At 35.2% G+C, this 72,089-nt stretch overlaps 3 protein-coding genes across 6 annotated transcripts; 1 reads left to right on the forward strand and 2 right to left on the reverse strand.

The window, feature by feature from the left end:
- Positions 1-6,625: 6,625 nt before the first annotated feature.
- Positions 6,626-22,105, reverse strand: LOC147569064 (uncharacterized). 2 transcript variants are annotated; one of them, XM_086655521.1, is made up of 6 exons: positions 20,387-22,105; positions 20,053-20,265; positions 11,243-11,338; positions 11,010-11,155; positions 7,713-7,944; positions 6,626-7,033 (listed from the first exon to the last, which is right to left on the reverse strand). In XM_086655521.1, the coding sequence occupies exons 1-6, from the start codon at positions 20,516-20,518 to the stop codon at positions 6,719-6,721; spliced, it is 1,134 nt and encodes a 377-aa protein (XP_086511647.1). In that variant the 5' UTR covers positions 20,519-22,105; the 3' UTR covers positions 6,626-6,718. The 2 variants fall into 2 exon arrangements, with proteins under 2 accessions (XP_086511647.1, XP_086511648.1); XM_086655522.1 differs by having other exon boundaries at positions 20,053-20,270; positions 20,387-20,787.
- A 9,506-nt stretch (positions 22,106-31,611) lies between these two features.
- On the reverse strand, positions 31,612-35,728 carry LOC147569065 (Galactosyltransferase family protein). Of its 2 annotated transcripts, none has more exons than XM_086655523.1 (8): positions 35,534-35,728; positions 34,050-34,926; positions 33,457-33,677; positions 33,035-33,310; positions 32,579-32,707; positions 32,187-32,366; positions 31,988-32,095; positions 31,612-31,901 (listed from the first exon to the last, which is right to left on the reverse strand). In XM_086655523.1, exons 2-8 carry the CDS (start codon positions 34,819-34,821, stop codon positions 31,695-31,697), a joined length of 1,893 nt encoding a protein of 630 aa, XP_086511649.1. In that variant the 5' UTR covers positions 34,822-34,926; positions 35,534-35,728; the 3' UTR covers positions 31,612-31,694. The 2 variants fall into 2 exon arrangements, with proteins under 2 accessions (XP_086511649.1, XP_086511650.1); XM_086655524.1 differs by having other exon boundaries at positions 34,050-34,929; positions 35,534-35,717.
- A 19,073-nt stretch (positions 35,729-54,801) lies between these two features.
- LOC147569066 (glycogen synthase kinase-3 homolog MsK-3-like) lies at positions 54,802-59,368 on the forward strand. 2 transcript variants are annotated; one of them, XM_086655526.1, is made up of 14 exons: positions 54,802-54,940; positions 55,245-55,289; positions 55,977-56,182; positions 56,265-56,357; positions 56,687-56,746; positions 57,102-57,374; positions 57,498-57,572; positions 57,688-57,744; positions 57,844-57,984; positions 58,082-58,132; positions 58,218-58,313; positions 58,394-58,477; positions 58,830-58,932; positions 59,019-59,368. In XM_086655526.1, the coding sequence occupies exons 3-14, from the start codon at positions 56,069-56,071 to the stop codon at positions 59,087-59,089; spliced, it is 1,218 nt and encodes a 405-aa protein (XP_086511652.1). In that variant the 5' UTR covers positions 54,802-54,940; positions 55,245-55,289; positions 55,977-56,068; the 3' UTR covers positions 59,090-59,368. The 2 variants fall into 2 exon arrangements, with proteins under 2 accessions (XP_086511652.1, XP_086511651.1); XM_086655525.1 differs by lacking the exon at positions 54,802-54,940 and having other exon boundaries at positions 54,975-55,289.
- Positions 59,369-72,089: the final 12,721 nt, after the last annotated feature.

The raw sequence follows: 72,089 nt of genomic DNA on the forward strand, positions 1-72,089 counted from the left end.
AAATAAGAAACCCCAAGTAAACCATCATCTTTAAAACTTCAAATCACTCACAATAAACCAACACAACCAGAAAAATCACTCCCTATTTCAACTAGATCTGACCTCACAAAACCACCATAGCAACCACTACACATTTTGAAGTTTCTATTACCACTTTAATCAACCAAATATTATACCAGTTAGATCCAGGGTTTTACCGATTCTTAGAGTCTCTTCAAAAGGATTGGGGATCCACTCAGTGATAATCTCTCCTTCTGCCTAAGTTGAGTCGTTTCCATTTGCAGTAATCGGAAGTTAACAATTAGGATTGAGGTGAAATAGACAGCAACAACCATGTTCTTCCAGGGAAAGAGGAGTAAATCTAACCCAACATAGTCTTCCTTCAACCTCTTCAGGGCAGTACAAATCTTAATCTCTATTTTAATTATGTCTTAATTCATGTTAATTTAGTGTAGTTTCATTAGATAGTATTGTCTCTCAGTCGTTTTAAGCTGCTAATATTATCTCCTCTTCCTGATAGATAGGCTATACTAGTTGGTTTTGGTTCAATCAATATCATCTGTATGTTTAGTTTTCTTTTAGTTTGTTTTGTTCTTACTTTGTCTCTCTGTCCAGTTAGTGTTGGTGTGTTTGGGAGCTTTTGTTTGGTCCTTAGTTGGTATAAAAGCCAGAGGTTATCTCGATCTCTTCCGAGGTTTAGCTCGAGATTGTCTTTTGTCACCTCTGGCTCTTCTACCAACTGTTTGCTCCCCATTTTGTTCAGTGACTTCTTGTTATGCTAGTTCTTGGCTGGTTTATTTTATCTCTGTTAGTGTTTAGTTTTCGTTCAGTGACTTCTTGTTATTCTAGTACTTGTATGGTTTATATTTAATCTCTGTTAGTGTTTAGTCTTTCGTTTTGAATCTCTCTTTTGATCTTGCTTTGTATCTCTCCTTTGATCTTGCTTTGTGTTGCTGCTGTCGGTTTTCTTGTAGTCTTGGGAGCGGGTGCCTTAGTGAGGTTTTGGTTCTTCGGTTGTGGGTTGGTTCCACTGGTGAGACCTGTGGGCACCTCGGTTCTCTAGTCAGTCTCTGACTTTCCTGATTGGTGCCCCTTGGGGTGCATTGTGAGCTTGTTGGGCTGTCGTTTCTCTGTAGGCACCGATAGTGGATAGTTGGTAGTTAGGGGTGCCTTTAGTGCTGTGAGTTTGGGTCTGGTTTGGCGTTGGGGGTTTTAGTCTGATGGGTGAACCGTGTCCTAATGTCTCGGTTTTGGCTTGGAACATTAGAGGCTGTGGTCGTGTCCTTAATTGTAAGCACCTTTACCGTCTCTTTAGGCAGAATAGACCCGACTTTCTTTTTCTCTCTGAGACCAAGAGATCCAAGGACCAGCTTTCCAAGTTACTTCCTTTTCTTAGGGACTATAATAGATTCGTGGTTGACCCAAATAATACAGCCGGAGGGCTGGCGATGTTCTGGACAGCGGACTTCCAAGTGGAAGTCATCCATGCTGACGGTAACATTATACATACCAAGAGTCAGCACCTCAATATTGGCCTCCCGTTCATGTTAACCGGCTTTTATGGTAGCCCGTACAGTACTACCCGGATGATCCCTTGGGCTACGATGAATAACCTTCAGGATAATCACATCCCGGATATACCCTGGTTGCTTCTGGGTGACCTTAATACCATCTTCCACCCCTCTGAGAAGGAGGGAGGAAACCTTAATTTGCCTATGTATGCTCATAAAATCAATAATGTGATCAATGGGTGGGGTCTTAGAGATTTGGGCTTTAGGGGTCCCCAGCACACATGGTCGAATAAACACTTTAAGGGCACGCTGATTAAGGAAAGATTGGACAGGGCGCTTGCTAATTATAGTTGGTTGACTGCTTTCCCGGCCTCCCTTCTTACCCATCTAGAGGGTGTGGGATCGGATCACCTTCCCATTTTACTCACCACCCTTCAATCGGAGGAGCTAGGTCGGAAACCGTTCAAATTTATCAGAACCTGGATGTCGCATCCGGAGTGCGGCGAGTTCATCAAAAACCACTGGCCTCCTACTCCTTATCTTATTCAACCCAAGCTCAATCAACTGGCTCTTCATCTTTCTAGGTGGAATAAGTATGTCTTCGGGAACTTGGAGACCAAAATTTCGAAGATCACTCGGGCAATCCAAGAGGTAGAGAATCAGGAGCAGTGCAATTCGTTACAACAGGAGCTCGAAAACACGTATCTTCAACTCGAAAGTATCTGGAAGGAGAAATCCAGAAATGACAATATTCAGTTGGGTGATCGAAACACTAAATTCTTCCATGCAAAGGCCATTAATCGGAGCAGAAAGAACCAGATTTCGGCTATAAAGCGTAACGATGGATCTTGGACTTACGAGGTTGCTGAAATTGCTAATATCTTCTCTCAAAATCTTAAAACGATTTCTACTTCGACGGAGTCTTCCATCGATCCGGTGCTTCTTAACCTATTTCATACTCAGATTTCCGAGGCCCAGAATAGCGGACTCATTAGAATGCCTACGGAGTCGGATATATTCCTCGCGGTTTCATCGCTCAAAACAGATTCCGCTCCAGGCCCGGATGGTTACCCTCCTCTTTTCTATAAAGCCAACTGGGAGACAGTCAAAAGTGATATCATCAAGTTGGTGGTGGACTTCTTCCACCATGGCTTCCTTCCCCATCAGGTTAATCATACCCATATTTGCCTCATCCCTAAAACTAAAGCTCCGCAATCCACTGCTGACTATAGACCTATCAGCCTCATGAATACCACGTACAAAGTCATCACTAAACTGTTGGCTAATCGTCTTAAAGTGCTTTTGCCGGATATCATTTCCCCGTTCCAAGCGGCTTATGTCCCGGGTCGCCAAATCACTGATAATGTCATCATTAGTCAGGAGCTTACGCATTCCTTCAAGGTCACCAAAGGCGCTAAAAGCTATTTCGCTCTCAAGTTGGACATGTCAAAAGCTTTTGATCGGATTGAATGGAAATTTCTAGAAGCAGTGATGAGTAAAATGGGTTTCTCCGACCATTGGCTCAAGATGATTCATGTATGCATTTCGACTTCTACTATGGCAGTTCTGATCAATGGGAGGCCTGGCCCTACCTTCAACGTCTCTAGAGGTATTCGTCAGGGGGACCCTCTCTCCCCGTTCCTTTTCACCATTGTCATGGAAGGCCTCAGTAGGCTTCTAGATAGCGGGGAAGGGGAAGGGAGGTTTCGGGGTTTCCAGTTGTCTCGTTCGAGTATTCAGATAAATCATCTGCTTTTTGCTGATGATTGCATCATCTTTGGGCAAAACTCTCTGGCAAATCTTTCGGTTCTCCAAAATATCCTCGATATTTTTTGTAATGCGTCGGGCCAATTAATCAATTTTGAGAAATCTTCAGTCTTCTTCTCGAAAAATACTCATCCCAAATTCAAGAGACTGATTATTAGAAATCTCAAAGTCCATCAAGCCTCTGCCCTTGACAAGTATCTTGGTACCCATTTATTCATCGGAGCAAATAAGGTCAAGATCTTTTCAGCCATCACTAACCAAATTCAACTCAAGCTGTCCAAATGGAAAGCCTCCCTCCTCTCTCAAGCGGGCCGCTCTATTGTGATTTCCACGATAGCAGCGGCTGTTCCCCGATACCAAATGCAATGCTTCGCTATCCCGAAAGGGATTAGCAGGCGCATTGAAGCCTTGCAAAGGGCTTTCTGGTGGGGAAAACCCAAATCTATTCACACCATTCACTGGGGGGCTATCTGTCGCCCCAAGAAGTTGGGAGGTCTGGGATTCAGGCGCCCTGATCTTGATAACAAAGCGTTCCTTAGCAAAATTGTGTGGCGCATTCTTAAATATCCTGACTCTCCGTGGGCTAAAATTCTGAAGGCTAAATACTACAAGAAAGAGGAGCGTCCAATTGAAGCTAAGCAGCATCATTCCTGGCTCTGGAAGTCTATCTCCAAACATCTCAGTCTGGTGGCTAACCTGGTGTTCTGGGACGTCAATCAAGGTACACATATTGATATTTGGAATGATTTCTGGATACCAAACCATCCCCCTCCTCTTGCTAATGACCAGAATTGTCCACTTACGAAGGTGGAGCAACTTATCACCAATAACCATTGGAATACGAATATTTTATCCCAATACTTTAATTCTAACATATGCAATGCTATTCTTAGTATTAATTTACAGGCAAATCAGGTGGATACTGCTAGATGGTCTTTAACTAAATCAGGTAACTTTTCGATCAAATCCATGTATCATTTCCTACGCGATGCGAGTAACCAAAATGAATCGAAAGAGATTGGAATTTTATATGGGATCTTCCAGTTATTCCTAGAATAAAACTATTTGTGTGGAAATGTTGTACCAAATGCCTACCAGTAAGGGACAAAATAGGTCAGTTCATTGGAGAAATCTTTAACTGCGGTTACTGTAATGAAAGAGAAACTATTAACCATGTGTTGCTACATTGTGAATTCGCCAAATTTGTTTGGTTTGGTTTTAATGTCTTTTCAGAAAACATTCATAGTTTGCAGGAGTGGATTACTTCATGGAGGGACATAGATGCAGATGCTCAGGTGCTATTCGCTACAGTGCTTTGGCATCTGTGGAAGGCTAGGTGTGAAAAATGCATAGCTCAAACTAATATGACCCCTGAGATGACGATCAACAGGATTAAAAGCACCCCCAGGTTTCTCAATGCCATTAGTGATCTAGATGTAGTGCGAGAGACGGAACAGCCGGTCCAAGTCTCAACCCCTAGTGTTGTGATACAAGTCGATGCTTCGTTTAAAGTAGTCACGGAAGTAGCAGGTGTTGGATGTCTGATGCTGGACGAGCATGAAGGTTTTAAGGCTGCGGCTGCTTACACGATCAAAGGGCAAAACGCGGAGGAATGTGAATGTTTGGCGATCATAAAGGCGCTGGAGTGGGCAAAACATAACTACATCCAAGATATCCGTATTGAGAGTGACAATCTCAACATAATAAGGCGTCTAAATAAACAACCATCAGCAGTAGCTTGGCAATCGGAGAAGCTCATATCTATCATTGATCAGCTAGCTCTGGAGATAGGGGACGTAGGTTTCACTTTCATCCCGAGAGAAAGGAACAAGAGGGCTGACCAGTTAGCAAAATGGGGCAGAATGCATGAAGGAAATTGGATGTGGGTGACAGATCAGGCCTTCAGGGAGGCGTTCTCGGAGCGTTAGGTTGTTTTTCTTTTGGTTTTCTCTTTCTCAACAAAAAAAAAAACTAAAAATTTAAAATTATTTGATATTTTAGTTATTTTGATTTACATAAATATTTCTCAACACTTCTGAGGTATTTGTTAGGAATACTTGTCAAATTACTCGTGCACCAGAGATTGGTAATTGCATTTCTGATTTACATAGAAACCAAATCAAAGGATGGGCCGATCTCTTATATAAAGAGAGGCACCAACCGAACTCATAAGGCTTTGCTTTCGTTCTATATATATCCATTTTGAATACTCGCCTAATAGCTAGAACAGCAACGTTAAACGGTCCCAAAAAATGGGCCGAACACATGCCGAGCAAGACGTGGCCTTCTCCCAATATTAGACGGGACATTTCTCTCTCACTAGGGCTCGTCTAATAGGAGCTAATCATGTCAACGTTTAGCCTGTGGTCTGACCAGTTTTTCGGACCATCTAACATTATCTAAGCTAGAATAAGTATCCAAAAAAGTTCCAATGGGAATAGAATGAGAAATTAAAAAATAAAAGTGTTTAAATTTGGCGGAATATAGGCAAAAATTATACAAAAGTCACAATAAATGTCAAAACTAAGTTAATTCAACCTATTTATTTATCTTTCTGATCAGTAATTTATTAGAAGGAATTCTTTTTTCAATTAAGAGTGATCTAGATTAAAAGGATGAATGTTAAATAGGAGACTATGAAATTTCAACAAAAAAAAAAAAATAGGAGACTATGAGAATCCCACGAGCTTCATGCTCGAAACTTCCCCCACGTGAAGCTTTCCATTTCCTAAGAAGTTTGACATTCATTTATGAATTTAATGCCAATTGCCCCAAAATATAAGCTAATTTTTCTAGGTGGGAATACCATTATTATCTAAAAAAGATTTATTTCATTATTTTAGTTTGAAAAAATAATATTATAAGGAGATGAATTCTCTGCAATGATAGCAAGATCGGAACGACAGATAGAACATGTATTAGACTAAGAAGTCGTACTGTACATAACCCCGTTCAAGAAATAAAATTTTTTTTGGTTGTCTCTTAGATCGTTGACAAAAAACAACTTTTCTTCTTCAAGAATTCAAAGATCTCTTAATTCTTTTTTGATATTTTATTTATCCACGTAAAACAATATGTCATGTCAAGAACAACAAACTATAGACGATTCAATTCATGTTAATTAATACTCAAATTATATATTAAAATTTTGAAAACAATGAATTAAATTTGGGCACTTTAATCCAGTCTCAAAACTAAGACAAGAATTTTCCTTCGTCTGTGGACGGACATAGATGAGCTGAAAGGGTCAACCTGAGCCAGACATGGTAGGCTATGATGAACCCGGTTGGCGGATGGGAGGGTCTGTTTGGATCGGTCTGGGCTGATTTATAATTAATTAATCAAGATTTCTGTAAGAGTTAATATTTTATACACACTATTAGAATTCCTTATTAACTATTGTTCATATTCAAAATATCACATGCAATACCCATAATGAATCAAAAACACAATTTCTTCATCCAATCCCAACCTTTTAGTTGTTTCTTTCTTTGTTTTTCTTGTTTCTCTTCCTTTTCATGAAGATAAAAAGTATAATTATCAAATTTCAGAGGGGGTGGTTTAGGGAGATAATTTTCACCTAATTGATTAATTACAGCTTTTGCTCCGTCTATGTATCTCTTAATCACTTCACCAGCCGGAATTATATCGTTCACCAGTCCTACTCCTTGTCCTGCTAACATCACCATGTTCTGTAGCTGACCCTGAGTTGTCGGATTAGCAACTTGCCCCGCGAAGCGCCTTAGAATTATTTTCTGTTGAATAATTAATCATGAATTATGATTTAGTTAAACTAAGCCAAAATTAAAAACAATAATTATATCGTTTATTTAGCGGTCAATTAGTGTAACAATGGTGCTACATGGCCCGAAATTGTTGCCCCAGCGTGGCATGACTGATGATGTGGTATGCTCATTTTCCACTCCCACGCAGCAACTTTATCATATAAGCTATGTTTAGGCTAGATATTTGGGCCATTTAGACTTTTCATTAATAAATTAATGGGCCACTTTATATAGCTTATACTCATGGTATTTCGGTCCTCTTCTATATGGGCCATTTAGGATTGATAAGTTACCTAACAATGCTTCACCTGTACAACTAAGGCCCATTATGTAAATGGGCCATCATAGATCATAATATATGTTTAATGGGCCAAGCGTTTGAACTTTAGATGTGTTAATTAAGCTTCTTCCTTGCATGGCCCATGACTATATGATCATTAGAGGAAAATTCCAAATGCACTCACCCTTTTTGTTATATCTACTCACATCTCCTCTGTCTTGAAAGAAAAAATGTCTGTGATGTGAGTGAATATAACAAAAATGGCGAGTGCATTAAAATTTTGCCAATTTTCTTTTACCAGTGCGAACTTGTACGTCTAACGCATGCATAAAAGTATGTATTGTATATAGTGAAAGGTGGAAGGCTTACTTCATTGTATATGATTGAGTACCCGATGATAGGTTGATTATCATCATTTTCTATACTATCGCTATCAGGTGCATTCCGCCATTGCTGATGGAATGGGGTGTTAAGACATCGGACATACGCTCTCCATGTAAATCGCCCATATAGATCCGTACGGTCTGTTTGATCTTCCGTATAGTGAAGGAGTTGTTGTTTGTAGTATTCGTTTGCATATGCTTCTTTTGTAGCTATAAACCTACACATGTGACAGCAAAAATGTTGTCACATCATGAATATATTGACTTCATCATATACTAACAAAAATAAGAAGAAAAAAGCTTTGAGTAGCATTATTGCGCGAACAACGATGTTAGCTTTATGCCTGACCTCTTAGTAAAGCCCGTGTTTAGAGAAAGTTGGCAGAGCTAACTGAGAAATTCTATTCATCCCTCCATTTAATCCCTCACCCAACCCTCCGCCTGATGTGGCGCCGTATCATTTGAACGTGGAGAGAGAATATGTTCACGTGAGACGTCGCCACATGAAGGGATGAATAGAATTTTTGGAGCTAAAATAGCTTGTAGTCAGCGGAGTTTAAAAGCTTCACGTTTTTATCACAGTTTTGAGTTAATGAGCCCTCAGAAGAAGAAGTTAGATGTGGTTGCCAGTATTCCGTTTTGTTAAAGTGGTGGAGCATATAAGAAAGAGAAGAGTTATAGGCCAGACGACCACCACTTGTATCTATTGGATGTTATATGGGCACCTCGGGTTAACAAAGCCCACAACCGCGCCTGATGGCGAACCACCCAAATTCCAACTTTTGCAACTCCGCCGGGCTAGCCTCTTATCCCCATCAAAGAAAAAGAGAGGAAGAAGGTGAACAGCCGACGACAACTTCCCCTCTGCCACTGGATTAAGAGAGAGGGAGAGATCGAGCTAGATCCAGATTGAAAGAGAGAGAAAGAAAATAAATGATAAAGAATGCCAATCTATCTATCAACTTATCTCTCCCTCTCGTGGCATAGTAACATGGTGCTGCCTATAAGTTCTCATACACAATATCTAACTCTCATAGTCAATTGAAAGTTCTAAAGCACCCTCATTTTTGCTACTACTGCCTCTTTTCTGTAAGCACCCCAAAATGGCAACAATTGCTTAAAAGGGGTCCATTTCGTCAACACTTAGTAGCCCAAGTGGTTAATAGTATTCACATAAACTCCAAAACTGTGATGTCCCAGATTCGATTCGCAGAGGAGGAAGATTCCATTTGGCTTTGTTTTCCCTACTTTACTTTTCATTCCACCCCAATGCTGAAGATGATGATTATGATAAGAAGAAAATGATGAACAAGAAGAAGAATCAAAGGAAAAAAGAAACGAAACATAGGAAAAACGATGAAGAAAGGCTAGATCGATCTCAGTTTTCCATTTTCTCTGTGTTTCTCTTCTTCTTCTTCTTCTTCTTCTCCTAAAGGGGTGTTTCTAACCTTTTGTAGTCAACTATGTTAATGTATTGATGTATATTTGTATTTTATTCTTTTCACAAGGATAGCTTTGTAATTTACATTTTGAGTTTCCCTTTATAAATACAAACATACCCTATTTCCTAGGGTATCTTAAGCTCAACTCCACATGGTATGAAGAGCCTCCTACCTTTTTCTTGGCTTTCTGTGTCATCTCGTTTTCTAATGGCTTCTTTCACTGCCGCCAACATTTCTCCTCCTCCTTCTTCTTCTTCTCATTCTTCTTCCTCCATGCCCTTCCCTGCTCTTTCAAACATAGCTAATCTGGTTTCCATTCGATTAGACAATACCAATTACCTCCTATGGAAAAGCCAACTATTACCTATTCTTCATTCTCAAGATCTCTTCAAGTATGTTAATGGCTCTCACCCTCCTCCTCCTGGGTTTCTTACCTCCCCAAATGAATCTTCATCTACCCCACTCATTAATCCTGACTATTTGTATTGGTATCGCATTGACCAAATGCTACTCTCATGGATTAATGCAACTCTTACTGAACCTGTCTTAACTCAAGTTCTTGGCTTAACATCATCTCGATCAGTCTGGGAATCTCTTGAACGTAACTTCTCTTCCCTCAACTCTGCTCGCCTAATGAATCTAAAACTTCAACTTCAGACCATTAAGAAAGGCTCTTCCTCAATTTCTGATTACCTTCTTCGTATAAAACAAATTTCTGATTCTCTTGCAGCCATTGGGCACTCTGTTCCTGATAATGAACTTGTTCTTATAGTATTATCTGGTCTATCCTCTGATTATGAAAACTTTGTTACTTCGATTACTACTCGCCTGGTTCCCCCCACTTATAGTGAGCTTCACTCCCTTCTTCTTACTCAGGAATTTCGTATTGATCTCCTTAAACAACAACAACTTCAACCCACTGCTCTGTTTTCTCCTTCTCCAAATCCTTCTTCTATACGCCCTTCCTCTTCCCCTGTTTTTCGAGGAAACAGAGGACGTTATAACAGAGGAAGAGGAAACAGATCTTTCAATGGAAACAGAGGCCACTCTCAGGGATTCTATAATACTAATCGAAATGCTTCTTATTCTGTTCTTGGTCCTCCTCCAACTAATACTCATCAACTAATTTGTCAATATTGTGGGAAACCTGGCCACACAACTCGAAATTGTTATAGTCTTCCACAACAAAATGACTTAGCTCGTGCTTGGTATCTTGACTCAGGAGCCACTATGCACATTTCGTCTGATGTCGCATCAACTTCAGCTCGTTCTGATCTTACCACTCCTGATCATGTCATGATGGGTACTGGTCAGCTAACCCCTGTTTCGGATGTTGGTAATGTTTTCTTCCCTTCTCATAAATGTCATCTTAATAATGTTCTTATTGTTCCTAAGTTTAAAAAGAACCTCATCTCTGTCTCTAATCTTCTAAAAGACTTTAACTGTTTTGTCCTCTTTCATCGTAATGGTTTCCTTGTTCAGGAAATTCCAACCGGGAGGACACTCCTCGTCGGAACGATCAATGAAGGCCTCTTTCGTCTATCGAACTCTGATAAAGCTTCTCCATCAATCTCTCTTTTTGATTCGTCCTTATCCTCTGCTTCTCCAGTATCATCAGAGGTCTGGCATCGACGTCTAGCTCATCCCCACCAAAAAGTTTTAATTCTGTTATTCAAAACAATGCTTTAAAGTATCTTGAGCTCAACTCCACAAACTAAAGTATTTGATTAGGGTCAAGGCTGTCTGGAGGCGCTTTTAGTAGAAATGGAAGGGGTGTTTCTAGACTTCCAAATATTAACACATTGATATGGTGGAACATGCGATGAGAAAAAGGAGGGTACCTAGTGCCGACACAGATGCCCTTGGCACCTAATGCAAGGGCGGCAGCATAGCCTCGGCCGTCACTTATGGAGCCTGCCCCTACCACTGGTATTCCGCGGTCACCCACAACATCCACAACCCTAGGTAGCAATGCTGTCAATCCAATCTGAACAACCATCCCATTCCCATGGAAAACTTATTAGAATAAACTCTGTAAGTCCTTTCGAAATCACAATAAGAAAAAAAAAATTACCATTCCAGCAATATGACCTCCCGCCTCGACACCTTGAGCTATAATACAGTCGACCCCTGCAGCTATTGCTCTTTCTGCTGCCTTTACCGATCCAACCTTCAACATACATAAACCATGATTTATGAAATGGTATTCAGACTTAGTCGTCCTAATTTGACAATTTAAGAGAATTATTTAAGGATCTTCGCTTCAAAACTGTGTTGGTTATCAATGTTCATTAGTAAGGTAATAGTTATACATTTTCACAAGATGTAGCTTAAGGTTGGATTTTCCATTGTAGTTCGTGACAACCTACAATAGATTAGCTAATGCTTGGATTCCAATGTTTGAAGATCACCAAATCAGGACTCATCTGCAACACAACTTGCTAAGGTTGGTTCCTATTGACTTGTTAGCTCCACAAATGTGAGTTTGAGGTTAGCCGTCTCACTCATATATCAGCCAACTAGAACTACTATTCGTCGTCAAATTTAGGGAGTGTTCTTGGAATAAGGTCCACATGCACAAACAATTAAGAGCTACTAGACTCTTTCTCTGCGATTTCTTAATTGGGAAATTTGTTTACAACTCTATATAAATTTTTTGTTTTTGTGAAAAATAGATAGCTCAACTTTTTCTAGTCTTTAACTCCCAAGATACTGTCGTGATTTGCAACTAATTGCAAGAGGTTTTCTACTATTTGCAAAAGAATTGCAACTGCTTGCAAAAGTTTGCAAAAATTGTAAAGAGATTGCAAAAAATATTGGAGTTTTTAACCAAACAAAATACAAATATTTAGGTTTTTAACCAAACAAAAAATAACTTGTCTGTTTAACTTAAAGAACTTAAAATCAGATCTTCGGCCCAATTTTCAGTTCCCAATTAGAATCCAATATACTCAATATCTATAAGTGCCAAGTCACATATTATTAGTCCAACGACTACATTTCACTTAGCTGGTAGATGAAGTGGAGGGTTGGACCCTTACTATTGCCCAAATATCATTGTTCAAATCTATGTTGATATTTGTCAACCAACTATGATTGTATGTCCGACCATTATCCTGGCCTACGGCCGCGAATAATCTCATTTTTCTATTGTCAATAATTTTCTGCTGGAGCAAGCGGCTACCAAATTGTTTTCTCCCTCTAGGTCTCAGTGGCTACATAGATTACCATTCAAACGAAAAAAATTGTATTGATATTTGTCACCAAGACTGGGCAGTTAAATAGCAGCTGCATAGTATGAAAGATGTTTAGTGAAAGGTATACAATTTTACAAAGTTGTAAAGGCACATCCCGATAGAGATATTGATGCACCCCATTTTCTTTACTTTGATAAATCTAATGTTACTGCATTTGGTTAGAGTCCACCCAAATCAGTGTCTTGGGCCGAATTTTATTACCGAATCCGGCTCAAAAGTCACCAAATTCAACTTCAATTTCAATTTTTGGAGAGAGAGAAGGGGATAGGCAAAAACAAAATCAATTTTTGGACTAAAAATGAATGTGCCTCTTAAGTCAAATCTAATTGATCAAAGTCTTTATACTTCGAACACTTTTCAAAATGCTGCGGCCATTTTAAATCACTTACAAACAGATCCATCAATATCATATTTGTTAGATCCCATTTGGTTTCCAAGTTTTAAGGGTTTTTTAGATTGCTCATTGTAAGAATTTCTCTAAACCCTAATTTTATTTCAATCAAATGATTAGAACTATTACAACTAGTATTTATACTAATATAAGAAGATGAAGTTGTTATTATAACAGATTCTGTTATAATAACAAACTTAGTTATTTAACAAACTTAACTAACAATAATCTTCTTGTTTTATTTCAGATATCCTTGTGAGTGCCTTCAGACAAGGGTGCCTTCAGAAGAGCTGACTTGATGACTTCCTGTTGGGCTTTGACTCTCGGATTGACTAACAGGCAGACCATAGCTTGACTTGACTAGTCAACTATATATATACTTCTAATTTCAGAGAAACCCTAAACTCTTTCACTTCTTCAAACCCTAGCTTCTTCTTCACTCGACTGCTTGTGTTAACATCCCCCCTCAAACCGATGGAGGCGACGAAGTATGATCCATCAGTTTGTCACGAAGATGAGAGAAAACCTCGAGAGATAACCCTTGGTAAAGATGTCTGCTAATTGATCCTTGGTAGAGATGTGTTGGATCTGTATTGAGCCATCAGTAACGAGATCTCGAACATAATGAAAATCTACTTCGATGTGTTTCGTGCGCGCATGGAAGATTGGATTCGAAGCAAGATATTTGGCGCTGATGTTATCACAAAACAGAATATAGGGTTTGATTAATGGACACTTAGGGGGGGGTAGTGGATCAAGACATCGGGGGACATTAGGGGACAATTAGAGACAAAATGTTCCGTGGACATTTCAAGACATTTCGAGACATTTGCCTGTAGACAAAATGTCTTTATGGACATTTAAAGACATTTGATTCGTAGACAAAATGTCTTTATGGACATTTCAAGACATTTGATTCATAGACAAAATGTCTTGGAGACATTTCAAGAATTTGGTTCACGGACAAATTGTTCCGGGGACATTTCAACATACTGAATCCATGGACAAAATGTGTAGTGGACATTATTATTATTATTATTATTATTATTATTATTATTATTATTATTATTGTTATTACTATTATTATTATTATTATTATTATTATTATTATTATTATTATTATTATTATATTATTATTATTATTATTATTGTTATTATTATTATTATTATTATTATTGTTATCTCATCAGATATTTATTATTTTAATATTGTCTAACCATATGAAATATATGATAATATATTTGTACTCATATTTCAAAAATATATTTTTCGATATTTGTGGACATCTGTGGATATCCGAGGACATTGAAGGACAATTGGTAGACATTTATTATTTTAATATTGTCATATGAAATAATATATTTGTACTCATATTTCAAAAATATATTTTTAGACTTTTGTAGACATCCGTGGACATCTGAGGACATTGATGGACAATTGGTGGACATTTATTATTTTAATATTATCATTATTGTATAATCATATGAAATAATATATTTGTACCACTAATCTGAAATATATTTTTTGACTTTCGTAGACATCCGTAGATATCTATGGACATTGATAGACATCCGTAGATATCTGTGGACATTAATACAATAATTATATAATAAAATAACATAATATAATAATAATATAATAATATAATAATAATATAATAATAATATAATAATAATATAATATATTACAATAATAATACAACGATATAGTAATATAATAATAAGATAATATTATAATAATATAATAATAGCACAATATAGTAATGATAATAATATCATTTTTACTATAATAGAATAATAATATTATAACATAATATAATATAATATAATAATATAGTAATATAATAAGTGAATATAATAATAATATAATATAGTAATATAATAATAAGATAATATTATAATAATATAATAATAGTATAATTCAGTAATATGATAATATTTTATATGTTATTTATTATTTTTAATCTAATTTGATAATAATAATTATTTTTATTATCTTCCTTACTGAAATGTCCCCAAGTTTTCTCAATGTCTTCCATATTTTGAGAGACATTTTCTCTCCAAAAGCTCTCCAAATTTACACTAAAATGTCTCCAAATGTCCCCAAAACTAATTTGTCTTGAAATGTCCCCAAATTCGTGTCCCAAACGAATAACACGGACATTTCGGGACATTTAAAATGTCCCCAACCAATAACACGGACATTTGGAGACATTTCGAGACATTTGAAATGTCCCCAACCAATAACACGAACATTTGGAGACATTTCGGGACATTTAAAATGTCCCCAACCAATAACACGGACATTTGGGGACATTTCAAATGTCTCCAACGAATAACACGGACATTGGGGGACATGAAAATGTCCCCCAATGTCTTGATCCACTACCCCCCCCCTTAAGCTCGTCCATCAGGTATGAAATCCAAACCATTTCAGTAGATGTAGTTGAAAGAGATTTATATTCTGCCTCTGTTGAGGACTTAGCAACAGTCGCCTGCTTCTTTGAGCTCCAAGAGATTAAACTCGAGCCAAGGAAAATACAGAAACCCCCTGTAGACTTTCTGGAGTCTGGACATCCAGCCCAGTCTGAGTCTGAGTAAGCAGTAAGCTTAGTTATATCACCAGATGATAAACGAATTCCAGAACCCACAGACCCTTTCAAATACCTAAGAATCTTCTTCACCAAGACCAAATGAGAAGTAGTAGGTTTATGCATAAATTGGGCTGTGTAGTTAACAGCATATGAGATGTCTGGCCTTGTACATTTCAATGGAACCATCACTTTTCTGTTTGAGCTTGTAAACCCATTTACAGCCTAATACATTCATAGAATTTTGATATGGAACAAGAGACCATGTCTTATTTTGCTGTAAAGCCATATATTCTTCATTCATTGCTTGACACCACTCTTTGTGTTTAGATGTCTCTTTATAAGTAGTGGGTTCAGCAGGTAATTGTAGAATGGATAGGTAGGCTACATTGAATATGTGAGGTGATGAGTAGTGAGCCACAAAGTCTGATGGTAAATGTTTAGGTTTGATAATGCCATTCCTTCCTCTGGTTATTATCTGCTCAGTTTGTGGTTGAACTTGTGGGGTAGCTGGTGTACTAGCAGACAAGTTAGGTGTCCGTATCTCAGGAGAAGACAACTCCCTTGGTTCTGAGTTAGCTGGTGAGCTAGAAACACATCTAGATGTACCTAACTCTAGAGGCAAGGACTGAGTGGATATAGGAGAGGGCAGAGGCAATGAAATAAAAGGCTCTGAACTCTGATCACAACCTGACTTGTTCTTATGGATGTGGACATATGGAAAGTTGTCCTCATCAAAAGTAACATGTCTGGATATATATAATCTTTTGGTGACAGGATCATAGCACCTATACCCCTTGTGCTCATGACTGTATCCCAAAAATACACATTGAACACTCTTAGGACTGAGTTTATCCTTCCTAAGATCACCTAAGTGAGGATAACAAGCACAACCAAAGATCTTAAGGTTGGAGTAATCAGGAACAGTATGAAAAAGATTTTCAAAAGGAGATAATCCTTGAAGTGTGGGTGTTGGTAGCCTATTTATGATATAGACAGCAGTATGAAAGGCATCAAACCATAATAATTTTGGTAAAGAACAATGAAATGACAGAGTGTTACCTAGCTCAGTGATATGCCTATGTTTTCTCTCTGCCTTCCCATTTTGTTGGGGAGTATAAGGGCATGAACTCCTGAATATAATGCCATTTGTATCCAAAAAGGCCCTGAAATCCCCTTTTTGTAGCTCAGGAGCACCATCAGATTGGAAATACACAATCTTTACTTTGAGAAGATTTTCATTTGTGTTTTTGAAATGAGTAAAACATTTGACACTGTCTGATCTCAATTTCATTGCATAAATCCAACTATATTTGCTGAAATCATCAAGGAATAGAATATAGTATCTAGCCCCATTTGGAGTTGCAACAGGGGCTGGTCCCCAAATGTCACAATGAACTAGATGTAGAGGAGTATTGGTAGTGGAACTTGATGAAACAAAGGAAAGACACTTGCTCTTACCCAACTCACATGAGTTACAAAAAAATGTATCACTAGGGTTAGACAAGTGTATTTTATCTTCTTTATGTAACTGTTTGACAACCCTCTGATTTGTATGACCTAGTCGAGCATGCCAGACATGAACAGTAGTGGCTGTTTGAGCCATATGAGCAACAACAGACTTGTTTTGTGTGATATTTTGTTGAACCTCTATGGGATAAAGATTGTTCTTAACTGGTCTCTCAACTAGAATTCTTTTGGACCAGATGTCTTTTATAGTATATCCCCAAGGTAGGAATTCTACAGACACTGAATTATCCTTTGTGAACTTTGAGATTGAAAGTAGGTTCCTTTTAAGATTTGGTACACACAATACTTTATGTAGATAAAAAACACAAGTAGAAGTAGATAATTTAGAAGTACCTGTACTTTCTATTGGTAAGAATTTGCCACTACCAACCATTACTGCCTCAGTTCCTTTGTAAATTTGAGGAGAAATGATATTCTCAACTGTATGGGTCATATGGCTGCTTGCTCTAGTATCAGCTAACCATGCCTTTTCTTTTATATTAGACATATCTGAACTTTTACTAGTAGTATAGCAACTTTCAGATGATATTATCATACTGTCATCATATGTTTCACAATCATGAAAGAAATCATCATTTTCATCACATAAAATTGCAGTATGACATTCATGAAAAACCTCATCTTCATCACTTTGATCATAAGGATAGATAATAGCATTATTACACTCAAGTAATGATTCTTCTGTGTAAGGATAAGATTTTGAATCAGGTGAAACAATTTCATCATCAGAGGTTATTTGTTGTTTATTTTCTTCTGTGTGATAACCAGACTGAGGTTTGTTCTGCATATATCTGAAATAGCAGACCCCAGCTGAATGACCCCACCTTTTTCATATTCCACATGGAACAGAAGAAAAATCAAAATCTTCTGCCTTATGATTCTTAGACTGTGAATTATCTGAATATGAACTATCTTTATTTGTGATAGCCTGGTTTCTGTAAAAGGTAGGAGAAGGTTTGATTTTCTGTCCATTTTTATAATGTGATCTGTTTACATAATATACTTCATGACCTGAATCTTTAGTAGCTAGCCACTGTTCATGTTGATTTAGTCTAGACTTAAGTTGTGCTAGAGATAATACTTCATTATTTGCTCTTAAAGCAATAACAAATTGATCATAATCTGATGATAATCCATGAATAGCAATTCTAACCAGTTCAGATTCACTTACCTTATCATGAACAGAGAGCAATGAATCAGAAATAACCTTGATTTCCCTTAGGTATTCTGCAATAGAAGCATCTCCTTTCTTTATTGTTTGAAGTTTTCTTCTAAGTTGATCTTTCTTTGCTTCTAGACCTTCATTGTTGGTTAGGTCAAGATAATTCCATATTTCTCTTGCTGATTGAAGGCCATATACATCAAAGTAAATTGATTTTGATAAAGTACTCTTGATATATGATTTGACAAAACTTTCCTTACTCCTCCATTGCTGAAATTGTGGGTTGATTTGCTCAAACCCATTGATAAATGTCAACTGAGGTGGTTCTTCAATTGAACCATTAACAAAACCTATGAGTTCATAGGTATTTAGCATTGTTTCAACCTGGTCTCTCCACATAAGATAGTTGGAATCATCCAACTTTTCAGTAATGAAACTGGTGATTGCTGAAATTGGAGGGAGATTACTTTGATTTGCGGAAGCCATGAAAGTGCTTGATGAGTAGTACGAAAAAACAGTGAGTTTTCTATCTAATCACTGTTGAATTTGATGATTTTAGTGCTTGAAGTAGCTGATTTTAATCTTCTTCTATTTTGAATGTTTGATTTTTGCGAGATGATGTTAAATTTTGATGATTGTTCTTGAGTTTTGAGAGAAAAACTTGATGGAGACCTAGCCTGAACCTGATACCATGTAAGAATTTCTCTAAACCTTAATTTTATTTCAATCAAATGATTAGAACTATTACAACTAGTATTTATACTAATATAAGAAGATGAAGTTGTTATTATAACAGATTCTGTTATAATAACAAACTTAGTTATTTAACAAACTTAACTAACACTAATCTTCTTGTTTTATTTCAGATATCCTTGTGAGTGCCTTCAGACAAGGGTGCCTTCAGAAGAGCTGACTTGATGACTTCCTGTTGGGCTTTGACTCTCGGATTGACTAACAGGCAGACCATAGCTTGACTTGACTAGTCAACTATATATATACTTCTAATTTCAGAGAAACCCTAAACTCTTTCACTTCTTCAAACCCTAGCTTCTTCTTCACTCGACTGCTTGTGTTAACACTCATATATCACATGCTGGGTATGAATAGTTTCAAAGGAGTGCTCTCACTTTAAATTTTCTAGTGGTAAATGAAATGGATATTGTGTGTTGTTCTTATTAAAGGTGGTGTCAAATGTCGATGAAGTCCTCAACATATTGGGGATTGAGTCATTGAGCTTTGAAAGACACAATCCCTTGGCCCATGGCATAGTGTGGCTTAACTTTTTAGAAAAGAGTTTATGATTTATTATTTAGTTGGCAACCGAGTTTTTTTCAAATATCTTAATTTTATAGGAATTTCTTAGATATTATGAGCATTCCTCCAGTTGTATATCACACGAAAAACTGTGATTATTAACCCTATCTCGAAACATCACAGTTTGACCTCAAACATAGTACCACATCCTTTTTCTTTGCAAGACATGATAATAAATGCATAGCTTTGTAAAATTGTTAACTTCGAACAATGTTGTACATTAGTAGAACTATAATAATTAATTAAAATACGATGTTGTCAGTTGGTGTAGCCTTAAACTATACTTTTTTGAAGTCTGTCTCTCTACTTGTTGAGTTAGTAGGTGCAAAAAAAAGTTTGTTTCACCAAAAAAAAAAAAAGTTTTTTATCGATCAAAAAGAAAATGTTAAAAGACGATACTACCCTTCATCCATTCAAGGCGGTAAGGAAGGTGATAGCCGAGGTGTACTCTTATCGGAGTCGTTACTTGGTGTAGCAATCCATGATGACTTGTATCACCAAAATCGAAAGCAAATGGACTTTCATACAATAGGCCCCTAAAGTTCCTTATATTATTTTCTTAGGTATAGTGGAGGTAATATTAAAATAAAAAAGTGATGTTATCAAAAAGACAAAAGTTCAGTAGGTAGGAGTGATGTACCTGGTGTATGATCTTGACACCATGTTTATGAGCTTCATCAACCATTTCTTTAGGGAAATCTCCCCAATAAACTTCCATGCAAGCCAACTTCTCATCATATATTGCTTTGATTGTTTGAACTTCATTGAATTTCAATAAAACTCCTGCTCCAAATGGTTTATTTGTTAATTTCCTTGTGTCCTTTATTGCTTTCACCATCATCTCATATCCATTCTGCACTATTTACACACTTTTATTACATATCCAACACTAAATATATAGCAAACTAGAGACAATATTAATAGAGGCCTTGGCTGAAAATTGTATGGACTTAAGAGAAGAGAGAGTTTCGTACAACTGGGCTGGCTATAAGACCGATACCACCGGCGTTGGCGACAGCCGCTACGAGCTCCGGTCCAGATACATCAGCTCCCATGGGTGCTAGTATGATTCCATTATCAAACCCAAGTATCCCTCCAAATTTCATCTTCAATTCCTTTTCCTTTTCTCTAGCAAGATCAAGACCCCTTTCTCTATTTTATCTCTCTAGCAAGATCAAGACCCTCTCTCTCTCTCTCTCTCTCTTTGATATTAGCACTTTCCTATTCAAAATAGGATGGCAGAAGGAGCAGGTGGTGTTTGAATAAGATATTTCTAGTTAGCACTCACTTTCCTTCTCCCGCTTTCTCTCTTCTTCTTTTTTTTGTTGAAACTTTCTCTCTTCTCTCTCTCTCTATATATATCAAGTTTTGAAATGAGCGGTTGTTTATAGTTTCACGTCAGTCTTCATAGGAGAATTTAGGATTAGTGAAATAGTGGGCCCATCTATCCCTAGATCTTTTTGGTCTATTTGACTATTTTATCCCTAGAAACAGTTAGAAATTCTGCACGTGGGTCAGCTAGCCCTCAACCACGTGACCTTTCAGACTGCTGGATAGAGATCGCGTGGGAGAGGGTATTTAGGTAAATTACAATTTATTTAATATTTATTCATTAGTGGACAAGTCATTCATCTTTCCAAATAGTAGATAGATTCCATCTTGTTTTGCACCTATTCACTTTATTTAATATATACATATATATTTACTTCTTCTTTTTTTCGTTTATTTAATCATTTTCTCATTTCATGTTTTAATTGTCTTTAGGTTAACTAGGTAATAACCCGTGCCCCTCGTACGGATACTTTAATTGAACACTCCACCTAAATAAGCACACTATCACAGTGATAAAATAAAAGAAAAAAAATCAAAGAAGAGGCGTTTAAATCTGTCACACTATATTTTTCGAAACAAATATTTTAATCTCTTTAAAGTTTATTAGATTGAAAAGATACCTTTTTATTTAGGTCTGAATACATCATTTTAACAAAACAATAGGATTCATTTGCACTCTAATTGCTTAGTCAGATTTGTTGGACTGTCTTTCACCTTCTCATAGAGTTAAATGGTGAAATTAAGAAGCTAAATTTGACATGATACATAACCCATATTTTGTTTTTGTTTAAGTACTCTTCTTAAAAATCTTACACAAGTCTATAAATTCATGTGAATGAGATTCAAATGAATTTCTTTACCATTCATGAAACGTCCATTTTCAGTTTTTGTTGAACTTATGTTTACAATCCATGAATCAACAAAATAATAACAATTAAACAAAAAATTATCAAATAAGAAGAAAAAATGTTCAGATAATTTGAAAATAATGAATCAAAAGGAAGATAAATTGAGTAAATTAAACTTACTCATTCACCAGGGGTTCAAACCATAAACGAATGAGGTCATAACCTTACAGGTAACAAAGAATCCAAAAAGCTACCTTCGTGGGCTTTTAAACCCAAGAAGTATAAGAATGGTACATGTTCATACTTAAAACTCGCAGCTGCCCTGAAGCAACAATTGCTATACCAATATCTCCAGGATAAATTGATGACCGTGAAATAAATTGGAATAATCCAAAACTTCTCAAAACTCTTTTGCATAAATTAGTAAAGAGTATGAAAAAAATCATGAGAATGAAGAAAGATAAAAAGGTCTTACTTTTGCAGAAGCATCAAGAAGAACAACTAATTTGGGATGTTGCAATGAATATAACCTTTTAACCTTTTGGAGTTTCAATCTTTTGAGTTTCCGTTAGAGAGGCTTACCTTTTGGAGTTTCAATCTTTTGAGTTTCTAGAGAGAATGAAGAGCGTTGGAAGTGAGAAAGGATGACCGTTTTCTTATTTAGCCACGTGAATTACATTCTTCATTAGCATTAAATTTACATTCATTCAGGTCTACCCGGAATTAAGTGAAACGTAGAAAGATCTTAAGGATAAAATTAGACTTGCTTAGAATAGATAGCCAAGATTTATAGTATATACTTAAATAGGACGAAATTAATGATTTTTTAACGTCAATCGTAATTGAAACAATTTAAAGGTTGATATGTTTGTCCCAGAGTTTGTCTTTAAGCTGTCCCGGTCCATACGCACCATTATATTTTATATACTAGCATTAATTTCATTCATTCACGTCTATCCAGATTAAATGAAACGTAGAAAGATCTTACGACTAAAATTAGAGTTGCTTATAATAGATGGTCAAGATTTATATATACTTAAATAGAAACAAATTAATGATTTTTTAACGTTAATAGTAATTGAAACGATCTAAAGGTTGATATTAGTGCTGACATTGAACGAACAACTGGATTTATCTCTATGTTTGTCCCAGAGTTTGTTTTTGAGTTGTCCCAATCAGCACGCACCATTCTATTTTATATAATAGATGTTATGAATGAGCTACAAATAATGTCCATCATGGGTTATGATCCCAACTTTATTATTAATTACTCATTTGTTTTCGTGTATAGGATGAATGAAGAGTTTGTATAATTGATTTGTAGCAGAGGCGACTCAGGCGGCTGTCTAGGGCTTTCAAATTTAGGGGTCCTGAAAATGTAACATTTATATATAGATACTGTTATTAAATGTAATTTTTTTGCAAACATATATCAGGTCAATTTGGACTGTAGAATTGGTAAAGTAGTTGGTTGGAGAACCTAAAGTCAAAGGTTTGGTTCTTGTGACATTCGTTAACTTCTAAGTACCTTTTTTCTTTCAAAAGTGACATCTAAATGAACAAATGTTTTAAACCGTACTGACATGTAGTTTAGTGAAACCAATTAAAGTTAAAACGATAAACACATCCTAATTAGTAAGAAGTTTAAAAGGCAACGATAAAATCATGACAAAAACAAAGACTACAATGTGGTGCGGGAGGCCCCATCGATACATTGCCTAGGACCCCCCTCCCCCCCCCCCCCCCCCCCCCCCCCCCCCCGCATAAGTCAGGGTCGTACTGATTTGTAGGCAGGGACGACACGGGCCCAAAGCAGCTGCTTTGGGACCCCAACCTACGGAAGGACCTCTATTTGGGTATTTAATGGGATGTGTCGTTGTTTATACATATAACTACGACTAATTATTTTTGAAAATCTAAGCAATAGCTTAGCGGTTCAGAACAAGACTTGCATGATGAAGGTCATGGGTTCAAACTCACCCTCAAGCAGCAAGCAGTATTGGATGTGGGCTCCTATTTTCAATTTAGCTTTGGGCCTCAAAATTGATTGGGCCGGCCCTTGTAGGCTAGGAGAATTCAGAACTACTGGGATGAGAGGGAGGAAGAACGGTACTGAAAAAGAAGTTGAAAATAGTTACTTTAAAACAGAGAGCATTCTTGCAATTCGGAATTTATATTATGGTTGCTAATTTACCTAAAATGGTAGCAAAATTAGATTACAAGCTGATTGACATAATGGTTGCACGTGTTCTAATAAAAAGAAATGTGTCTCAAATTTAACAATTTATAAATACTATGTTGTAAAATAATTGCAACAGTAACTGCAAAATATATGCTCTCGACAAAAAAAAATGCAAAATATATGATTAATATATTACGTGATGTTAAGCACGTTAAGTACCTGTGGTGTGGAGTACGATACCCATTTGGTATCTTTTAAGATTTATATCTAATATTTTTGAAGACTTCACTCCTAAAAAGAAGGTCTAATTACTTAAAGGGATGGGATGTACTCATGTACCCATTTAGTAGCTAACAAGAGATGGGATGTACCATCTATCTCAAAAAAAAAAAAAAAAAAAGAGATGGGATGTACTCGTGTACATCTACCCATGGCTGCCTGCCCTTAGTGCCCTAATTTAACGGTTACAGGCAAATCCTAAACTCTAGACAGTAAATATGAAACTATCCGTCAAAAAAAAAAAAAAAAAAAAAAAAAAAAGTAAATATGAAACTAGCTCAATCAACGGGCAACGGCAATAAAATTTTCACATGTATGTAGTTGTATTCCATAGCTGTACTTTACTCTTGAGAGTGGAGTGCCACCTCAACCACAATATTATATAAATACAAACAAGTAACTCACATAGTAAACATACACACAAAGTCACAAACACAAAATGATGAAAACAGATGAAGACATGGAGGTATCAATTAAGTAGTCAAAAAGAGAGTTGCCTAGCAGGCTAGCACTATTATGTCCGACCACTACTCAGATTTATCACCACATTTTTATATATGGATTCTAAGAATTATTATATTCAATACGGTAACGATAAATCATTATTTGAATAAGTCCGATAACTACTATTATTAAATAAATCTTACGTACTAAAGACTGTACAGAGATCCTTAAAGCCATTCTATAATCATGAAAGCATATATTTAACTTTTATTTATATTTTTAATACAAATCAATAAATAAATAACGAATTTCACTTCTACTATGAATCGCACTACTGACCTTCACATTTTACAATCAAGTATAATAATCGATATAAACCTAGCTACTCCATCTGAGTCCGACCATACGTAACTTACTTATGGTGTGTTTTATAGCATTGATTTAAGTATGGGATTGGTCAACTTAATCTTTACAAATAGGGAAATGATAAAGTTACAAAAGATTTTGACAAAAAAAGGTTCCCAGCTGATGTGGCGGGTGTGGTTTCAAACTTTGACCAAATCTAGGCCGTTGAGAGATGAAAATCACAACCGCCACATCAGCTGGGAACTTTTTTTTGTCAAAATCTTTTGTGATTCTAGCATCTCTCTTACAAATAGGGAAATGATAAAGTTACAAAAGATTTTGACAAAAAAAGGTTCCCAGCTGATGTGGCGGGTGTGGTTTCAAACTTTGACCAAATCTAGGCCGTTGAGAGATGAAAATCACAACCGCTACATCAGCTGGGAACTTTTTTTTGTCAAAATCTTTTGTGATTCTAGCATCTCTCTTACAAATATCATCTCATTGTGAAAGAAAGAGGTTTTAGACTAATTAATGATTTTTCAAACAAAGAAAAAGAATAGGCAAAACAATTTTATATAAACACTCATGGCAAGAATGATATTAACTTCTTCCTTATATTGCGTGACAGAGTTTTTGTCAAAATTATACCGAGTTTCTTTGCGTAATGTTTTAAAAAGCTTTTTCAATATCCACTCTCTTTCATGTTGTTGACGGATACTTCTTGATTATGTGAATATTTAAAGTTGTATATAATAGTCAGTTGTAAACCAATATTAATGATGTATTTTTTTTTTTTTTGTTGAAAAACCAATATTAATGATGTAGCTAGGGTAAACAAATTTTTTTTCTTTTACACGTTTGTTTGTTCACGGATAGTAAACGTTATACTATATCTTGCTTTCGTTTCCAAGATTTTGTGAGCACTGACACGATGTTCTAATATAGTCGGTTTTTCTGTCCATTACGTTTTGGTGTAGTGGTCGGACATCTACTCCACCATTTGGATGTCCTAAGTTCGATTTTATAGAAGTGCAAATCCAAAATTATTGAGTTTGGATATAAATAAAGATAGTTTAGATGGACATCAAATCTGCTAGTTAAGAAGTTTAAAATCAGGCAGTAATAGAGCATATTCATGATGTATGACTCTTGTAGTCCAGAAAAAAATAGTCGGTTTCCCAAGGGGCTCATTTTAAAGTATTAGGGGTTGCAATCAAGTTTAGGAGCTCACATTTTATTTGGTTTGTTATTCATAAATAACTTGTAAATTAACTAGTTAGAATTATGATGTGGACGTTTATTAAGTTCAGGAATAGAGTGTTTCCATCTAGGAAAGTTGTAGTTCGACCGACCCTTGTATAAGGGCGTTTTCCCTTCTTGTTTTAAGCATCTTTGATTATCAGCAAAAATTCATGATGTATCAATGTCTTGTAACAACTCTTGTAGTCCAGAAAAAAGAATAGTCGGTTTCCCAAGGGGCTTATTTTAAAGTATTAGGGGTTGCAATCAAGTTTAGGAGTTCACATTTTATTTGGTTTGTTATTCATAAATAACTTGTAAATTAACTAGTTAGAATTATGATGCGGATGTTTATTAGGTTTAGGAATAGAGTGTTTCCAACTAGAAAAGTTGTACCTGATGATGCATAAATTGTTCAGACGTTGACTAACGTCAAAGAGTCAAGAACATACCTGAAGTCAAACGGGTCAACCCGGCTTAAGGTAACAAAACAGCTAAATCCTTAACGCTCCACCACCTACGCCCCTAACTGGGAGGTCGGTTGGGACCAGCTAAGAGGTATCAACCCTGTTTCGCCCCAAACACGAACGCATCAGGTTTGGAATCTCTAAAAGAATGAGGGGGGTCCACGTAAGTTATGCCGATGTCTCACACCCTAAACTAGGGAGGCATAAACGTGCCCCACAGCTTGCCGACTCAATCCCGCAATCTCCCTAAAGGACCCCAGTCGGTTAAAGATCTTAAGTGTTTAAGCAAGCTTGGACTTCAAGAGTCTCAAAGGAGGAAACATCTCCTAGAAGATCTATTACCTCGGCAGGATATCTACGAATGATCCTTGAAGTTAGGAACTTCTACTTATCCTATACTAGGGAAACCCTAATCATGAGCAGTGGGAAACTTCCCTAAACGCTGGATCATAACCGCCTCATCTAGACCATCTAATCACAGTCGGTCTACCTCAGCCTATAAAAGCGCCCCCCCATCGTCTTCCACAGAGGACAGACTTTAACACGATCTCTCGATCAGAAAAATCACTCATCATACAGAGTTCCCATACTCGTCCCCAAAAAGGTTCAATTAATATTCAATCTTTTACTGCTAAGAGCAACTTGACTGTCTTGAGCGTCGAAGCGGTTTTCGAACCCTTTGAGGGTTTCCTCAGGAAATAGGAGCAAGAGCTAGGTGCAGGAGCGGGAGCAAGGAGTAGGAGTTGAAGCTAGGAGCAGGCGAAAGGAATTTCATTCAACTTAACAGAATATTCGATCATAACGGACGCTGTCATGCATCAAGTCCCGGTTTCATACTGATATAACGGAAGACAATTTTTTGACATCAGCAGTACCCGTCCACCACCCTTTGGTGTAGCGGTAGGACATACCTCCTAAGCCTATGAGGTCTTGGGATCAATTCTCGGTGGAAGCAGTTTATCCCCAAGCATTATCCCATGTAGCTTAGGCACTAAATAAATTAGTTGTTGTCGGGCTTTAGGCCTCTTTGTTGCCGGGTTTCAGGCCTCTTTAATCATTTGTGTAACTTAGGCGTTTATCATGCTTATCACATCTTGATGATGTATCAATGTCTTGTAACGACTAACGTAGATCGTAGTCGGTTTGTCAAAAAAAAATCAGGAAAGTTGTAGTTCGACCGACCCTTGTATAAGGGCGCTTTCCCTTCTTGTTTTAAGCATCTTTGATTATCAGCAAAAACCTAAGTTATAGGTCTCAATGCATTAATCGTTTTCTACTTAATCGTTTGGCGTTATCACTTTATTATTCTGTTGCGTATCCATTAAGCGGTATCTAGAGCCACAATATTCTTGGATTTTATTTATGAATTTTTTTGAGATAAACCAAAATTTCATTCATAGAAGGACTACTGATGCAGGCGCATACGGGACGACCCCGCAAACTCGCGCGCCCGCGGCCTAGTCGGCGGGTCTAGAGGTTTAGGAGAGTTCTAATTTAGAAGGATTTATAATGAATCTAGGTTTAGGAAGTTTTAGATATTTCTATTATTTTGGAAAGTCTAGTTTGTGTCTATCTAGGAAAGTTTAGTAGTCTATAAAAGGAGGTCCAGTCTTTGTTATGATTCATGTTGAAGAGAAAACCCCTTTGAAGTTTAATAAAGTTTTAGTATTTCGAGTTATTTCATCTTTATTTTATTGTTCTTTGTTTAGTTTTATCGTCTTCTTTAATTCCGCTCCGTTCTACATCATGTGGTATTCAAAGCCACCAAAATTTTGGGCTAATGATTCTGGAAATTTTTTTCTAGACCAGTTACATCCGTATCGATCGTATTCTATTCGTCAAGATGATTATACTCATCAAGGGATAACGAATCGATGCTTATGCGCATCATGTTTGTATGCGAATAAGGATTCGTACGATTATCATTGGAATCTGAGAGAAACCGTACGAGAAAACTCATTACAACCTCCATCCTCTTATTATCCGACCAAACCCGCACCACCACCATCACCACCACCTCCGTCCTCGTATACACCACCACCGCCACCACAAACGACTTCTATCAAGACGGTTCAATCGCTACTATCCGATTTAGCTAAGATTCAACATATGTGTGACGACCTCAGAACAATAATACGTCAACCATATTCCTCGTCGATTTTATCTTTCAATCAGGAAGAAGAAAAAGAAAAATATGGAAAAGTTGAAGAAGATGGTTACGAAGAGGTTGCAGTTGAAGACGAAAACGAAAGAGTACAATCAACTATTCTTCGAGATGTGGGTTATGTTAATATAGAACAAGAAGGAGACAACAGTGATATTGAAAAGGAAGAATTCTATGATATTGATAAATCAAGGATAAAAGTTGCAACTTGTGCAAAGCACTTTGTCGGAGATGGTGGAACAACCAAGGGAATCAATGAGAACAATACAGAGATTGACTTCTATGGATTACTAAGCATTCACATGCCTGCTTACTACGATTCGATCATCAAGGGTGTCTCAACTGTCATAGTCTCATATTCGAGTTGGAATGGCAAGAAGATGCATGCCACTCGTGATCTCGTACCAACTTCCTCAAGAACAAACTCAAGTTTCGGGGTTGATTTTGTAATTTCAGATTGGGAAGGCATAGACAGAATCGCCTTACCACCTCATTTTAATTATTCGTACTTAATCGGAGGTGGAGTTCTTGCTGGAATTAATATAATCATGGTTCCCTATAACCACAATGAGTTCATTGATGACCTAACTTACCAAGTTAAGAACAACATCATCCCTATGAGCAGAATTGATGATGCTGTCAAGAGGATTTTGAGGGTGAAATACACAATGGGTTTGTTTGAGAACCCAATGACTGATTACAGTCTAGTTGATCAACAAGGAAGCCAGGCACACAGAGACTTGGCTAGAGAAGCTGTGAGGAAATCACTTGTGCTATTGAAAAACGCTGAATCAGCTGACAAGCCGGTATTGCCACTTCCGTAGAAGGCGCCTAGGATCCTGGTCGCCGGAACTCATGCCAACAACTTGGGCTACCAATCTGGTGGTTGGACGATCGAATGGCAAGGACTCGGTGGAAATAACATCACTTCCGAAACCACAATTCTCAATGACGCCCCTCTCATGTTCGATAATAAGCTCCTTAGAAAGATCACGGTGTTCGGTATCGTTGTTAAATTCTCCCTTGCACTACATAAACCTGCGGCCGACAAAATTAATTTGTGTGATATGATGGTTCGGCAGGTAACTCTATTTCAGAGTTTTGATCGAGTTCGAGTCTATAAACTTCATGAAGCTGAATATGGGAAGGTAGATTTTGATTGTCATACCAAAACTACAAGTATCAACCTCGACACCATAATTGACGTTGCCCACGTTTATACTTTAGCTCTTAACAACGAATTTTGGGAAGATGGTGAGATGAATGTTCTTGATTCTCTACAGTTAGTCTTGCAAGAATCAGCAACATATGAGATTGGGAATGAAGTTTGCAATTTCTTACAAATTACTTTCCTTAACTACCAATGCAACCTTCGTTCGAAGTGGACCTTACGAATCGCCTTGTTGGTCTTCTTCTTATGCGGATACATCCAATTTTCCTTAGTCAATCGGTTCGGGACGAAGCTTCTGGGGAACGGGGAGCTGATGCAGGCGCATACGAGACAGGCCCGCAAACCCGCGCGCCCGCGATTTGGTCGGCTGGTCTAGAGGTTTAGGAGAGTTCTAATTTAGAAGGATTCATAATGAATCTAGGTTTAGGAAGGTTTATGTATTTCTATTATTTTGGAAAGTCCAGTTTGTGTCTATCTAGGAAAGTTTAGTAGTCTATAAAAGGAGGTCCAGTCTTTGTTTATGATTCATGTTGAAGAGAAAACCCCTTTGAAGTTTAATAAAGTTTTAGTATTTCGAGTTATTTCATCTTTATTTTATTGTTTTTTGTTTAGTTTTATCTTCTTCTTTAATTCCGCTGCGTTCTACATCAACCACATTCCAACAAATTACATGGTTTTGATGATTTTGACTCCTTTGAGTACAACATGGATTTACTCAAGTAAATAACAAAATGAAACTTACAAAAATAAAGACAACATGAAGGGAAAGGAAATACAAGATTGCAAAAATAAATTAAAAAGACCCTAAAGGTCACAAATAAAAGATCCTTAAGATCACGAAGGAGACCCTAAACGTCGTGAATTATAATATTTAATTATATGTTATCAGGATGGACCAAGTAGAGACGAATTACGATTTCATCAAGAGCACCACCAAGTTTTTCGAAGACGAATTATTATACTTGATTTCGAAGATGAAGGTTGAGTGATTTCTTAACTTTATCTTCTTATTGTTTATGTATAATCTTTCCTCCTCCATTAATATTTTCTTCTTATCATCAACATATGGAAACCCGGATCGATGAGGAAGAGAAGGAAATTTGGATATGGAAAATACCTTCTTTTCTGTTTTCTTGAAAATCTCTCAAATCTAGAACAGAAAATCGATCTATACTTCCAAAAAGATTACTATAAGATTAAAAGAAAAATATATACATAACAAGAGGAAATTCCGGAGAAGGAAACCCTCACCTTGGACATTTACTCTACCAATTACTTCACTGGCCACCACCATCACCACCAACCCGCTATTTTGTCATAGATAAAGACACTTCGAACAACAAAACAAATCTACCACGTCAAGATTCTTTGTGGAAATAGTACGACCCCAACTTTCTCTTATTGTAGAAAGACATATATATTACCACTTAATCTTCCCAGGAACCACATATTATTAATCCTTTCAATCCATGTTTGAATTTGATATTGAAAAGGGGGAGATACATTAGTATATTAATGTAGAATTGTACTTTTCTTTTTCCAATCTCCGAGAAGGACATTGAAATTTCTTTTGCCGCCAAGACCCCTATAGACGAGACAAGGGAGGAAGAGAATAAGAGATTAAAACATGATTTAGGTCACCAAAACTACAAATATCTACACTCTGGTAAATATCATTTCCATGTCAGCTAAATATCTACACTCTGGTACTTGTAGGCAAGTGAGGCATATGCGAAGAACGAATGACGATTCCAAGTCAAGTTGTTTGTAGTTCTTCTTACCCGGGCAAAATCAAGCAAAAGTGCGAAAAATCATTCGCAACAGATAGGCTCATTATGTTTCTGCAACTTGTCCCACAGACATAAGAGATTGCTCGGTCGTTGATAGTGAGCAAGAACATAGCCTTCTTCACAACCAGATATTTGAAATCGATCATCCGCTATATAATGAACTTCTTGACCGGTCTTCTTAAATTCTTCAATCCATATTCCCATGGCAACATCTTCAAGTTTAAATAACTAAACACAAGAAACTCAATATTAGTTAAGATAAGAAAGTGAGCTCGTCATAGAAGGATTTTTTAAGAGATAATATTATGTTTTACCTTGAGATATCTTTCTTGGTGTCCTTGAACAACGAATTTCGCGATATCACGTGACAAGATATATCCTGGCCCATGAGCCCATGGTGGGTATGAACCATGAGGCCATTCCTGCAGAAAAATAACGTCCATTTAAGTGTTCTAGTTCATGTAGCTTATGTTATATCACATAATTAAATAAAATGTTGCCAGAGATTAATACCTTGTCACTAATGTACCATTTACTGTGCTTATCTCTGTGGGGTTCGGAATCGAAGGAAATTAGACCATATAAGAGTCCATTAGGGATTTTCTTGAGTTCGAGACCAGCTAGGATTTCATCTACCCTTACAAAAGCATCGTCATCTGTTTTCATTATGTATTTAGCAGGTAGAATTTTAGTCTGCAGGAGTATGAAATAAGAGTAAATTATCGATCGAGGAACAAAAAATTGTTTTTTTCTACATGTAACGGGAAATCATCAATGTAGACCACAAGTTCTAGACTTATTCAAGTTCTCAAAAGTCTTTAGAAAAAATATCCAAATAATCAAACTAGTGAATCTATCAAGAAACTAGCAATGATTGCAATCAATAACAGAACTTTTGTGCATACCCCCATGATACAAATAGCAATTGTTTTCAGAGTGATCAGACTGTAATAGTCGACAAAAGGCATAAGCTGGATATCCCCATATCTCTGAGCTTCTCTCCACAACTCGATATTGACTTTACTGTTCTTGTGCTGCATATTAAAATGAAACTTGTAAATAAAGCACTCAATTTGATGTTTGAAACAAACAGACCTTGCCCCAATGCTAAAAGATTCTTATGGTTTTCTCTGGATCATCTCTTTGTAGGTGGAACAGGAGGAATTTAGTTCATGTTGATAACTCATGAGGCTAACATGTTGATAAGGCTAAGCGAGTACTGAGGATAACCTAGGGAATCTATTCAATAAAAGCATCAACTTGTCTATGACTAATGAAGAAACCCTTATAAATGAATAAAACATACACTCGAAGCTATTTCAAAAGAGATCAAGCTTTCTAGGCTGGAGGGTATAACTTACAAGACCAACGAAAAATCGAACAGCCACATTCCCGGAACGAATAGCATCATACTGCATCCAGGACCTTCTCAAAGCCATTCGACGTTCAAAATTGTTTCCAGTTGAGAAAACACCAATCAACAATGTCACCCTCTTCCTGGAAAGTACAGGAGCTTTAAGGCGCTTAATATCAGTTAAATCTAAATCTTCAGAGACGGGCAAACCGTTAGCTAGGGCAGATAAGAGAACCAAATCACCTCCAACTTTTACTTCACTGACCAACCACGGTTCAAGTTTCTGTAGTGGATGAAATGAAACAAAGGATGTCAATAACCTTTGAAGAAAAAATAATACTAAAACAAATCCTAATTACAGAAAATGATGTCTACAGTATCCATTGGTTTAAACTCTTAAACTTTGATCCAAATAAACTCATTTCCTACCTCCCTATATGCAAAAGATGTTTCATGTCTTCCATTAACAGTCATATGAAATCCCTCAAGACCAATCCACAAGGTGGCAGTAAATAGATTTCCTTCAGAAAATGGGAAGTTATAACTCATGTGGGCACTTCCTGTGGAACCATTGATGAATTTCTCACCACTAGGCTTACTTCCATTGAGGTTCGCAAAAACTCGGTCATTGCAACGAACTAGTCCATCAACTGTAATATTTTCCAATGATAAGGTTAGAATATTCTGTGCTAGGAGCTATGATAATCAAGACTAGTTGCTTGAAACTTAAAAAAACATATGGACATGCATAACATTTACGAAGACAAGGTTGAACCACCAGGAGACTACGGATTTAGAACGGAATAAATATGTTGAGATTCAGAGAGCAAGGCCCGTTAGCTTGGTGCATTTTAAAGCAAACTAATGCTAAACTGTTGTAAATTAGGTGTACTCAATATATAGCAACGGAGCTTTGCCGACCTTGACGATCGAGCACCTTTGTTTAGGAAGGATACAACATCTGCTAAGTGTAACATGGACATCAGAGACAGAAATTGTAAAGGAGTCGTTACAAGATATACCTTCAAATTTACTAATTGAACTATGAGAAGGGCACTTCTCGTCTATCCCCCACCCACTTTCCGAAGTCCATGAATTTTGGACTATCACTGGATCTTCCTTCAGTCCATCACCTGAAAGACTAACAGTATACTGCAGTACTACTGGAGCTCCAGCCTCACCTTTAAGTTTTGAACCTAAAAGTTCAAACTGAAAGCTCCCATTAGGTCCATCAGGAACACCAACCACTGTAATGGACGAATCCTCAACAAGCCCACATGGAAACTGAAGACTAGTTCCATTTCTCGATGCTGTATTATTCGACATACTTACCGAGAAAAAGCAATTCTTAACTTCTGTATCGTTCGCATGGCTGGTAGAAACATTAAAACTCGATGCTTTTTCTTCTTGGATGGTAGACAATAAATCTTTCCACGCAATTGAAGCTTCTTTGATGCCTTGGTCCGTTTCAGGCAAATAATCCGACCTCGATAATAAGGTGTGCATTTTAGTCCATACAACTAGCACTTCTGCGTCTTCTTTAGAAATATTTGTCGAGGCGAACAGAGCATTGAGTCCGTCAACACTAATAAGAGGGGCTCTCTTCTTAAGATTCAATACTAGTTGTTGTTTAACAAACTTGGAGTCCGATAAACTAGAAACATTGGGTGGATGGTTCCTAAAGAATTTATAGGCTGCTGAATTCTTCGGTGAATCTTTTTCCATTAGACTATACCGTATAACCAAAATCATAGCAAGTCCAGTAATTAAAGTGCCTCCAGTCCACTTCCTCATTCTCAAATAAATTCTATTCTCGCTTGAACGTGATATGCTTACCAAGTGTCATCCTCTACCGACTACCATCATCTTCTTCATATTCTTGTAACGAATCGCTGCATTCTGCTATGTATATTTCAGTTTCACAGAACAACAAGATAGGGCAATTGTTAAGTGAAAGTTGCTAAATGTAGTCAAATGCAAGTATTGAAACCATAAGTAACAAAATAAAAACTTAAATCTAGAGGTAGGTTTATAAGACAACTAAAGCATTTTGAACACTGGAAACTTCACTAACTTCACTTAGGGGAAGGTGTGGTGAATCCCTTGAATAAACAAATCTCTGCTGTGATTTTTGTTTATATCTATAAGCATTAATCAAATAGCTATAGATTTCTAAATCTAGCACTGAATTAAGAATTTCTTAATCAAATCTCTTATCTCTAACTATTTATGTTCATTTAGACATCTTTTAAGAATTTCCCCCTCTCTCTATCTCTCCCCATTTTGAAATATGAAGACTAAAAGTTACAGGATTCTGCAAAAATCAAACCCATTTCTTAAAAACCTAAATTTTATTTGGAGTACACCAATTTAAGCTGAAAAGGAGTGAAAAGTAACCAAATCTGAAGTTCCAGCAGGCGAAATGAAACAAATGAAGTAGCTACAAGAAGAGGGTATAAGATCTAACTGAACTGATAGAAATTTGTGATAGAAGAAGGAATCATACCGTTTTAAAGCTAGGAAATAATAAATCCTAGTTTGAAGTAGAGTTTCAGACTTTCAACTAGACAATAATAAATCTCAAAAAAAAAAAAAAAAAACTAGACAATAATAAATGAACTGATGAGTCCAACTTCAAAAGCAAACAACTGAGGAGTACTTTCTTTTTTCTTTCTTCTTTTTTTTTTTTTGGGTTATTTCCGTAATGGCCCCCAACTTTTTGACCAGCTTCCTGCCTGGCCCCCTACTTTACAAGAAATACCCATATGGCCCCCTTCCGTTATAACACCGTTACTCTCTCTCTTCTATTTCTTTTCTCTCTCCTCTAGCATGTTTTCTCTCTCTGCCACCTCGTTAAACCAGCCACACCATCGTCTTCACCGGCAGGGTCGCCGGCCGACCAAATTTCCGGTCGGCGACCTTCAAATTTTTTTTTTTCTCTTTCTCTTCTCTCTCTCTCTCTAAAAAAAATTTGAAAAAAAAATTCTCTCACCTCTCTCTCTCTAAACTCCGGCAAAGGGAAACCTTCGCCGGAGCTAGGTCTGTTCATCATGAACAGACCAGATCAGGGTCTGTTCGTGATGAACAGACCCAGATCTGGGTCTGTCCGTGATGACCAGACCAGATCTGGTCTGTTCGTGATGAACAGACCCAGATCTGGGTCTGTTCGTGATAAACAGACCCAGATCTGGGTCTGTACGTGATTCGTCACGAACAGACACTGATCTGGTCTGTTCGTGATGAACAGACCTAGCTCCGGCGAAGGTTTCCCTTCGCCGGAGTTTAGAGAGAGAGAGGTGAGAGAATTTTTTTTTAAAAAAATTTTATTTTTTTTTAGAGAGAGAGAGAGAGAAAAAAAAAAAGTTTGAAGGTCGCCGGCCGAAAATTTGGCCGGCCGGCGACCCTGTCGGTGAAGACGATGATGTGGCTGGTTTAACAAGGTGGCAGAGAGAGAAAACATGCTGGAGGAGAGAGAAAAGAAATGGAAGAGAGAGTAACAGTGTTATAACGGAAGGGGGCTATATAGGTATTTCTTGTAAAGTAGGGGGCCAAGCAGGAAGCTGGTCACAAAGTTGGGGGCCATTAGGGAAATAACCCTTTTTTTAGAATTTTTTTCTTTGTGGGAGCTATATTAAGACAACCCACCCAACTAATAAAGAAAGAATGAGTGAGAAACCCAAAAAAAACCCGCTAAAAAATAATAATGCTAAAAAACCCATTTTTTGAACATTTTTCAAAATGTTAACAACACATGTAATTATATTGTTAACAAGCCAACATATTTTTTTTATAATTCCATTTTTACCCTTATATGTTGACTCATTGTGTTGTTATAAAATGTTGACAATATCTATAATAATGTCCCGACTTATTATAAAATGTTGGCAACATATATAATTATGTTCTTAAAAACATATATAATGTATTAGTCAAAATATTATTTATTCGTTAACGAATTTGTTAAATACAAAGGATCATATGCATAACATTTTAATTTTTGTAAAGGACAAATAAAAAATGCTTTATTCTTAATATTTATGTCGAAAGCAAAACAAAAAATGCAGAAACCATTTATTTTTTCACAAGACAAATCGAAAAATGTTGCAGCCAAAATGTTTGTGTCAGTTTGTCTATGTGAAATGCAAAAGAAAAAAATGCGAAATATTTTGGCAAAACAATGTCTAAGCAGAAACGAATTTGTTCAGAAATTTACAAATTGTTGAGACAAACTAAGATTTGTTCATAAATTTACAAAATTGTTGAGAGCAAACCAAGAATTGTTCAGAAATGTTAAAAAAAAATTTTTTGACGTTGATTTGGGCGGAAATTTTCATTTTGGAGGGTAAATTTGTATTTTTACCTACTAGATTTTTTTTTCATTATTATTTAGTATTGGGCATGATTCTCTTTAACCTCCCCATTTTGGGCCTTATAATTACCGCCGATATCTCATAAAAAAAACTAGTAAAATGGAGTATAAGAGCAAGTCCAACCTCAGTCTGTCCCACACCCTAAAAAACACTTTTTCACCTCAATTTTACAGTTTCAGTTCAGTCCCTGAAATTCAGCTCCTGCCTCAGCCTCTCTTGAGACCCTAAAATTTGAATTTATCTCTTTTATACGCTTCCAACCACCATATTAAATTCTTTATCAACTTTTTCTATAAATACAACTCTCTTTCTCTACAAACTCAAATCAATTTCATCAATGTAATACGTTTTTAGTTATTTTTATTTTTTATCAATGGTTCTCTTTTTAAAAGTTATTTTATTTTAAAAAAAATGGAACTGTTGGATGTGATCCCAACATGACCGTTGGAGACCTCCCCAACGGTCATGTGGGGCGTTCAACCGTCCCTTAATTAAGGGTCCGTTGAGGTTGGACATGGGGAGGAGGGGCCCAAAATTCAAATTTAGGGCCTCTTCACCCCCAGGTTGGAGTTGCTCTAGCAATGATCGAAGGGTCTTAATTCTAGGCGGGAGGAATTTGAGAGAATCTGAAGTAGAAGGTTAGATTCTGCCTTAACAGTCAAGAGAGATACACATGGGGAGTTATCTGGTTGTCCGTTTCAAATTTCAACACAAATTATCTACAAGGAAGTCATTAATAAAATGAAGCACAACAATGATAGGAAAGTTGTAATTCTAGACAGGTTTCTGACCGAATCTCAAGTAGACCCTCTGATTTCGCCTAAATAATCAAGAGAGATATAGGCAGAGTTATCTGGCCATCGCCTCAAATTTCAACACAAGTTATCGAGAAGGAATTCATTAAAAGTTATTTCTTTTTTTGCCATCCTACTTTATGACCAACTTCCTTTTTGACCTCCTATTTTTCGTAAATTCAAATTTGACCCTCTTTTGTTAACACCGTCAGTTAACTTTAATGGTTTATCTTTTAGTTTTCAAAATTGTCACTTTTGTATAAAAGTGATATTTTACTTCAAAATTGACCCCCCTCCTTTTAATATGGATCAGTTCCCAGAAAATTCCAACTTTTTTAAAACTATGGGGCCAAAATGGAATTCACTTAAGAAAAAATTAAAAATGTTAGACACATCGTCTCTCCCTCTCTCTCTCTCTCTCTCTCCTCCATTTCATCACCTCTCTCTCGCCACCTCATTATCTTCTCCGGCGAAGGTCGCCAGCCAGTAAAAATTCTCTGGCGGCCTTCAAACTTTTTTTTTATTACTTCTTTGTCTTATTTCTCTCTCTTCTCTCTTCTTTTTGTTCATCTCTCTCTACTCTATCTTTAATATCTCTCTTTCTACCCTTTCTCACTCTATATAGCTCCGGCGAAGGGGATAACCAGACCGAGATCTGGTTTCAACAGCCAGATCTCGATCTGGTTTCAACCAACTAGATCTCGCCCAACTAGATCTCGTTCTAGTGGTTGGTTGAAATCAGATTCTGGTCTGGTTTCAAAACAGACCGACATATGGTTGTTGAGACCAGATCAAATCTGGTTTCTCCGGCGAAGGGGCTCATCCCCTTCCCCAGAGCTATAGCGAGAGAGATTAGTGAGAGATGAAGAAGAAAAAAGGGTAGAGAAAAAACAAAAATTGAAGTCTGAAGGTCGCTCGAAAATTTGACCGGTCGACGGCCTTTGCTAGAGAAAATGATGAGGTGGCGAGAGGTGATGTAGTGGAAAGAGGTGATGAAATGGAAGAGATATGAGGTGTGTTTAATGTTTTTAATATTTTTTAAATGAATTCCATTTTGGCCCCCTAATTTGTTCTAAGATAGTTATAATTTTTTGGGATTAACCCAAATTTAAAAGGGGGTCAATTTTGATTTTACAAAATCCTTTTTATAAGAAGGGCAATTGTGGAAACAAAAGAATTAACTTTATTATTATTTCTTATTAAGTTAGGTATGGTTTCTTTCTATCTTTAACTTAGGTGGGCAATACGTGGACAACCGTTTTTCTTATATGGACAACTATCTTATGCAGACAATCAAAATAATTAATTTTTTATATGAACACTAGTTTTCTAAGGGGACAACTCTCTATTATTTTCACTCAAGTACTCTTAGAATTAGATATATTATTTTAAGGATTTTTGAGTTTAAGGCCCAAAAATATGGGGGTAATTAGTCATATATCCACTCCTAAATCAATAAATAAAATAAAACCAAAATAAACCGAAAATGTAAAATCAGTCAAAAAATTCACTATTTGGTGGGCCCCATGCATCAATCCTTTAATTTTTTTTCTCATTTTTTCCCTTTAATAAATATTTTTTAACCATTCTTAAACCAAAGGTTTATTATGGTTGAGTTAATACAATTGTTCTTTCCATAAATTTTATGAAAGAATATTTATGGTGGATATTTAATGTTAATCTTTATTTCCAAAATTTATATTTTTCTAAAGCAACCTACCAAATCAATGGATATTTACCTAAAACTAGTTTCCCTCTCCCAAAAACGAGTTTGTCTTTCTGTAACTATATGTTTTTTGAATTCAAGAAAATATATTATTTCCAAAACTGATATTTGTCTAAATTAACCTACCAATTCAATGGATACTTACCCAAAACGAGATGCTCTCTCCCAAAAACGATTTTCTCTCTCTGTAACTCTATGTTCTTTGAACTTCAAGAAAGTATGAATTAGTGATTTGCTTTTTATTTCTACCTCGATCCAATTAGACATCTACACCTTCGTTTGTGAGGTTAAAAAATCAAACTATTTTGCTAGCATCTTACTGATTCTACTAGCATATTTTACATTCTACTAGCATCTGATGAATAAATTTGATAAAGTAGTTTAAGAAGCAAATACTATTTCGCTAGCATCTTATTATTTCTAATAGCAATGTTACATTCTATTAGCATCTGTTGAATGAATTTGAATACAATAGTTTAAAAAACAAGAATATTTTGCTAGCATCTTATGAATTTTTTACAGTAGGTTAACAAATACTTTTTAGTAATTAAAATATATTATGTGAAATTATTTTTGCTAGCATCTTACTGATTCTACTAGCATATTTTACATTCTACTAGCATCTGATGAATAAATTTGATAAAGTAGTTTAAAAAGCAAATACTATTTCGCTAGCATCTTATTGATTCTAATAGCAATTTTTACATTCTATTAGCATCTGTTGAATGAATCTGAATACAATAGTTTAAAAAGCAAGAATATTTTGCTAGCATCTTATGAATTTTTTACAGTAGGTTAACAAATACTTTTTAGTAATTAAAATATATTATGTGAAATTATGTTTGTTACATTTTCAGTAGTTTACTAGCATTTTCTTGATTCTGTTACCATCTGATATGAATTTGTTACAATAGGTTGATTCTAATAAAATTCTATGCTGGTAGAATCTTATCGAGTCTAACAACATTTTTAACATTTTATTTTAACGTTTGTTTTTTCTTACTCATTACCATTGTAGATGATGAATGAAACCAGCAATCGATTCTCTCTCTCTCCCACTCGATGCTTTCACCTTTTTCACTCGGTTTAATTTGGCGTCGATGATGAATGAAAACAAAACCTAGTTCGTATATTAAAAAGTGGCGATGCTCTCTCTCTCTCTCTCTTCGGTTTGCTTTTGCCCAATTCTAATAGAAATATAGAACAAAGTATTCTGGTAAACGGAAAAGGCAACTATTTCTCCGGAAGGAAAGTTTATTTTTGAGGAAATTATTTAATGAATATCTAAATCTTATGGTATAATTTATTTTAGGTTATTTTTTTAAACTTAGGATAGGTTAGGTAGTAAAAGAGAATGAGAAGATAGACATGTAATTTACTTTGAGTGGATTTATTTTCTATTTCAGATTATCTTTGGTCTCCAGACTCATTGATCATGCGATTTTGGACTTAAAACACATCCCCCGAAGTAAGAATGTCATCCAGACCATTATAAAAAGGTAAAAATGTAATTATGGCTATATAAAGCCAAAATGTCATTTTGACAACTTTGTAAAACATGTCACATGGTAAGAAGGACAAAAATGTCATTTGCTCAATGTATAAATAAAAGTTTATTTTGCTAAATTTTATGGGCAAAAATGTCATTTTAAACATATATAAAGATAAATATTAGGTTCAAGTTTCCGAATATATTAAAATATTTTTTATTTTGATTTTTAACTTTTCATGGAAAGTAATTCCGAGGGGGGAGCAAGGAATTAAAAGTGGACTATTTCATGAAAATAGATTCCTTAGGAAATTAAAGCCATAGAATTATACTTCGTATCAAACGGTGGAAATACTTATTTCTATGGAAATTCTTTTATTTCCATAGAAATAAGAGATATCGAAACACATCCAAAAAGTTTTCATAGATAAAGAACTCAGTCAATGCAACATGAGATCTAGAAAAAATTGACTCACATATACCATATGGATTTGTATCTAGAAATACTTCTTACTTCTAATTATGATTTCCTGTTCAATTTGAAACTAAAACTAGAGATACTCGGCCCATAAGCCATAATTTAAGATTAGACAGGTAGCTTTTGGTATATTGTCACCAAAACCAACTACTATAATAGAAATGTAGGTATAATTTATATATATAATGTAATTTGTCAACAAAAAAATTAAATAATGTTAAATGTTGCAAGAGCAAATAATCAAATTGAAGACTTTTATATTACACATGGGAATTATGGATTCTCCGTGCATGACTCATACATAAGCATATAATTAAACAAATTCAAACAATAGATTATTGTTAGATCTGAAGTGATTTTTCCAAAAAGAAAAAACCATGCACAATCAATTCTCATGAATTTTTAAATTATGAATGTAGGATTTTAGGTCAAACAAAAAAAAATGCAACTGCATAAATTTTAGTTAATTGTGTTTATGTCAAATTTTGACCATCGGACCCAATCTCTTCACATTCTTTTCGGGTGGTTTGTTTTATTCAGAAAGGTTGATTTATCAAAATAAAATTCAAATATTCTAACTAATGAAACATATTGTGTTGATGTCAAAATTGACTCTCCGTTAATCATCAGAGAATCGAGATTTGATGCATGACAGCGTCTGTTATGATGGATATTTCGTTTGGATGCTTGATGATGCTCCCTCCTTGCTCCAAGAAACCTGGGGAAAAAACCTGCAAAAAGTTCGGAAACCTCTCTGACGCTCAAGACAGTCAGATTGCTCTTTGCAGTTAAAAATTGAATGTTGAATGATCCTTGTGGAATGTATTGAGTTTGAGTCGACTTACTCAGCTTACCTTGATGAAGGTGATAATGAGGTGTCATTTTATAGGCCTAATTAGACCGACTGTGATAGACGGTGTAGATAAGGCGGTTGTGATCCATCATTTGAGAATTAAACTACTGTTCGTAGTTAGGGTTTCTCTTTCGAGTTTATCTCGTATCTAGGATAACTGAAAGTTTCTATGTTTAGGGATACTTGTAGATATCCTACCTAGTTGATAGATCTTATAGGAGATGTTTCCTCCTTTGAGACTCTTGAAGCCCAAGCTACTTAAACACTTAGGCCATGTTTGGCGCGCGGGAATGGAATGTGATTCTTGGGAATCACATTCCCGTAACGTGATTCTTGGGAATCACATTCCCGTAACGTGATTCCTGGGAATAGGATTACTGTAGTTTGATGTTTGGGTTGGCTAGGAATGGGAATTTGATTCCAGACACATTCCTAATTACTTGTTTGGTTCGTATAGGAATATGAATGTAAATATTTGTAAAAATTCAATTTTACCCTTACTTAAGCTACATAAAATACACATCAACTTTGTTATATATTAAAATCAATATTATTCATTCAAATTCGTAGATATGAAATAATAACACGACACACCAAAGGGTTAGAACTTAAAGATAGTAATTAAATGTATTAATAAAAATTTATCTAAAATAAAATTTTATTCATAAACTTAGAATAGAAATTGATCTAAAATTAAACTTTATTCATAAACATACATAGTACTTTTTAATGCCAAACCCACAAAAAAATAAAATTGGTAATTCCATATTTTGGTGAGGATATATTTGTCAATAAATATCAATATATGTGATTCCGGAGGAATGGGAATCACAAACCCACCTCCCCCCGTGGGTTTGCTATTACCTCGTTTTGAGGGAATCACATTCCCGGGCCCACGTCATTCCCGCAAGCCAAACAATAATCTGGAATGTGATTCCCAGGAATCACATTCCATTCCCGCGCGCCAAACATGGCCTTAAGGTCTTTAGCCGACTGAGATCTTTTAGGAAGATTCGAGATTAAGTTGGTAAGCGTGCGACACACTTCTGCCTTTCCATGTTCAGGGGCGTAAGGTATCGACCCAGCTTACGTTGACCCTTTTATACTTCTTGAGAATCCCAGGGGAGACCTGGTTGTGCTTAAGGCGAAACAAGACTGAAGCTCCTCGGAATATTTAGTAGACCTGCCAGTTCTGGATTTAGGTGGCGGATCTCGTTGGGCCTAGCGGTCCTGTTACCTTGAAACGGGTTGATCCGTTGAACTTCTGGTCTTTCCTTGACTTCTTGACGTCAGTCAACGGTTGATCATTTTTTTGTATCACCACATTAGTTCTATAGGGCTGTGTTTATGAACTAAGAACTAATTTGAAACGCAACTTGGTCTTGATAATGGTTTTTCCTATTTCTTTAGCTGTAAAGAAAATTTCCCCACTTGTCCCAAACATAAACCCAATCTTTACAATTGTTTCTACACTGTTACCTATTATGCAAATTAATGGCAAATAGAGGGAAGTGCGAACTTACATATTCTTGGGAGTTTAGCATTTTTCATCCCCATAACAAGACCTTGATCGTTCGAGCCAACCAATACAACACCAAAAAATGAAGACTGTTTTTTTCATTTTGAAACATTGAGATTTAAACATTGGTCTTGCAGTACAGACTTATGTATGTTGTTGTAATGAATTTCTTGTAGATTGACACATATCCCCCTCTTGGACCATTTGGCACATTATAAAAGCATATGAAAATTATGTAGCTCGGTCTTTTTTCTTCCTAAAGGCTAACGTATTGGTTAAAGCATACAAGATGTATAAGCCTACCAATGTGCATTCCCTCAAAATTTCCAAGGTCATGGGACCAATAATTTTTGTTTGTAAGGAGGAATAAATACCTATTGTAGGCTATTTCAATCATTAATTCTTCATAAAAAAAAAAATCATTAATTGGTCTATGTAACTATAAGTATAAATAAATAAAGCAATTTCAATGGTATTTTTTTGGTCTTTTCAATGATCTCTTAGCTCTACGGTTCTATGAGATTCAGAGTTTATTTTCATTTAGTTTATGTTATGTACTAGCAGGGCCGTGTGGTGGGGGGTGCGGACCGTGCGCCCGCACAGGGCCCCCCACCACATGGGGTCCTTATTGTTATCTTACTTGTATGCAAACTATTAACGTTAAATAAATTTTCAACTACCATAGAAACGAGCTAGTGAATTGGCACAATGGATAAGCAAAGGTGCTGGAAACCTATGGTCCCTATTTCGAAACCCCTAATAGAAGTTTTATCTTTTTTTTTTTCCTACTTCAATTTAGTAGTAAAGGACTTTCAAATTACAAACAATGATAAATATGATGAATACAGTTGTGTTTGTAAAGATAAATTTTCGTTTTTGCTTTGCTAATTCAATAATTTCTCAAAAAAAAAAAAAAATCGACAATTTTTACAACAAAAAATAAACAATATATGCAGTTTTGACGGTTCTCAGTTAATGAGTGTGTATTGTAAAAATTTGAGGAAAAAAAGCTGATGTTCTATTTTTTTTTTCTTTAATAATGATAGCGGATCGAAAAATAACGAACAATCATTTCTAATAAGATTTTGTCCACGCGAAGTTATATGAATTTAAAGTTAATAAGAAAACTAAATAAGAGAGAAACTTTTACCCTTTTTCTTCTTTTTATAGTTAAATAATTTGGAGTTCTTCATTATTTACCATGTAAGAATATTTTTATTTTACGGATTTATTGTATGAAGGGCCCCTATTAGAACTTGGCACTGGGCCTCTAAAATCTCAGGGACGGCTCTGTCAGGGCCGTGTGGTGGGGGGTGCGGGCCGTGCGCCCGCACAGGGCCCCCCACCACATGGGGCCCTTATTGCTATCTTACTTGTATGCAAACTATTAACGTTAAATAAATTTTCAACTACCATAGAAACGAGCTAGTGAATTGGCATAATGGATAAGCAAAGGTGCTGGAAACCTATGGTCCCTGTTTCGAAACCCCTAATAGAAGTTTTATCTTTTTTTTTCCTACTTCAATTTAGTAGTAAAGGACTTTCAAATTACCAACAATGATAAATATGATGAATACAGTTGTGTTTGTAAAGATAAATTTTCGTTTTTGCTTTGCTAATTCAATAATTTCTCAAAAAAAAAAAAATCGACAATTTTTACAACAAAAAATAAACAATATATGCAGTTTTGACGGTTCTCAGTTAATGAGTGTGTATTGTAAAAATTTGAGGAAAAAAAGCCGATGTTCTATTTTTTTTTATTTAATAATGATAGCGGATCGAAAAAAATAACGAACAATCATTTCTAATAAGATTTTGTCCACGCGAAGTTATATGAATTTAAAGTTAATAAAAAAACTAAATAAGAGAGAAACTTTTACCCTTTTTCTTCTTTTTATAGTTAAATAATTTGGAGTTCTTCATTATTTACCATGTAAGAATATTTTTATTTTACGGATTTATTGTATGAAGGGCCCCTATTAGAACTTGGCACTGGGCCTCTAAAATCTCAAGCACGGCTCTTTCAGGGTTGTGTGGTGGGGGGTGCGGGTCGTGCGCCCGCACAGGGCCCCCCACCACATGGGGCCCTTATTGCTATCTTACTTGTATGCAAACTATTAACGTTAAATAAAGTTTCAACTACCATTGAAACGAGCTAGTGAATTGGCACAATGGATAAGCAAAGGTGCTGGAAACCTATGGTCCCTGTTTCGAAACCCCTAATAGAAGTTTTATCTTTTTTTTTTCCTACTTCAATTTAGTAGTAAAGGACTTTCAAATTACTAACAATGATAAATATGATGAATACAGTTGTGTTTGTAAAGATAAATTTTCGTTTTTGCTTTGCTAATTCAATAATTTCTCAAAAAAAAAAAATCGACAATTTTTACAACAAAAAATAAACAATATATGCAGTTTTGACGGTTCTCAGTTAATGAGTGTGTATTGTAAAAATTTGAGGAAAAAAAGCTGATGTTCTATTTTTTTTTCTTTAATAATGATAGCGGATCGAAAAATAACGAACAATCATTTCTAATAAGATTTTGTCCACGCGAAGTTATATGAATTTAAAGTTAATAAAAAAACTAAATAAGAGAGAAACTTTTACCCTTTCTCTTCTTTTTATAGTTAAATAATTTGGAGTTCTTCATTATTTACCATGAAAGAATATTTTTATTCTACGGATTTATTGTATGAAGGGCCCCTATTAGAACTTGGCACTGGGCCTCTAAAATCTCAGGCACGGCTCTGTCAGGGCCGTGTGGTGGGGGGTGCGGGCCATGCCCCGCACAGGGCCCCCCACCACATGGGGCCCTTATTGCTATCTTACTTGTATGCAAACTATTAACGTTAAATAAATTTTCAACTACCATAGAAACGAGCTAGTGAATTGATACAATGGATAAGCAAAGGTGCTGGAAACCTATGGTCCCTGTTTCGAAACCCCTAATAGAAGTTTTATCTTTTTTTTTTCCTACTTCAATTTAGTAGTAAAGGACTTTCAAATTACTAACAATGATAAATATGATGAATACAGTTGTGTTTGTAAAGATAAATTTTCGTTTTTGCTTTGCTAATTCAATAATTTCTCAAAAAAAAAAAATCGACAATTTTTTTCAACAAAAAATAAACAATATATGCAGTTTTGACGGTTCTCAGTTAATGAGTGTGTATTGTAAAAATTTGAGGAAAAAAAGTTGATGTTCTATTTTTTTTTCTTTAATAATGATAGCGGATCGAAAAATAACGAACAATCATTTCTAATAAGATTTTGTCCACGCGAAGTTATATGAATTTAAAGTTAATAAGAAAACTAAATAAGAGAGAAACTTTTACCCTTTTTCTTCTTTTTATAGTTAAATAATTTGGAGTTCTTCATTATTTACCATGTAAGAATATTTTTATTTTACGGATTTATTGTATGAAGGGCCCCTATTAGAACTTGGCACTGGGCCTCTAAAATCTCAGGGACGGCTCTGTCAGGGCCGTGTGGTGGGGGGTGCGGGCCGTGCGCCCGCACAGGGCCCCCCACCACATGGGGCCCTTATTGCTATCTTACTTGTATGCAAACTATTAACGTTAAATAAATTTTCAACTACCATAGAAACGAGCTAGTGAATTGGCATAATGGATAAGCAAAGGTGCTGGAAACCTATGGTCCCTGTTTCGAAACCCCTAATAGAAGTTTTATCTTTTTTTTCCTACTTCAATTTAGTAGTAAAGGACTTTCAAATTACTAACAATGATAAATATGATGAATACAGTTGTGTTTGTAAAGATAAATTTTCGATTTTGCTTTGCTAATTCAATAATTTCTCAAAAAAAAAAAAATCGACAATTTTTACAACAAAAAATAAACAATATATGCAGTTTTGACGGTTCTCAGTTAATGAGTGTGTATTGTAAAAATTTGAGGAAAAAAAGCCGATGTTCTATTTTTTTTTATTTAATAATGATAGCGGATCGAAAAATAACGAACAGTCATTTCTAATAAGATTTTGTCCACGCGAAGTTATATGAATTTAAAGTTAATAAGAAAACTAAATAAGAGAGAAACTTTTACCCTTTTTCTTCTTTTTATAGTTAAATAATTTGGAGTTCTTCATTATTTACCATGTAAGAATATTTTTATTTTACGGATTTATTGTATGAAGGGCCCCTATTAGAACTTGGCACTGGGCCTCTAAAATCTCAGGGACGGCTCTGTCAGGGCCGTGTGGTGGGGGGTGCGGGCCGTGCGCCCGCACAGGGCCCCCCACCACATGGGGCCCTTATTGCTATCTTACTTGTATGCAAACTATTAACGTTAAATAAATTTTCAACTACCATAGAAACGAGCTAGTGAATTGGCATAATGGATAAGCAAAGGTGCTGGAAACCTATGGTCCCTGTTTCGAAACCCCTAATAGAAGTTTTATCTTTTTTTTTCCTACTTCAATTTAGTAGTAAAGGACTTTCAAATTACCAACAATGATAAATATGATGAATACAGTTGTGTTTGTAAAGATAAATTTTCGTTTTTGCTTTGCTAATTCAATAATTTCTCAAAAAAAAAAAAAATCGACAATTTTTACAACAAAAAATAAACAATATATGCAGTTTTGACGGTTCTCAGTTAATGAGTGTGTATTGTAAAAATTTGAGGAAAAAAAGCCGATGTTCTATTTTTTTTTATTTAATAATGATAGCGGATTGAAAAAAATAACGAACAATCATTTCTAATAAGATTTTGTCCACGCGAAGTTATATGAATTTAAAGTTAATAAAAAAACTAAATAAGAGAGAAACTTTTACCCTTTCTCTTCTTTTTATAGTTAAATAATTTGGAGTTCTTCATTATTTACCATGAAAGAATATTTTTATTCTACGGATTTATTGTATGAAGGGCCCCTATTAGAACTTGGCACTGGGCCTCTAAAATCTCAGGCACGGCTCTGTCAGGGCCGTGTGGTGGGGGGTGCGGGCCATGCCCCGCACAGGGCCCCCCACCACATGGGGCCCTTATTGCTATCTTACTTGTATGCAAACTATTAACGTTAAATAAATTTTCAACTACCATAGAAACGAGCTAGTGAATTGATACAATGGATAAGCAAAGGTGCTGGAAACCTATGGTCCCTGTTTCGAAACCCCTAATAGAAGTTTTATCTTTTTTTTTTCCTACTTCAATTTAGTAGTAAAGGACTTTCAAATTACTAACAATGATAAATATGATGAATACAGTTGTGTTTGTAAAGATAAATTTTCGTTTTTGCTTTGCTAATTCAATAATTTCTCAAAAAAAAAAAATCGACAATTTTTTTCAACAAAAAATAAACAATATATGCAGTTTTGACGGTTCTCAGTTAATGAGTGTGTATTGTAAAAATTTGAGGAAAAAAAGTTGATGTTCTATTTTTTTTTCTTTAATAATGATAGCGGATCGAAAAATAACGAACAATCATTTCTAATAAGATTTTGTCCACGCGAAGTTATATGAATTTAAAGTTAATAAGAAAACTAAATAAGAGAGAAACTTTTACCCTTTTTCTTCTTTTTATAGTTAAATAATTTGGAGTTCTTCATTATTTACCATGTAAGAATATTTTTATTTTACGGATTTATTGTATGAAGGGCCCCTATTAGAACTTGGCACTGGGCCTCTAAAATCTCAGGGACGGCTCTGTCAGGGCCGTGTGGTGGGGGGTGCGGGCCGTGCGCCCGCACAGGGCCCCCCACCACATGGGGCCCTTATTGCTATCTTACTTGTATGCAAACTATTAACGTTAAATAAATTTTCAACTACCATAGAAACGAGCTAGTGAATTGGCATAATGGATAAGCAAAGGTGCTGGAAACCTATGGTCCCTGTTTCGAAACCCCTAATAGAAGTTTTATCTTTTTTTTCCTACTTCAATTTAGTAGTAAAGGACTTTCAAATTACTAACAATGATAAATATGATGAATACAGTTGTGTTTGTAAAGATAAATTTTCGATTTTGCTTTGCTAATTCAATAATTTCTCAAAAAAAAAAAAATCGACAATTTTTACAACAAAAAATAAACAATATATGCAGTTTTGACGGTTCTCAGTTAATGAGTGTGTATTGTAAAAATTTGAGGAAAAAAAGCCGATGTTCTATTTTTTTTTATTTAATAATGATAGCGGATCGAAAAATAACGAACAGTCATTTCTAATAAGATTTTGTCCACGCGAAGTTATATGAATTTAAAGTTAATAAGAAAACTAAATAAGAGAGAAACTTTTACCCTTTTTCTTCTTTTTATAGTTAAATAATTTGGAGTTCTTCATTATTTACCATGTAAGAATATTTTTATTTTACGGATTTATTGTATGAAGGGCCCCTATTAGAACTTGGCACTGGGCCTCTAAAATCTCAGGGACGGCTCTGTCAGGGCCGTGTGGTGGGGGGTGCGGGCCGTGCGCCCGCACAGGGCCCCCCACCACATGGGGCCCTTATTGCTATCTTACTTGTATGCAAACTATTAACGTTAAATAAATTTTCAACTACCATAGAAACGAGCTAGTGAATTGGCATAATGGATAAGCAAAGGTGCTGGAAACCTATGGTCCCTGTTTCGAAACCCCTAATAGAAGTTTTATCTTTTTTTTTCCTACTTCAATTTAGTAGTAAAGGACTTTCAAATTACCAACAATGATAAATATGATGAATACAGTTGTGTTTGTAAAGATAAATTTTCGTTTTTGCTTTGCTAATTCAATAATTTCTCAAAAAAAAAAAAAATCGACAATTTTTACAACAAAAAATAAACAATATATGCAGTTTTGACGGTTCTCAGTTAATGAGTGTGTATTGTAAAAATTTGAGGAAAAAAAGCCGATGTTCTATTTTTTTTTATTTAATAATGGTAGCGGATCGAAAAAAATAACGAACAATCATTTCTAATAAGATTTTGTCCACGCGAAGTTATATGAATTTAAAGTTAATAAAAAAACTAAATAAGAGAGAAACTTTTACCCTTTTTCTTCTTTTTATAGTTAAATAATTTGGAGTTCTTCATTATTTACCATGTAAGAATATTTTTATTTTACGGATTTATTGTATGAAGGGCCCCTATTAGAACTTGGCACTGGGCCTCTAAAATCTCAAGCACGGCTCTGTCAGGGTTGTGTGGTGAGGGGTGCGGGTCGTGCGCCCGCACAGGGCCCCCCACCACATGGGGCCCTTATTGCTATCTTACTTGTATGCAAACTATTAACGTTAAATAAATTTTCAACTACCATTGAAACGAGCTAGTGAATTGGCACAATGGATAAGCAAAGGTGCTGGAAACCTATGGTCCCTGTTTCGAAACCCCTAATAGAAGTTTTATCTTTTTTTTTTCCTACTTCAATTTAGTAGTAAAGGACTTTCAAATTACTAACAATGATAAATATGATGAATACAGTTGTGTTTGTAAAGATAAATTTTCGTTTTTGCTTTGCTAATTCAATAATTTCTCAAAAAAAAAAAATCGACAATTTTTACAACAAAAAATAAACAATATATGCAGTTTTGACGGTTCTCAGTTAATGAGTGTGTATTGTAAAAATTTGAGGAAAAAAAGCTGATGTTCTATTTTTTTTTTCTTTAATAATGATAGCGGATCGAAAAATAACGAACAATCATTTCTAATAAGATTTTGTCCACGCGAAGTTATATGAATTTAAAGTTAATAAAAAAACTAAATAAGAGAGAAACTTTTACCCTTTCTCTTCTTTTTATAGTTAAATAATTTGGAGTTCTTCATTATTTACCATGAAAGAATATTTTTATTCTACGGATTTATTGTATGAAGGGCCCCTATTAGAACTTGGCACTGGGCCTCTAAAATCTCAGGCACGGCTCTATCAGGGCCGTGTGGTGGGGGGTGCGGGCCATGCCCCGCACAGGGCCCCCCACCACATGGGGCCCTTATTGCTATCTTACTTGTATGCAAACTATTAACGTTAAATAAATTTTCAACTACCATAGAAACGAGCTAGTGAATTGATACAATGGATAAGCAAAGGTGCTGGAAACCTATGGTCCCTGTTTCGAAACCCCTAATAGAAGTTTTATCTTTTTTTTTTCCTACTTCAATTTAGTAGTAAAGGACTTTCAAATTACTAACAATGATAAATATGATGAATACAGTTGTGTTTGTAAAGATAAATTTTCGTTTTTGCTTTGCTAATTCAATAATTTCTCAAAAAAAAAAAATCGACAATTTTTTTCAACAAAAAATAAACAATATATGCAGTTTTGACGGTTCTCAGTTAATGAGTGTGTATTGTAAAAATTTGAGGAAAAAAAGTTGATGTTCTATTTTTTTTTCTTTAATAATGATAGCGGATCGAAAAATAACGAACAATCATTTCTAATAAGATTTTGTCCACGCGAAGTTATATGAATTTAAAGTTAATAAAAAAACTAAATAAGAGAGAAACTTTTACCCTTTCTCTTCTTTTTATAGTTAAATAATTTGGAGTTCTTCATTATTTACCATGTAAGAATATTTTTATTTTACGGATTTATTGTATGAAGGGCCCCTATTAGAACTTGGCACTGGGCCTCTAAAATCTCAGGCACGGCTTTGTATACTAGTGATATAGCAATGTCATGAAAATGTAGAACTCATTAGTGAAAATGAATCATTAAGTCAAAAAATTTGTCAAGGACTTGGGAAAATGCTAAATGTACAAATAATCTTTGAAAAACTTTGTACATGTAGTAAAAACTTTATGTAATCTCTATGGGTCTAAGTGAACGGTCATGATCAAAGTCAAACTTTGAAAAACTTTGATCAACTTTTGTCTTTTAGTAAAAATGAGTCATTAAGTTAAGAATTTTGTCAATAACTTTGTACATGTAGCACTCCCGCTTTTTTTTTTATGAGATCTTTCCATGATTGATATTTAGACCCATAGAGATTATATAAAAATCATTAAATACTATTAACTCTGGGAAATCTATGTAAAGTTGTAAACTCATTTACAGCATTTACTTTATCCAGTTACTAAATATTATATTAATATATTTCCCACCAAAATTAAACCCCAAAATCTCAGGCACTGAAGTGGGATGTATACTCTTGGACCAAACACATTTTACTTTTACTCCTCAAGCGCAACATTAAAAAAAAAAATGAGCAAACAAAAATTACTTGAATGGGCGGATTTTTAGCATATTTTTTTTTGGGTCGTGAATAAAGAAAACCATGACATTACATTTTTCATGTAAGATTAATGACACGGTAGAAAAAAGAAGAGCTGTTTTTTTGCCTCCTACTTTATGATCAGCTTCTTATTTAGCCTTTTGTTTTTCGTAAATTCAAAATTGACTTTTTTTTTTTTTTCTGATACCGTCGACAAACTGTTAGGGTCCTTATTTTTCTTCCAAAACTACCACTGCATTTGTGAGCGTGCACTCGAGGTTGTCTTCTTCTTATCTTTCTCTCTCTAACCTCTTTATCTTTAAATTTTTTTTTTGTAGATCTGGGAGATCTGACTCTCTAACCTACTTTTTTTCATTGATATCCTAGAAAAGGCAAGTTAAAGCGAAATAACGGCATCTATGAGGTATGCTCCGAGAGTAAAAACTAGCAATAAGAATTCAATTTTTTTGAAAGCACTATTATATTTAGTAATATGAAAGAATCAATCTAGTTCCAATCTGTACATGTATGACTATAATAAATTGATGCTCTAAATTCATGAATGACTAGTTTTGCCTCAGAAAAAAATACTACTAAAAATGTTACCCAACACAATTTGATGAAACAGAAACGAGTTTTAGTTCTTTTTTCTTCATAAATGATCAGTATCCTATTTAATTTAATTATGTCATAGAAACTAGGCACCTCTCCAAAAAGCGCGATGACTAAGAAGATCTGGGAACTTCAAAAGGGAACTAGAAAAGGCAATTATTAGAGAGAGGAAATTCTTGTGATCATGATTTTCTAAAAATTGGAAGTTCATCCAAAAATGAGAAGATCAACAAATTTAGAGACAAAATTCTCATGATCGTGATTTTCTGAAAATTAGAAGCCCAGCCGAAAATTAAACGATCAACATAGTTAGGGAGAGAAAGTTCTTGTGATCATGATTTTCTGAACATTGTTAGTAGTCTCTAAGTCTCGATAACTGACCCATCACCCCTGATGGAATCACTATAGATGAAATAGGTGAATGAGTGAAATCGTAGAGAACTAAGGCGAGGATCATAACCTAAGTAACGATCCTGGTCGAATGGAGGAGTTGAAGCGGCGAAGATCGAAAATCAGCGAAGGAAGAAGACATGGTAATCTGATTTTTGCGCTTTCTCTCTCTTACACATCACACTTTTCGTCTCTCCGCGTAATGATTTTCTCTCTTTTGATTTTAGTTTAATCTAACAATTTTATTCTTCTTTGAGAGAAACCGGTATCAAGTAATAAGTGAGAATGAATTTTAGAAGAAGGGTAAATAGGAGAACAGAAAAATTAGGTGTTAAAGTTAACTCATTGTTTTATACAAAGGGAGTCATTTTTAAATTTAAGAAAAACAGGAGGTCAAAAAAAAGCTGGTCACAAACTAGGGGACCAAAAAAGAATTACTTCTAGTAGTAATTGATATATCTGGTTTTTCTTGTAAGGCTATGTTGTTTCATTACCGTCGATTTTATTACGATGGTCGAATCTCCGCAAAATCCTAATCCGACAGGTATACTGGAGTAATTTTTCATTGGATTTGTTTTGATTGTTTTTATAGTTTTACAATCAGATCCAGCTATGTTTTTTCTGTTTTCTCTTTTTTGATGCTTAAAACAAACTATTGTCCTATTTTATTTTTTTTTTTGTTGATTGTATGCCGACACTCTCTCTCTCTCTGCATTCCTTCTTCTTCACGGTTGACCATTTCCAATTTCTGGTTCTCCATCCGTTAAATGTTAAAAATCCGACGGCAACAAACCCTTTTCTTTGAAACCTTAAAGCCTGAAAGATTTTTTCTGTTTGAAAATTTGTAGTAAAAGAGAAGGACAAGAAAATGATTATCTAGTTGGGGGTTTCAGGTATTATCTCTTTTGTACTAGTTGATATATTACTGATTATTATTGTTAATTATATGTCTCATATTTTGCTTTATTTTGATCCCCAATTTAGATAATAGATTAGATTTATAATCTTATGGTAGTTTACATTTTTCCTCTGAGGTTTATTTGATAGTTTATGAACTTTAAAGTAGATTTATAAGTGTACAAATTAAAGATGTTTTTATGTAATTTATCAGAATTAGGTGAAATTGAATAAGAATATCTAATCGAAATTTATTTGAAGCTGTAAAATTCTATGAAAATAGGAAGGTGAACTCCACTAGGCAATGGGTTTTTTCCAAAGATTTGGTTGCTTTCTTGTTTGGGTACGATACCGCGGTTCTATAGAAAAGACACAAACTTCCACGACCAAAACCCGAACGCAAATTCTCTTTAGTGGAGAGACGTACATGTTGCTCGACAAGTAAAGCGTGCTCCACAGATTTGGTTGATTTTCGCTTACATGTTTTTGATGAAACGGAATGGTTGCTAAGTTGATGTACTAAATTTATTAATATATATTTGCCGCCTTGGGGCTCATTTGGTTCGCTTGACATCTTCGGTGTCCAATATATTTCAATTTGGTTCTTCCAATATTTGGGGATATGAATGAAGTTCTTTTTTTGGGCCGAGAAGTAGATTAACAATTTTATTTTGTTTATATAGGTATAAAGTTGGGTTAGCGGTTATGTGAGTGTTGCAAATATAATTGAAGAAGGTCGTGGATTTGGATCTACTAAAATTTGTATATTGAGAAGATGTCTTCAGAAAACGTGGTGCTATGTTCTGGAGAGAGAGAAGGCAGTGGTACCGCTGTTTCTGTTGATACATTGCCCGAGGAAATGAGCGACATGAAAATAAGTGATGAAAAGGTATAGATGAGAAAGTAGCTTTAGTTCTACGCTTTCCATTAGATTTCATCAATACCTTTATCAAATTATTTTGATTTTATAGGAGATAGATGCTGTTGTGGTTGATGGAAACGAAACGGAGACGGGTCATGTAATTGTGACGACGATTGGTGGTAAAAATGGACAGCCAAAACAAGTAAGTTAGGATCTCATAGATTCATTTAGCTGTTTCTTTTTTCTGTATTCGATTCTTGGTGAAAAGTAAAACTCCTATTTTTTTTTCATGTTATAATTCGGTGTACCTTTGGCTATTTTTTTTTCTGATGAAACCCTTTCGCTAATTGAGTATGGCTGTATAGTTTCTACGCTAGATAAGGGAATAAACAACACTTCCTGCCTACATGATTGAGCATATAGTTTTAATCTCAAAATGATATCCCATTAAATAATGTACATCTTTTGCACGATTCTTTTCCTAATTGTGTTCAATTTCAAGCAATGATGTCGTCCCTTTTTATATGACAGACAATAAGCTACATGGCTGAGCGTGTTGTTGGGAAGGGTTCGTTCGGGCTTGTGTTCCAGGTAAGTTCATTTGTTGTTAATACTTTTTGGAAATGGTAAGATTCAAAGTCTGGTAATACGCGGTGGAAAGACATAAATATTATCACTCAACCAAATTGAGTTTCACTTCATTTTAACCGTGCTCTCAGCAGTGGAGACACACACTTGTTGCCACATGCCCGGAGCGGTTGCACGGGTCACGCGCCGTCAAATACGCCCCTGGCTGTTACTAATTATTAATGCAAAGCCCACTTTAAAAAATCAGGCTCTATATAAAACATTGAATTTCCGAATTTGTCTTTCTGGTGGCCATATATGCCTCTATTTCAAATTAATGATCTGAACTTCTTGGTTTTGCTTCTCCATTGTTGTATAGGCCAAGTGCTTAGAAACAGGTGAAACTGTTGCAATAAAGAAGGTTCTTCAAGACAAAAAGTACAAGAACCGTGAGCTAGAGACAATGCGTCTTTTAGACCACCCTAATGTTGTATCCCTAAAGCATTGTTTCTTTTCAACTACGGAAAAGGATGAGCGTTATCTCAACTTGGTACTCGAGTATGTACCTGAGACTGTTCATCGTGTTATCAAGCACTACACCAAAATGAACCAACGAATGCCGTTGATTTATGTCAAGCTTTATACATATCAGGTAGCCTATGTTTTGATGTTATGATAAAAACAATTCATTTACTTTGTTTTGATCGGAATCATTAAATTGTCTTTTTTCATCATTTCAATGTTGAGATTCTAATTATCGTTTTGTACCTGACAGATATGTAGGGCCTTAGCATACATTCATGGTAGTATTGGTGTATGCCATAGAGACATCAAACCTCAAAATCTCCTGGTATATTTACGAACGTTTGCACGGCTAATACCTCTATCTTATTTTTCTAAAGCTATGCTATAATTTTAGTTGTTTACAAAGTGTAGTACCAGTAACATTTTTATTTCGGTAACAGATTAACCCGCACACTCATCAGCTGAAAATATGCGACTTTGGAAGTGCAAAAGTTTTGGTATGTTTTTATATCACTGCATCCTCATTTGTTGTTTTCTTTTTTATTTTCCGTTTATAAAAAAAAGTTCTAATGAAATTATTTGGTCTGGTTTGACAGGTTAAAGGCGAACCAAACATCTCATACATCTGCTCAAGGTATTATAGAGCACCTGAGCTTATATTTGGAGCCACCGAGTATACTACAGCCATTGACATATGGTCTGCTGGATGTGTTTTGGGTGAGCTACTACTTGGACAGGTTGGTTAAGTTTCCTTCGATGTCCTTGTTTTGCCCTCCTGGTGATTCAATCACCTTGAAACTTGCTTCTAATTTTTCGTCTTTTTGGCTATACTAGCCACTCTTTCCTGGCGAGAGCGGTATGGACCAGCTTGTTGAGATTATAAAGGTGAATATTATCTCTGTTGGTATTTCAAGTTTGCCTTCTTTTTTTTCTTGTTTCATTTTCCACATTTGGTTTGATCGACATGCAGACTTTGGGTACCCCAACGAGAGAGGAAATTAGATGCATGAACCCTACCTACAACGAGTCTAAATTTCCCCAAGTTAAAGCTCACCCATGGCACAAGGTAGCTAGATTTATCTTGTTCCCACAAATCTGTTTTGTTATTGTTTGAAAGGATATGTTAACATTTAGACGTTCTTTCAGATATTCCACAAGAGAATGCCCTCAGAAGCCGTTGATCTTGTCTCAAGATTTCTCCAATACTCACCTAAACTACGATGCAGTGCAGTGAGTTGATCCAACTTGAACTTCATTTTTGTTTTTGAAAAACGAAGAATATGACATACATAAAGAATCTCAGTATACAACAGTGAGGAAATCCATACGATTATTAGAGTTTTAGTTAATGCATGATTTCTATTTAGTTAGATCATCTTCTGTTTTTTATTTCAACATGAAAAAGAGGTTCTTGACTCGAGGATCATTTTCTAGTTAGATCATATTTATTTTATTCATGTCGAAGTTTGTACGCTTTCAATTTTTATTCACTTCATCCTTCCAAATTTCTATTAGTGATAAAGGAAAAATCAATATTTCCGAGTTGATAATTATGGTTAATGAGGTTACATTTAAATTGCAGTCGGAAGCATTGATCCATCCATTCTTTGATGAGCTACGAGATCCAAATACCCGGCTTCCAAATGGACGCATCCTTCCTCCACTTTTCAACATCAAGCCTCATGGTATGAACATCTCAAACAATGCTTGTTTTCTTATATATATATGTATATGAGCTAATCTTTAGTATGGGTGGCTTTGATGATCACAGAACTGAAAGGTGTGCCGACGGAAGTTTTGGTGAAATTGATTCCAGATCATGCCAGAAAGCAAAGCATGTAAGTAGTTGTAATTCGTCGAACTCAAGGAAAAGACTTGTTTTCGGTGGGCGGACGATATCTCAAGTGATTGATGATGTAAAGGAAGAACCACTTAGTATGTAAAATAGCAGGAAAAAGGGTTCTTTTGGGTCTTTGCTGATACCCTGTTTTAAAATCACCATATTTATTGTAAACATAAGTCGGAGTTCATTTTTTCAAGAATCAAGACAATTAATAAGGATATTTCAAATTGAATTTGGAACATTATATGCAAGAAGGAACAATTGGTTGACGGTTGTAAGTACTGTGTCTCAATGATTCAGATGTCTAATCTGTATTTCTTTCACCACTTAAGATGTCTAATCTAGTTTTCGATTTTGATCTTAGGTTTGGAGCTTATAGAACTAATTAACTTAAAAAAGTTGGTAATGGAGTGAAGTATGGCGCTTGCCAATAGGTAGACACTCAAATTTCTTTAAGTAGACAACAAAATTGGGTGTAAATAAATATAATCTGTTCCAAATCAAAGGATCTAAAGATAATTTTTTTTTTCTTTTGTTGAAGTCATACATTTATTAATCCAAAGGGTCGGTGGGTATATAGACCAAAATAATGTTCAAAAAAGGTTTATGATCCAATCTTCTCAAAATATGGATATTTAGTCCTTTTACATTATGGACATAAAAATCCTCACTTTCTAAACACATTACCGTCAATGTCCCACGCTCAAATTTGACGTGGAGATTTATTAGCAAAAATTGTGGAGATTTATTAGCAAAAAATATGGAAATTTATTAGAAAAAAAATGGATAGAAACAAATCATAATTTCTCTCTCCTCTAAACAGATTTGGAAAGCAAAATTTCTCTTTCCTATTATCCGAATCAATCAGAAACAAAAATCCTAACCAAAACGAAACGTCATCACCACGGATATTTCCAAATTAATTTTCTCTCTCTTCTTTACAGATTTAGAAACCAAATCAATTTTCTCTTTCCTATTATCCGAATCAATCAGAAACAAAAATCCTAACCAAAACTACTGTAAAGTATGTATAATTTATTCACAAGTTTTTTTTGTATGGTTATTTTTCATCATAATGAAGTTTGTTTCAACGTTATGGTGAGATTTTGGGTTGATTTTTATGGTTTTTTTCTGTTGTGACATAGTTTCTGATGTTCAAAGCTTCGTCATAAATCAATTTTTAGAGATCTGTTTGATAAATTATGTCAATTTCTGTCTGGTATAACTTAAACTACTGTAAAGTATGTATAATTTATTCACAAGTATCCGTGATTTATCACAGGATTCGGTAATTTTTTATAAATAACTAATGATAACAGCAAAAATTTAAAAGTTTTTAATTGTTCAAACCTTGTAATTTATGATAGTGGTCATTTATATGAAGGAATTTATATTGTATACTGATATACAATAAGTATGTTTTACAATGGGATTTAATGATGTACAACAAATTCTGATATACTAATGATAAAGTATAATTTTAAACGTTATATACCTAAACTGTAAATACGATATTATGTATAATTTACAATAAATTATGCAAACTTTATGAAAAATAATGAGACATTTATCACAAATAATGAAATCATGTTTCCTTTCCATGTCTTTCAATATGAACATAGAATTTTCAATGGTGTCCATCCATGCACTATCCATTTGCAATCTTCAACAGGACAGCAGTAACACGCTTAGAATCATTCTTTATGAATTTGAAATCATGCCCGGTGTTGATGCTATATTGCCTAAGAGCATATCGAAAAGCTTTTGCACCCCCAGAAAATAACTGTCCTAGTTCTGTAAATATCTTATCCCAACCATCTGATTTCAGTTTGATTTCCTTATTTTGATTTGATGATTCTGTCTGGAACTCAATCTGTGATAACAAAGTGAGATAGATTAATTCAAATAAATTATATATACAAGTATATTATTTGCAGTAAATTATATGAACATTTGAATAAATTACATGTACTTTACAGAAAAGTACACAGGATTTACATATGTAAATCAAAGATGTTCTAATAATGAAACGAGAACTGTTTTGATATTAAATCATACATAATGTTCCATAAATTGCGTATGATTTACACAAAATAATATAATGTTAATGTTATTCGTGAAAAATTTGCAGAACCAGAACATATATCATGTTCTCAATTTGATAAACATCGCAGGGAAAAGTTTATATAATTTACGTTACATTATGGTAATTTATTCTAAAGTATATATAATGTTAATTCTGTTATGAGTAACCGTGCGAAAAAATCACGTTTCATCAATCTGTACGGAAAAAAATCAGATCTGAAGAAAATTTGAATATCATACTTTGCATAAACTCCAAATCTATTGATAACTGATATGACGATTGATTGCAAACAATAAGTAAACTCGATTTGTAAGATTTAGAAATGAAGTATTAATCTCATGAAGATCGTGATCATTAATACAAACTTTAGAGAGAGAAAGACAATAATAACTTTCTTGATCTGAAACATAATCATCAAATAAGAAAATTGTTTACCTGATTAACGATTAAGATGATGATTTTGAATAGCTCTAATGATAATGAAACAAGTTAATGAAAGATTTTCAATCGAAACATAATCAGAAAACATAAAATTTGGTTTGAGTTTTACCTGAACTTAGAAACTCAGTTTTCTGTTTTAATGGAGGATAGTTTCAGAAGATGAAGATGTAGAGTGAGAGAGAAAGATAGGACGAGAAGGTTTCGGTTACAAAGTTTTTTGTTTTAATGGAGGATAGTTTCAGAAGATGAAGATGTAGAGAGAGAGAGAAAGATAGGAAGAGAAGGTTTCGGTTACAAATTTAAGGAAGATAAAGATTTCTTTCTTCCTTTAGAGTCGGTAATTGGAGAGGGAAACAGGGAGATAAAATAGGAAAACGAATATTGGTTGATTTGAGCTTAAATTAGATTTTATATATATGGAAGGTTAGTTTAGGTATTATAAATTATTTGGTATTCTAGGGATTTGTGTTTTCTCTCTAGATGACACCAAATGGACTAGATATCCATTTGTATTATTTTTTTGGTTTTGAAACCCTTTATAGGATTAGAGAGGACTAAAAGTCCTATTAGGGTCCGTTTTTTGGATTATAAGCCCAAAAATTCTAATCCAAAACTGTATTGTTCCAAATCAAAATAAAGATAATTTATTTTGTTCTCCTCTTTATTCATTTTCATCACCATCTTCACCACTGGCAATCCACTCTGACAACGAACACCTATTTCGGCCGACACAATTTTTTCATATTGGTAATATTCTTCAATCTTCATCATTCCCATCTTCATATTCTTCACTAGTGTAAAACTTTCATTAAACTAACTGATTACAAAGTTATCACTCATCTCTCTTTATATAGAATACATCTTAATAAGACAATTTAGAGAGAGAAAGATTGAATTAGTTACAACTAACTAAAGTATTTAGTAACTAACTAAACTAGTTAGTAACTAAGTCACACAAGTCACCAACACATGTGGGGAGAGTGCTCATATCAGAAACATATGTTATGATCTTTAAAATCGAGTGTGTGCCTAACTGCCTATATCTAATGTAATTAAATAAATTCAAGAACAAATTTCACTAAATATTTCAAAGGTACAATCATATGAATTAAAGAAGGATTCATATAACAAAAAAATATGGTTTGGAAAATCTAGTTCAACAAGTAAAACAAATAATTTTTGCATAAGAAATTATTAGGAAGACAAAAAGAAATCCTCACCTCGAAAAGAAGACAAACAACACTATTGCATTTTAGTAGCTAAGAGAGAGAGACAAGAAAAAAAAATTAGAAAAAAATAGAGATAAAAATGAAAAATATAGCGAAGGAAAAAAAGAGATTTGAGAGACCTTTAGAATATCCATAAGAAAATCATTGAATACGGATGTTTTTTTTTTTTGGAAAAGTGATAAGCAGAATACTGCCAAATTTTTAACAAGAACATGCCTAAAGGGCAACTAAACTATGGCCTAAAACCCAACTGCATTATTAATAGCTTAATAGTCTCAAATTTAATAACCCAAAGATTCCACCTCTTCTGAGGATCGAAACCGAGACCTCAAGGGACTTTTGGAGTATATTTCAACACTTCAAAGCACACAAGATCTCTTATGCACATAAGGAAGCTCCAAATCAATTCAACTACTGACTAGTTTGCTATATACAACGACGTTTTTTACAATAATAGGATATGTTACATAAGGAGGATCGAAAATAGGAGATCCGGCGGTCAAGATAAGTTGCAGAAATAATATACGTGTATGTACGTGACGGATCGAGAAGACGAGATCCGACGATCAAGAAGAATTCAGAATATTGAAGATATATTGAAGATATGTGAAGATTTAGTTTCTTATATTCAGAATATCTCTTGTAACTATCTAATGGTAATATTAGATAGATTTTGTATTATTTCCTAGTTTAGTAATCAGAAACTAGGAAACCCTAACCCCCTAAGTCATCTATAAATATTAGATAGATTTTGTATTATTTCCTAGTTTAGTAATCAGAAAGTAGGAAACCCTAACCCCCTAAGTCATCTATAAATAGGAGAGGGTTGTAGGAATAAAACTCATCGAGTTATGTCTGACCAATGTAACCGATCAACTCCCACATACAATTGTATGTGGTGAATTATTAATAATGAAGTAATTTCTCCGTGGATGTAGGTCTTGAGTAATCGACCGAACCACGTTAAATTATCGTGTCTTTACATTATGTCCATATCTCCGATTATTTATATAATCGTGAATTTAACATGGTATCATGAGCAGGTTATTTGTTCGTGTTTTATGCTTCCGCAAATTTCCAACTTTTTTTAGTTGTGATTATATTATATTTCAATCGTGTATACGATTTGTTTTCCAAGATTAGTCTTGTGATTATGACGAGAAAATCAAGTAAAGTAGAAAAAAAAAAAAAAAAAAACTTCAACCGAGAATAGGAGATTCGAAATTTTTATGAGATTATTAAAGTTTATCGAAGACGTAGTTCCTCTCCGACAAAGGTATGATTCTAAATTTATTTTCGATTTTTTCGGATTTTTTTTTCAATTTTTTCGAATTTTTTTAGACCTAAAATAGGTCTGAAATTAAAATATAGAAATTTTCGGAATCACAATCACGGATCTGGTTCACTTTCAACTAACCCGATTTCCCGTTCCGGAATAAAGACAACCCGGTTTTTTTTTTGTGAAGTCTGCAACCAAACAGACCCTTAATGAGCACGCTGACGTCATCATTGACTTAGTCAATATGGTTTGACCCGTGTTTTATGACACGTGCTGACGTCATCATTACGTCATCATTGACTCGGTCAATACGCTTTGACCCGTGTTATTTCACCTTCTTCCCGAGAGAAACCCAGACAACCACTTTAGGGTTCGATTTCCGGCTTCATTCCTTGAATTTCCCAGTGAGGTTTCCATCACCAATCAATTAATTCCATTGATTTGGACTAATCCCAACCAATTATCTTTGGTTTGGTGACTCATCGAGCATACTTCTTCTCGGTTTTTTCCATTGCCGACCAAACTTTCTCTCTCTAGCTTCTTCACGGACAGAGTGTTCTTGGTCGAATTTGAGAAATCCTACAACAATATCACTAGGTTCATGACGACTTTTCATCTATGATTGATTCCATTCCCGATCATCTATGATTGATTTCCAAATCCGAAACTTATTTCTTTTGGAGCTTTCTCTCTTTAACAACCGATACATCACCGGCGATTCTTGGCCGTGTTTGATTTCTATGGATCATATAAATCATCAATTTGGAGTCTCATACAGATCCCATATGATTTATCTTGTTTAGTTTTCATAACTTCTGATTTTGAAACCCTAATTTTGAGAAAGGGAAAACGAAGTTACTAAATTTCCCCAAATTTCTTATTTGGGACAGTTTCTCATCCCTCTGTTTTGTGACAGAGTTTTTTTTGCCACAGTTCATCTGTCGGAAATTGTTTGTGACAAACTTTTCTCTAATGTCACCTATAACCAACTTTTTCTAGTTGTGACACAATTTTTCTGTCACTTTCTCTTCTATTTGTGACACTAACATAGATTCATTTGATCTATTTTTCTTTCCGGATATACCCGTGACATTTCAAAAGCCATACTTTGTTTATGCCGATTTTATTTCTCTACCAAAATTTTGGACTTTTCTTTCAACAGAGAAAGAATTCCTATTTTGGATTTTCATTCCGGAATTCAACCGCGAAATTTTCATAATCATATATTTCTAATGATTATTTTCTTTCTTCCAATTCTATATTGGACCTTTCCCACCAAATTATATTTTGGAATATTTTTTCACCTAATAGAATATCTCTTCCATGAATAGAATATCTCTATTTTTAATTTCGGAATTATATCCGTGATCTTGCCTTTTTTGGCAATGAATTTAATGTTGACCATCTTTTTGGTTGTTTCTTCTCCAATATTTTTTGGCAATTACGACAATGATTTCTTGTCGATTTTAAACAAAACAACATTATTTTGTTGTCACTCCTAAAGTTCATACTTGACGTTTTTATACGACAAGATATTGATCATCACAACCTTTTAGTTGTTGACATTTTCTTCATACAATGACCAACTTTACACACATGAGAAAAATACATGTAGTTTCGTTGTCATTGATTTTCGCTCAATTTTTTGACCGCAACTACCAACCTTTTGGTTGTGACATAATCATCGTTCAATCATCTTCCAACGCATCCACAATCCAAGAGTTGCAAGAAGACGAATACGACGAATCAAGAAATATTTCCTTTTTCTCTCTCCAAGTCGGACACTTCAAAATTTACGTGCTCCAACTTGCGGGGGGGTAATAGGATATGTTACATAAGGAGGATCGAAAATAGGAGATCCGGCGGTCAAGATAAGTTGCAGAAATAATATACGTGTATGTACGTGACGGATCGAGAAGACGAGATCCGACGATCAAGAAGAATTCAGAATATTGAAGATATTTGAAGATATTTGAAGATATATTGAAGATATATTGAAGATTTGTGAAGATTTAGTTTCTTATATTCAGAATATCTCTTGTAACTATCTAATGGTAATATTAGATTGATTTTGTATTATTTCCTAGTTTAGTAATCAGAAACTAGGAAACCCTAAACCCTAAGTCATCTATAAATAGGAGAGGGTTGTAGGAATAAAACTCATCGAGTTATGTCTGACCAATGTAACCGATCAACTCCCACATACAATTGTATGTGGTGAATTATTAATAATGAAGTAATTTCTCCGTGGATGTAGGTCTTGAGTAATCGACCGAACCACGTTAAATTATCGTGTCTTTACATTATGTCCATATCTCCGATTATTTATATAATCGTGAATTTAACATACAAAGTACTTGAGTTTAACATAGAATAAAAAGGGCTCCCTAGTTATAAAGGGTCCAGTAAGACGACACCGTTTGCCCTCACGCCCCTCCAACCATTAGACATCTGTGACCATAGGGTGATGTTGCGTTGGTCGGTTAAAGAAAAGAAGAAGAAGGTTTTGGTTATTGAGACACAGTAATTGATTTATTCACTAACACTATCATCTTCTTGAATCTCTTCACTATCCTCCTTTAGACTTTCATCTAAATGTCCACCATGATTAACTCTAATAAATCAAATGTTTTGCAGCTTTCTTTTGTATGTGGGTTAGATTTTTTAATTTTGAGGAAAAATTTAAATATTTTGTGTGTGAAATAAGAAAAGGAATTGGTTGTTGTGGTTCATAAATTGATAGTTCAACTAGTTGTATTTGGTTGATGGGGCCGCAAAATGGCATTATTTAATATCTAATAATTTTTGTCGTTGGAAGTATTTAATATCTAAAATTTGGTAGACCAACCATCTGATCCTCTAAGTTTGGACCTATGAAAAATATGAATAGAACCGATTCAATTAGTTCAAGCTCATACGGTGAACTATGCACTTGAGTTCATGACCGTTAGATATTTCAAGATCATCTGTAAATTAATATAACAGCCATGTCCTCGTTGATTTAATCTCTGATTTGAGGAGTAAGTTAAACAAAAAATAAATATTTTCTTAGTTTCTAGATAACCATGTTTATCGTTATCCCCTAGGCCTCTCTCCCTTTCTCTCTATTCTATCTTTCTAGTTTTCTTCAGTTGCTTTGTATCGTGTACCATCAACACTATAATATTTGTGATCAAGCTCAAGATGACCGTGAGACGAAGTGTGAATTTCATTTGTTTATGGATTCATAAGGGCACATTTTATAAATTCCTCCTCAAAAATTCAAAATATTAAAATAGGAAATGAAGACCATATCAAGTCTTAACCACGTTTTATAACTACTATTAAAAGATTCAAAATATTAAAATAGAAAAATGAAGATCAAATCAACTCATCTTTCATCTTATTATACAATTGGAGGTGGATTTGATTATTCGATTTGGAAAATACAATAGTTTGAACTATTAATTTGTGAACCATACAACAAACTCTATTTCCCGTTTCTCACACAAAACATTTAATTCTCCTCAAAAATTAAAAAAAAAAATTTCAAATGCATACAAAAGAAAGCTGCAAGATATTTGATCTATTAAAGTTAGCCATGGTAGACGTAGAGATGAAAGTCTAAAGGAGTATGGTGAAGAGATTATAGAAGATGATGGTGTTAATGAATACAAAAATACTATGGAATAAGAAAAACAAGGCAAAATCTGGGCAGAAACTTTATGTGGCCTGTTGTGATTCGTGCTGCGAATGATTTTAATCTATTCAATAACGAATCACGGAAGCCACGTAAAATTTCTGTCCATAGTCTACCAAATCTTTCTTAAGAAATCATTTTTTCTTTATCTTATTTAGTTACCCACGAAAACTCATTTAAGACAAAAAGAAGATGAAGTTTTCATAGGTAGTCAAGCTGAACTAAAAAGGATTATTTTCCAAATGGCCCCCAACTTTGTGACCAGCTTCCTGCCTTGCCTCTACTGTAGCAATAATTCTCGTATGGCCTCTTTTTTCCTTTATCTTTAACATTCCGTTATTCACTCTCCTCCATCTCATTTTCTCTCTCTGCCACATCATCTTAGCACGACACATCATCATCTTCTCTGGCAGGGGTCGCCGGCCGGTCAAATGGGGGTCATACGAGAATTATTGCTAAAGTAGGAGATGATGTGTCGTGCTAAGATGATGTGGCAGAGAGAGAAAATGAGATGGAGGAGAGAGAGTAACGGAATGTTAAAGATAACAGAAAAAAGGGGTCATACGAGAATTATTGTTAAAGTAGGGGGCCAGGCAGGAAGCTAGTCACAAAGTTGGGGGCTATTTGGGAAATATAAAAACTTTAATTACTTTTGAAGCTGTCCAAATTGAAGCATATCTGTCTAGAAGAATATGAAACTCTAAGTGTGTTGGTAATGAGTTGGTTATATAATTAAAAAGTTTAGAAGACCCAAATTAGATGAGTTATGACACCTTAATTACACCCATAAGGACTGAAGGGTGCCGAGAAGACTATTTTGACACAATGGATAAACCAATCGGAATGTCTAAAAGAAGAATAGACACTCTATTACTTTTTTCTTTTAAGATGAGTTAGAAGTTCTCTTTTTCTTTCTTTCAAGATGATAAAAGGGTTATTCAACAAAAAAACAAAGATGATAAAAGGGTCTCCAGTATGTACAGAAACAAATGTCTAATTTCCTTGATTGGAAAAGTGAATAAATTGGTCAAAAAATGGAGATACCAATATATTAAAATAAGGGCATGAGAGAACAAAAATGTGAATGATTGTTGTCTATTTTGTATTAAACCAGCATGGTTAGATGGTTTGATTTTAACTAAATAAATAAGGCGTTTCCAATAACTAGGGTACGATTCTTATGACATGTTTTGCCTTCCAATTGGGATTGTGAATTCACATAGTAAAAGGTAAGGTTGTGTTATTTATTTATCTAAAACTTTTCAGACATGACATCTCAATTAAACTCAATTCAGATGGCATATGTTTGTTTTTCTTAGTTAAGAAAATCTGAATTTGTGTCTGAAAATTTCAGATGTCTGAATTTACCAACTCAAAGACACCCGAAATTCCAGACTTCAAAACAAGTCTGCAATAAAAAGAAATGTCTGAACTCCAACAGATGACATTTATACCCTTACAAATTCATATTCTCCACCACAGACCACCGCCACCATTAAATACAAAGATAAAACTTTAGAGAAATCTCAATCTTATTAAAGGCCCAAAATTAAATACAAGCATATATAGGCATACGTAAGGAACTCCGAGTATGTTTATCTAAGATACAATATCTAAACGATTTTTATCTCTCTAATAGACCAGTGATCCGAGTGGATTGGACTCTCGAGTGCCCGAGTAGAACCGGGTCGGGTGATGGATCTGAATCCTAATACTCCCCCACAAGTTGGAGCAGGAATAAAAGTAACACCCAACTTGCCAATGACCTTTCCAAACAGATCCGCACTCAGAGGCTTCGTAAAAATGTCAGCAGTCATTTGTTGGTCATTTGTTGATTTGACGGATGAGAGACAGTGAGACCAGAGTCTTTGATTATATCAAGAGCATATTTTCGTTCAGAAAGAAAAATGCCTTAGAGGATCGGGAAACTCCAATACCTAGAAAACATTGAAGGCGATCCAAGTTGTTAAGAGAAAAAGTGTGGTCAAGGAATGACTTATGAATGACTTGAGTTGGGAAATGACTAAATCATTGTTTCCTCTAATAATTATATCGTCCATGTAGACTAGGATGTAAATGAAGGTCGAATTCAAGTTGAAACTAAGGGAATAATCAGACATGGATTGTGAAAACCCTTACTAAGTAGAATAGAAGAAAGTTTTGAAAACAATTGACGAGATGCTTGTTTGAGACCATAAAGTGATTTATGGAGGTGACAGACATTTGACACCCCCTTAGATGAAAATCAGGGTGGAAGTTTCATGAAAACCTCTTCATGAATGTCACCTTGGAGGAAGCGTTCAATGGTGTCATCGGATTTTAAATATGATTTTATAAACTCATTTGCAACTAGTGGGTCGTTTGCCAGGTGATAATGAAACAACTGAGCAGTGTTATTTGATTTTAATGTCGTGATTTCTTCTGTCATGGCTTCACGCTAGTAAGGGGATTGCATGGCTTGGGAAAATGATGTGGGTTCGGTTGCAAAGAGAACTAGAGAGAGGAAAACCTAATGAGAGGCAGAAAATGAGTTAATCGAGAAATATTGTTTGAGAGGATAATCGACCTTACAAGAAATGGAGCAGACAAAATCGTGTATGTGGGTCGGGGGTTGTCGGTTCGTTGTGACCGAGTGGGCAAGGGAGTCCCCGAAGAGACGATTGTAGGGTCAACAACAGACGGCTCAGAAACAAACAGGATCAGTATGGGTTCTGGAACGTGGGACGTTATGGGCACCATAGGAGTAAAAGAAGAGAAATGTGGCGTTGGAGGTACCTCGAGAGATGGGTCAGGAAAAGATCTAGAAATTGCTTTAGACATGACAGAGGGAGAAGGTGTCGAGGGCAGCAACGGTGTTAGAGATAGAGAAGGAAGATCTAGGAATTGGTGAGAAGAGGGGGTGGCTGGAAACTTGAATGTGATGTTATCAGAGATCGAAATGAAAGGAGTAGGCGGTGGAAGTGAAGGGGGTGAGGGAAGTGGATTGATTTTCGATGGGAAACCGATTCTCATGGAATACATCATCTCGGGAAGTGAATAGGCATCGAGTTTGGAGAGCTTAGACATTGTATCCCTTTTATCTCTATGCATATCCAATGAAAAAACTAGGAGAAACACGAGGGTCCATTTTGTTCTAAACAAAAGGAATTTGTGAATAACACAAACATTCAAATACTTAAAAGTGAGAAAGGTTGGGAGGAGATCCAAGAGTTTTTTTATGGGGGGACAACCCCTGGAGAACGGGAGTGGGAAGCTTATTGAATAAATAAACGGCAGTTAAACCGCATTTATCCTAAAGGAAAAAAAGAAGTTGTGCTTGAATGCAGATGGAACAGACCACTTCAGGAATGTAGCGATGTTTTCTTTCGACTGCCTCATTTTGTTGTGGGGTGTGAGTACAACTTCGTCGATGAATGACTCCAAGATCTTGAAACCATTGTTGTAAAGTATGGTTCATGAATTCCGAACCGTTATCAGAACGAAATGTTTGAATGTGGGGATTAAATTGTGAAGATACGTAACTAAAAGAGTTAGTAATTAATTTAGTTGTATCAGTTTTAGAATGTATAAAAAATAACCACGTGCATCGTGAAAAGGTAGCTACAAGTGTTAAAAACTAACGACAACCAGAAAGTAGATTGGACTGAAAAGGGTTCCAATAAATCAACATGAATAAGTTTGAAAGGATTAGAAGAAATTTATGAACTAGAAGAAAAAAGGTAATTATGTTAGTTTAGAACGAGAACAAAAATGCATACATGAAACCTTAAAAGTAAAATACTTGAAACATGAAAGAGATGGATGACATAGACGTCAATGTGATACATCATAAGAAACATTATTAGTGTTATTTCGAACTAAACTAGAAATTGAAAAAAAAATTGGAGTTCGTGCGAAGAAAGTAGAAACCATCAGGGAGATCACCAAGTCCAATCGTCCTTGTTGCTCGGTCCTAAAGACACAAGAATCAGAGCCAAACAAAACGGACAACGGAGGGATGAGGAAATTTCAGAGACCGAAATTAACTTGAATTTAAAATACGGCATATGAAGGATATCTTTTAAAAACAAATTGTTAGTCAAAGAAATGGATCCTATGTGGAAGACTTGAACTCGCGAGCCATCGAACAATCCGACAAAATAGTCAGGTGGGGCAAGTGAGTAATGAGAAAAATGGGAAAGGGCAGAACATATATGTTTGGCAGCTCCTGAATCAATAACCAAAAGTGAAGGATAAAGAGACATACATGTGAGGTTTATGTGCGGTGTGGGAGTGTGAAGGATAT

The sequence above is a fragment of the Eschscholzia californica genome, unplaced genomic scaffold, assembly GCF_041429995.1.
Source record: "Eschscholzia californica isolate CP2 unplaced genomic scaffold, dmEscCali1.0.p SCAF_1, whole genome shotgun sequence".
In the NCBI taxonomy this organism is placed as follows: domain Eukaryota; kingdom Viridiplantae; phylum Streptophyta; class Magnoliopsida; order Ranunculales; family Papaveraceae; genus Eschscholzia; species Eschscholzia californica.

Excerpts from the sequence above, each read along its gene's own strand:
- LOC147569064 (XM_086655521.1), bottom strand. The coding sequence starts at position 20,518 with ATGAAATTTGGAGGGATACTTGGGTTTGATAATGGAATCATACTAGCA. Across the intron at positions 20,266-20,386 it reads GTCTTATAGCCAGCCCAGTT|AATGGATATGAGATGATGGT; the intron begins GTACGAAACTCT and ends TAAATAGTGCAG. Across the intron at positions 7,034-7,712 it reads ACTCAATCATATACAATGAA|AAAATAATTCTAAGGCGCTT; the intron begins GTAAGCCTTCCA and ends ATTATTCAACAG.
- LOC147569065 (XM_086655523.1), bottom strand. The coding sequence starts at position 34,821 with ATGAGGAAGTGGACTGGAGGCACTTTAATTACTGGACTTGCTATGATT. Across the intron at positions 33,678-34,049 it reads TTCAATTAGTAAATTTGAAG|TTGATGGACTAGTTCGTTGC; the intron begins GTATATCTTGTA and ends AAAATATTACAG. Across the intron at positions 32,708-33,034 it reads TTCGATTTTTCGTTGGTCTT|CACAAGAACAGTAAAGTCAA; the intron begins GTAAGTTATACC and ends TTTAATATGCAG.
- LOC147569066 (XM_086655526.1), top strand. The coding sequence starts at position 56,069 with ATGTCTTCAGAAAACGTGGTGCTATGTTCTGGAGAGAGAGAAGGCAGT. Across the intron at positions 56,358-56,686 it reads AAAATGGACAGCCAAAACAA|ACAATAAGCTACATGGCTGA; the intron begins GTAAGTTAGGAT and ends TTTATATGACAG. Across the intron at positions 56,747-57,101 it reads CGTTCGGGCTTGTGTTCCAG|GCCAAGTGCTTAGAAACAGG; the intron begins GTAAGTTCATTT and ends ATTGTTGTATAG.